General features: G+C 39.6%; 3 protein-coding genes across 3 annotated transcripts in view; 2 read left to right on the top strand and 1 right to left on the bottom strand.

Annotated features, from left to right (window-relative positions):
* Positions 1–9384: 9384 nt before the first annotated feature.
* On the top strand, positions 9385–33477 carry LOC135462516 (deleted in malignant brain tumors 1 protein-like). The gene is made up of 18 exons (XM_064739742.1): positions 9385–9493; positions 12071–12224; positions 13207–13454; positions 15429–15576; positions 15785–15963; positions 17373–17526; positions 18034–18209; positions 19302–19449; positions 19719–19897; positions 22036–22189; positions 23124–23302; positions 24049–24199; positions 25781–25929; positions 28103–28256; positions 29099–29280; positions 31856–32009; positions 32681–32859; positions 33313–33477. The coding sequence occupies exons 1-18, from the start codon at positions 9385–9387 to the stop codon at positions 33459–33461; spliced, it is 2946 nt and encodes a 981-aa protein (XP_064595812.1). The 3' UTR covers positions 33462–33477.
* A 3874-nt stretch (positions 33478–37351) lies between these two features.
* LOC135462515 (slit homolog 1 protein-like) lies at positions 37352–41954 on the bottom strand. Its single transcript, XM_064739741.1, has one exon. The coding sequence runs from the start codon at positions 41952–41954 to the stop codon at positions 38976–38978; it is 2979 nt and encodes a 992-aa protein (XP_064595811.1). The 3' UTR covers positions 37352–38975.
* A 21095-nt stretch (positions 41955–63049) lies between these two features.
* LOC135462514 (leucine-rich repeat-containing protein 15-like) overlaps positions 63050–65023 on the top strand; it is a 2253-nt gene continuing 279 nt past the window's right edge. Inside the window, exon 1 of the mRNA XM_064739740.1 lies at positions 63050–65023. This exon is cut by the window's right edge and continues 279 nt beyond it. Within this exon, the coding sequence (XP_064595810.1) occupies positions 63050–65023 (1974 nt within the window).

Genomic DNA, 65023 nt, shown 5'->3' with positions numbered 1-65023 from the left:
ACGGATATGTGTTCTATATTGGTAACGTTGTTTTCTGACTGAGGAAAAGTCATGTAACATTTACATTGCACGTAGGTGGTGAGCTGGGGAAGGAAGGCACCATTACTACATGAGAAAATATTTCTGAGAACTATGTAAAAGAGCAATTAAGAATACATGTATACATAAATTAAGACATAAATAAAGCAATAAACATATCTTCCATATCAGAATATGTGCCCATTTTTATAACAAAGAGAGAAGGTTTTTAGTGCCTGCATGAGAAATATAGTTATAGTTTGTGGTGGAAGCGTCTGGAATTGGAGTTCAAATCCCGGTGAGACCTACAGCTATCATCACTGCATTTGTACACTATCAACCATAAATGGCGTTAACCCACCTGCGCCGGGACAGTGTATACATAGCCTTTAGACCTAATACTAGGGGGACCTAATACAGCGTAAAACACCAATTAAACAAACACACAAACTTAATACCACGCATGTAAAAGAGGAGCAAATTTTACTTAGAACAGCATTCAGAAAACGTGGCATTAAGTTAAATAGTGTGTATTGCGGAGGGAAAGTTGATAAAATGTCTAGGATGTTTGTACATCTAGGTCAGACAGCTGCATTCAATAACAATGTCACCCACACGGATTTGAGTCATACTCTATGTGCATTTATAATGTATTGTATATATATACACAGACAATCTTGTTTAGCTGTGATACAGAGTCACCTGAACGTTGAGTCTGTCTCTTGGCATAAGTGGCAGGCACCCGCAAATACTCTCACGTCATCTTGGCTTCGCCACAGTCATTATATCCCATCACAACTGTTATGTCAGGTTATACCGACATAAAAACAATCAGAATATCAAATTATATTAAAATACCCCCAACCATTATGTGACATCATATCATTATGACAGCAATAACTATGTCAAAATGCTACAACCGTCATAATCTCTTTTATATCATTACCACTACAACAGTTTTGTCTCACTATATCATTCTGGCCAAAATTATCATGTCACATCAGCGTAACAATCATAGTGACACATGATATCTTTACCACCACAATCCTCATATCACATTATGGTAACAATCATAATGACACATGGTATCATTACCATCACAGCCCTTATGACACAAAATATCATTATGACCAAGGTCGCTGTGAGTTCAAGTCCAGCTCATGCTGGTGTCCAGAGCACCTTGGAATGTACGTAGTAACGTGAAAATTGCTCTGATATTGTTCTTTGGTTTAAATGCATTGGCAATAGAGCCATGAATGGAGCACTCACATCTGCAGTTTACGCGCAAATCGTTCCAATACTTTTGATATTTCTTGTAAAACGCCATTATCAAAAATTGTATCTGGGGTCATCGAAATATTTTAGAGATGTACTTCCGTTCTACGTTGCTTTCATACGACATAAAACCCAAAGCATACAGAATGCAAGTAGAATAATATAGTGTCACCACCAGGGCGTTGCGGTGACAATGCAGCACCCACACCATTTTCGGGATTACGGCTGTGTACTATCTTTCAAGGTCAATGCGCACTGATTACTGCACTCGTCTTACATGTTTACGCTGTGGAATCTTCGAAGATTTATTCCAAACTTTTTAGTTTTCTTGATCCATTATATTTATCTATATTTACTTCATTTACTATTATTTTAATAGATTTCCTCATTAACGTTTTTTACTTTGGATAGAATTATTATGTGTCATTTCACTCATTGTTTACCTGCATTTAATATATAATTGATTTTTTTTCTTATTTTTTATGTACTGATTTATTTATTTACTGATTTATTTATTTATTTATCTATTGATTTATTTATTTATTTTTTCATCCCTCGGCGTATTGCTTGAATCGTTGAATGCTTGGTTTATGTGATGTATTTTTTATTAACCACGGGTGCTTATGATTTCGTGCAATCTTCCACACCAGGTTCATCAGAGAAATCCACAAAACAAGGGTCTACGTGGAAATGAAGACCACCTCTTTGTCCTCTATGTTCTCATCACGCGACGTCTTCAATGTGTGGAAGGTTAAAAACATTCAAAATGGACAATGCATCTTATTAGACCTGCAGGTCGGCGCAATGACCCAGGAGCATCTCACCTGTGCGGTCGCTGTGAGTTCAAGTCCAGATCATACTGGCTTCCTCTCCGGCTGTACGTGTATGTTTGAAAGAGAGCGTTTGCGCGAGTGGACATATGTATGTATTTATACTTGGGGTTCGATCTCGTGCTTCACAATTTTTCAGTCATATGACGACGAGGTATTGTCTGCCATCTTGTGGCAGGGCGCCAAAGTGGTGCCGCCACTGAGATATAATGCCGAATACACCAGACATGAGAACCGACCCAGTCACATTATACTGACACCGAGTCAGTTATGTTTCCTGACTCTTAACTTCTCAGTGCTGAGCGCCAAGCGAGGCATCAGCAGGGACCATTTTAAAATCTTTGGTCCGGCAACAGGCGGGAAGGTCTTTCAGCAACCTGCGGATGGCCGTGAGTTTCCTCTGCCTGGTTTCCTTCAGCCATAATGCTGATCGTTGTCGTACAAGTGAAATTTTCTTACGTCGTAAAACACCAGTCGAAAAATGTAAATAAACAAATCTGCCTTGCCATAAATATGAGGTATATAAATGTTCGAATACCAATTTTAGCTAGAGACAAGATAAATAGACTTGTATGGTGTGGCATACAACGTATTGACAAAAATTTTAATTGACATCAAAAGTAAAAGTTGTCCAGGGTAAATTATGTCTTTTTTTCCAATTATTGTGTGTGAAAATCACGATGGTCATTACCCGCTACGTTATATTCAACGCTAACATAAAAAAGTATGTATAGTGAACTGATTGTTAGCTGTCGGTCACACGCTGCGAGACGGACTTCCGAGACGACTTTTACAGAGACATGTGTTAGATAAACATGAGGGTGGATAAGCTACGTTATCTAGCGATTGATATGTCAGCTCCTGAACCATTTGCCTGGGTTCTTTCCCCTGCTGTGTATGACCTGCACGCAGGCTGTGGGTAACAAGCGATTCCACTGATCTGTTAGATGAGATATATTCTTTTTTCTTATTTTTACTTATATTTCTGTTTTGTTACAGCAAACGTTGATTTATCGATTAATTTGTGAAAAGAGACTGATTGATTTTTTACTGTCATGAATTATCTATTGAAAATGTATCTGAAAAACGGATAAATTTGTTGGAAAATTTAGAGTATGTATAGCATGGGAGAAAGACGTATAGTTTGATGTAAAATATACATAGCTTTTTTCTTGCTATTCCATACTTGCCAACTAACCTACGAATGGTAGTGGGTTTCTGCTCGGTTTCACCACCACAATGCTGGCCTTGAGTGCGGCGTAAAACATATCAATAAAATTAATAAACAAATAAATAAATAAGTAAATAATTTTCAGCTGTCGGCAAACAGAAATTACCGACAAGCCTCTTGGCTCAAGGGAGATGACCACGTTTTGCCAACACCAATGCTACCCTCCCCTGTTTCTTTCTGAACCTGTCGCCTATATTCAAATCTCTGAAAAATCAGTAATATATGTCCTGGTTATCAAAATTGCTGTTAGTTAGTGACATGTAACACGACAAGCTGAACGCCCATATCAGTGCAAGGAAAATGCAGTTGATATACATTTTAAATTTATAAAGTTAAACTCTCATAAGCTTCTTTTCCACACCATGAATTCATTGCCCTGGGTTATGTCATGATAATGAAAAAACGAGGGCATGCCGGATAATGGGTGGAGTACAGTATATCGTAACGGAAAGCGACATCAGTTAACTGGCATGTGATCGACTATAATTTGAACCCTGTTTCTGACTCACATGCGAGATTGTTTGTAAGTTTTACTAAAATTTAATATTAATCGAGATTGTTTGTAAGTTTATTAAAATGTAACCTCAAATAAGATTGTTTGTTAGTTTTATTATAATGTAACGTTAATTAAGACTGTTTGTAAGTTTTATTATCATTTAACCTATTCAAGATTGTTTGTTAGTTTGATTATAATGTAAACTCTATCAAGAATGTTTATAAGTTTTATTATAAATTAACCTTAATCAAGATTGTGTATAAGTTTTATTATAATGTAACCCTAATCAAGGTTGATTGTAAGTTTTATTATAGTGTAACCCTAATCAATGAAATTTATTTTGTTTCTTTTTATTGTTTCACGGCAGTTTGTCTTCAGCGGTAAATGATGGGAAATCCTTTTATAAAAAAGGCAATTTTGGTATACAGTACGATAGATTTTACAGATAACTGAATACAGGGAACAAGTCAAAATAAGATGAAAACACGTTTGAAGAATTCAGGTGAATTAAACGCAGTATTGCGTACCTGGCGGTTGATTGAACATAGCCACGCCTGCTCTATTGTTTTACTGGATTCAATTCGTTATGTTGTGTTTCTCACGAACCCTTCCGATAATATAATGTTTAAACACGCTCTAATCTATGTAATCAGGCCAGGTAACTGAAACTGATCTCTCTCTAATTTTTCAAATCTAATCATACATGCTGCGGGTATAGGTTAAGTTACCGAATGGTTCGTCTACTTGGTCTTGGATGTTAAATGCTTAAGTTGCTAGCGCTGCTTCGCTTGCGTGTGCCGCAGTCATACACTCTATCATAAAACTTACATCCAGTTCTGTCTCCCAAATGCCTTAAAACAATATGTCGTTTATGAATAAATCAATGATTTTCAGTGATTACTGGTTATAGTTTGTCAACTACCACACTGCTGTGCTTTGGTTTTGTCTCTGTGCTCCAGTGTTTTTTTTTTATTTCCTCAAAGGGACTCCATTTTGTCCCAGCTATATAAATAAGATACCTACTCCTGCGTAATGGCGACTCTGGCACGCCCTTATATTTATTAGCCAAGCGATGCTCTCGCCTAAGCAAATCTTATGATATAGCATTCTTAAAAACAAATGGTACGCAGGAAGGTCTTTCAGCAACCTGTGGATGATCGTAGGTTTCACCCTGGAAAAGTAAAGTATTCTCTAGTACGGCGTAAACACCAATCAAATAAATTAATAAATAACTAAAAATAAACATTTTGCGTTGATACATGTACTCGGCCATACCTCACAGGCTTCTTACATATAGTGTGCCTGAGCACTCAGCTCTGATCTGAAGTCTTCTTAGTAACCAGTGTTAAAAGTGGACGGTGAACAAGGTGAGGTAACATCTGCATTCATAACGGGACATTTGTACTGGGCAAACATAAGAAACATATAGAGTCCATGCATCAATAAAGATATTCGCATAGCAGCCGTCAACCAATAAGGACGTCCCGGGTCAGTCATCGCAAGATATCACTATGCCTCGTAATTACAGTATCTTGTTTTGTTTTTTGTGATAACAAAGTTTATGATGCCCCTGGAAATATCCTTTGTATCTTTTAAACCAGACAACGGCCTTGTCTAGAAATCATTATTCTCGTTTTTCCTCTTTTTTCTTCTTATGAAGAATATATTATACTCGGAAAACTTCCACATATATTAATCCATTACACCATACATTAAGATCATATAAATCGAATATATCTATCAATATATCTAGCACTGAAACGGAATGTTCCTATCAGATAATACCTGCACGAAAATACCAGGTAATAACGGTATCTGGGTTTTATACTGCCTTTGTGTACGCATTGCAGACAGCCCTTATTGAGAACGTACATGCAGATACCATCTACTGGCATTGAGGTGAGTTTGACATTACTTTTGTGTGCGCAGTCCAGACAGTCCTTATTGAGAACGTACATGCAGATACCATCTACTAGCCATACGCAATGCAGGCACTGGTGATTATTCATTGCAAGTTTTTTTTTATAATCATTGGTTGTCCTTAATGCGGATCGACGTAGGTATCCAAGAAATACAGGTATATGTGGGTTAGATAATAGTTTTCGGGTACGCTATGGGGATAGTCGTAATTACACATGGCCTGTGTGTTAACTTTTCTCTAGCAATTCATTGGAGCAGATGTGAAACTGGTTTGGCTCAACTTTAAGAGTTGTTATATATTGCTATAGGCCTACTATAATTTCCTGACCAATTACGCTTTTTTAAAAAATCTAATTCTGCTTAGGCCATTGTGTTAGATACGTCTATGTTGACGCTATCCAAATATTTGCATCAGCAATTAGAATGAAACCTCAACTGAGTTAAATTGTGAAGAAGCTGAATTTTCTTGATTGCGTGTGACTATTGTCGGTTGATTTGTTTACCGTTTGTAGTGTCGAACGGAGCACCGTAAAGCTTTGTCAACATAGTGGCATGATCTACGTGATATGTTACCTGCTAGTTTTTGTTTTCACTGCTTCGTAAAGCTATATACATGCAGATGAGTGCAATTGGGGACATTCTGCCTCGTTTAAACACCTTTGAGCGTGTGTGTGCATAAAAGCCTTTAGGTCATCAAAATTCTAATGAATGTATCGTGCAGTGAGACCGATTGGCCAGATGTCGTTCAAATATAAAATAGATTTAAGACACCCTTACAGGTGCAGTGATAGCATCAATTTAAATTTGGTAAACACAAAGTCACCTTTGTTACTTCTCGTCAAGAAGCGTTGCGATGCAATGTCACAATTAAATGTTTGGCTTGGGTAATTCACTTTGTCAGGTGTTACAGAAACCGGATATAACCATCATTACAACACCACTGTCTGGTTCGTTGACACTTGTAACATCGCAATGTTAGGGGAGGCAGGACGAGAAGGCGGGAGATGAGCGATATGAAGGTAATGGTGGATATTGAGGTCATGGGAAACGGCGTTACATGTAAAAAAGCGACTCTCAATCGAACACATCAGAAAAAGTTTCACTGTAAATTCAATTTAGTCCTACGTCTCATATAATCTGCTACATTGCTTTTGGATTAATAGTGTACCTTCGGGTGTGATACTATAACGGAGACACGGCTGGCTCAATTGTATTTTGTGTTCGCTATGATCAGACGTTGATTGTGAATTCTTGAATGATAATTTTGAAATGAACTGGAAAATCAGTTACAACAGTGACCTAATGGCCTTATTATGTCATTGCTTAGTTTGGCACATATTACACGTAGCACTTACACCTCACGTAACACATGCATCTCATGTAGCACATATAACTTATGTAGCATATGTAGATCATGTGCATTGTACCTCCTCTTCGTTGTACCTTATGTACATTGTACCTCATGTACATTTTACCTGATGTACTATGTACCTCATGGAAATTGCACCTCATGTACATTGTACCTTATGTACATTACATCTCCTGTTTACTGCACCTCCTGTTCGTTGTACCTTATGCACATTGTGCCTCGTGTAAATTGTACCTCATGGACATTGTACCTTGTGTACATTGTACCTCATGCAAATTGTAGCTCATGTACCTTATGTAGTACATTGTACTTCATATAGCACATTGTACCTCATGTAGCTCATACACCTTATGTAGCATTTGTACCTTACGTAGTACTTGTAAGTTATGTAGCACATGTACCTCATTTAACACATGTATATTATGTGGCCTATTTACCTCATGTAGCACGTGTACCTTACGTGTACATGCACAATATGTTAGAAGATGTACCTTATGTAGTACATGTACCTTATGTAGCACATGTACCTTACGTAAGCAGACGTGCCTCCTGTAACAGATGTACATCGTGTAGTACATATGTCTCATGTAGCACATGCACCTTTTGTAGCACATTACCTCTTGTAGCGCATGTTCCTTATGTAGCACATGTACCTTATGTAACACATGTACCGCGTGTAGCACATGTACCTCGTGTAGCACATGTACCTTATGTAGCACATGCACCTTATGTAGTACATGTACCTCCTGTAACAGATATACCTCGTGTAGCACATGTACCTTATTTAGCACATTTACCTCGTGTAGTACATATACCTTATGTAGCACATGTTCCTTATGTAGGACATGCACCTTATGTAACACATGTACCTCGTGTAGCACATGTACCTCGTGTAGCACATGCACTTCTTTTCCATTCAGCTCATGCAGGTGAGATCTGAGTTTACAGAAGAATTTTCTCAAATTTATGTAGGATAACAGCGATTAGTTCTTCATACACCGAGAGCCTGAATTGGTAGCGCTAAGCAGAACCGGCATTAGTATATTTATCGATGATGTTATTTCCAAATATTTGCTACCACTGACATAAACTTGCATAACATAGAGATTCTTAAAAAACCTGAAATAAGCCTCGAAAATGATTTTTTTTTTGTTTGGGGGAGGGGGGGGGGGCATATCTTCCTCCACCATCCTGATAATTATTCTTTTCGTTTTAAAGAACCTTTTTCATGTATCCTTTAAGTAAGTAATGATATGCAATAAGTAAGTTTTAAATAATGGATTGGAAATGAAGCAAATAGTGACAGTCATGTACCATAACCTGGAAGATAGAGATGACACACATTTACCCACCTTCCAGTTTCTACTGATATTGTATGGTTAGATTTTTTGTTCTTCGTTTAAGCCTCATCCAATCCCTGACAACTTCCCTTCTCCGCCCTTAAATGAATTGTAGACACAAGTTAGAGTCATAGCGGTTTGTCGACATATTACACAAAGAGGGAGGATAGGACACATCAGATATCCGGGATAAGCGGTACACAGACAAGCTTACAGGTCAGTACACCATAGGCAGCTGATTTAGAACGTGTTTTCTAATATTAGATACACTTATGTGCAAAGTGAAATATTGTACATATGTAAAAGTTACATATTAGAATTTTAACGTGGCGTTTACCCGTTTCAGGGAACGATTTACGCTACAGTTCCTAAATTTTAAGTTGCCTCTGAAATCTTTTAAGGTATCAGGATGGAATATTGCTGGGGTATTGTAGCTAATGTACTGAATTTACAATTTAGAGAAACTAGTTAATGTGACTAGGGATTCACTAGATTGACACAATTCCTACTAATATATATATATATATAAAGTATCATTATATTTTATAAAATCATTAAGTATGCTTACCAAGAATTACACAGTTACCATTCTCACACACCAGCCAACGGATTGCTCATTACCCTAGGCTTAAAATGCGCACAAAATTTCATCCAAATCTCTGCACAACTTTTGACTCTGAAAATTGCTGACTTACACGGAGAGATGGATAGATAAATACACGTCCGTAACTACATAGCATTGTAGGTGAAGTTAGGTTAATAAGTAAAGATGCGTGTAGTTTTTTTTTACATGTACATCGTTTTCCACTTGTCTTTTCTCTGGAACTCATTTGTACTGTTTACTTTCTGTTTAATTACTTATGATTTCATAATCATGTGACAACTATTTCAGTTTACGCCACACGATGGCGAGACACAGGATACGTCTGGACGTTGTCGCCGGTCTGCCGCTGACGTCTGTGAAGGCGTGTCTGTGTCTGTTCACCCTAACATCTGTTATCGGTGCTGTTGTAGGTAACTACACTGACCAAGTATACATTCAACAAAAGATGCTAAACAATTCTTTAAACATCAATAGGGTGTTGAGGTAAAAAGGGTCACACATTAATATTTACTTCAATCTTATAATCTACATTATTCACGTAGCCTACCGTCCTTCGACATTTTCCAGTACAAATTCAGAGATGCCTGAAGCAGAGGAGTTAAAGGAACTAGAACTGTATGCAGTTGCACGGCTTCCAAGCGATCGGTACATACAGCTTTTCGCGTCCACTCTCTAAAACTTTCCACTTTCTCCACCACAGACAGTTCCGATCTATTAGTTCTATGCTCTTCTGAAAAGACCACTTGTTTGTTTAATATGAGCAAAAAATAGACGTAATCCACATTAGACAATAAACTTTCCGAACGAGTGAATTGCATGTAACATGGATCTGATCTTATTTCTTCCCTGGAAGATGTACTTATGTCGCAAATTGCCATCGAAAGTCGAAAATTTGCAATTTTCTCCCAAGTTTGCAGGTCACGTAACAGAAGACTAAAACCGCTGTAAAGTTCAAAACTGCTGAGTGGAAGGGACTATATATGTACTGTACGTAATCTATGAGCGATCTTAATAAATACAGGATATACATGGCATCGGAATTTGACAAAAGGCCGATTTACTATATTTTGGAACATGTACAAGTGCATGTTATATAATGCCTATACACTCTATTTGTGTCTAGGATGTAGACACAAATATTTTAATAGATAATATATTGACAATATAATATATTTTAATATATAATATATTTAAAATCAAATTTTGTAAATATGCCATCCGACAAATTCAGTGTAATCGGAGCAGCGGTTCTAGAAAAGAATATTTTTAAAAAATGTCCATACTGTGCCAATACGGCCGAAAAGTAGGTCACAGGTGGGTTAAAATTGATATTCCTGCCGGTAGACCAAGCGATTTGGTAATGAACATGTGCAAAAAGTTGACAGCTGTGACTCGCACTTTCCTTGCAAAACAAAAAAAAAACAGGTGTCAGAGAAGACAAAACATAATCTGAGCAAGAACAATGGTCGTACAAGCGAGGCTTGGAATCCTGGCCAGCCCCCCTCCCTCCATTTACTTTCATCACCACTTGCCTTATCCAGTACAAACATTCAATTCTGCGTCTCCATGTAAAGCTGTCCCTAACTCCACCTGCGGTCGTTATGCCTGTATACCTGCTTTCGATCATGTCAGTGCATATACATCGCTGACATCTTATGATCTTTGTTAGTTTTGATGAATTAAGACTCCCCTCTATGTGCATGCGGCAGCGGTAAATCCAGGATCAACCCTAGGTCGAGTCACACTTAAGACCTTAAAAGAGAAAGTTGTAACTCCCTCGCTTGGCGTTCAGCATAAAGGGGATAGAGCAACGACTGGTTGACTTGTATCAGTTTAATGGTCCGGGCGTCTTACTTGGCTTCGGTAAGGGGACTCAGTGAAGCAGCACTAGAGAAAAGAGCGGTGGAAAACCGTCCTGCAACAAGGAGGCGCATTATATACACTTTAAAGATTCCTTCGTCGTCATATGACTGAAAAATTGTTAAACACGACGTTTAACTCCAAACACTCACTCACTCACCCACCCACGTGTATGTACCCTTGTGTTTGTTTGTGTAACCAGTATATATGGGTATTTGACTCCCATATCTGTCTATACTGTTGCCATCCCCGCTTACAAGCATGAGCTAATGGTGGGTCTCCGTGTCAGCGGAGCACAGAGGCCGGTCAGCAGCGCGATCGCTGTAAATTCATGTTCACCTGTTCATTTTTTTCTGTATTAAAGAAAAATGGCCACCAAATCACGTTAACGGTCAATACTTCCAGAGCAGCAAAAGCTATATCATGGTGTTAGTATCGTTACTTGTGAGTTTTGTATCTCCGTATTTAGCAGTTTTGATGATATTGAAGCTTGAAAAAGCGAACAAAAATAAATCTAACAATAATACCCTGCAAGGAAGGCTTTGGCGCTTGATAAATAAATGTGTGTGTGTGTGTGTGTGTGTGTGTGTGTGTGTGTGTGTGTGTGTGTGTGTGTGTGTGTGTGTGTGTGTGTGTGTGTGTGTGTATGTGTGTATGTATGTATGTATGTATGTATGTATGTATGTATGTTGAGGTTTAACGTCGTACTTAACAATTTTCAGTCATATGACTGTCATATGAGTTACTAAGTGTTTATATATACATTGTGTCTTCTGGTGGCAGGGTGACATTGTGCGGCCAAAGTGCTGCCGTCACTGAAGTATCATGTCGAAGAAACCAGACATGATAGCCCCACCCACTGATATTAAACTGACATCAGGCCGATAAGCCATGTTTCCTTGCACAGATGACTCAGTGCTGAGCGCCAAGCAAGGCATTAGCAAATACCATTTTTAAAGTCTTTGGTATGACCCGACCCGGGTGATAAATAAATAAATCGGTATGATCTTAAACTAGGATATCAACTCAAGTGGAAATCTGCTGATATGTAACAGGTCAGAGTTTAATCAAATCTGCAGATGAATTCGAAAGCCACGGTGGCTATTGACTTAAACTTTCATTTCCAGCGACCTACCCTCTTAGACTCGTTGATGGCGAGGAGACATCATCTGCTGTTACTGGACGTTTGGAGGTGTTCTATAACGGTACATGGGGAACCGTGTGTGATGATGGTGTGACTGATATCACTGCTTCCAGCCTTTGTCGCATTCTTGGACACAGGTATTTTTTAAACATTGGCATACTAATTTAAAGTGAAAGAAAACAGCATTTGACTAGAGCTGTATGCGGTTATAAGGCTTCCCAGCAGTTTGTACACATGGTTTTATAAGTACCTTGAGTACGGCGTAAAACACCAATCAGATAAATAACTACATGTACCATGTGCTTCAGAACAAATCTGTTTCACACACTCTCCACGACAGAGCATTCGAATCAATCGTTTCTATGCTCTGAAACGAATAAGCGGTAAACAAATCCGTGTAAGACAATGACCTCTCTATTCCATCCAAATACCTTCGGCAACAAGTAGATATTTCTCGTGAGGGTGTATCTTTGTTAATTTTCACATATTTACACACTGTATCTGACGTCACGATTGCCCACAAATAAACTATAAATAGTCTCCATAAGAGTAGTACTAATAGTACAGCGACGTTGAGACGGTGAGAGCCGTATAGCTGCTGCCTGTATGATGGGCTACAGACTAAACCTCTACATGTAAACCGTCTACATAAATGCTGCAGCCGACAGTGATCAATTTTCGCTGTGACTGTAGTTAAATCCCTTCGGAACCATTCGGATATGAAAGAACTGGGTAGCGTAGGAACGCTTAGGTTACTTGAGCAGAGTCACTGATATATGTAAGGAATTGGGATTTCTGGCATTACTTGTATCTTTAACGGTAACTGTCATTTTTTTTAGGGGGGGATGGGATGGGTTGTAAAATTTACTTGTGTAATGCCTACTATTGCACATAACTGGGCTATCAATTATCAAGTATCAAAAACTATTGATGGGCGAGTAATTAGTTGTTTTAGGTATATATTTTGATCAGCTTCAAGAAAAATAAATCAGGCTCACACTGTAGACCAAGCCCCAGGGTCACGAAGCGATCTTATACTTAAGTGATATTCTGTCAAAAAATATTTTGGCAATCACATCAGAAATTACAATTTAAAAGTGATTAAAATTTTGCCTTGAGATCGCTTCGTGATCCAGGGGCCTGTATATCTGTAATTTGTGGTAAGGAAGATACATCCAAGGTTCTGTTGGAATGTAGCAGCAGTGGCTATGCAGTCAACAGGGCAGGCACTGGGTTGATCTGGTTGGATGATGTGGTGTGTGCAGGGAACGAGACTCGCATATCCCAGTGTTCTCATCTTCCTTGGGGAGAAAATAACTGTGGGCATCACGAAGACCTCGGTTTATTATGTTCAAACGATACAACAGGTAAGACAAGCAGATGTTTAACTGGTAGATTTGTATTGTTCATCTCTATCATACAAAAAATCCATTTTTTATTATATATTTTAATTATTAGGAATCCTAAAAAAAAATCGTCACCATGCTTTGGCATATACTAATACGTTGTCCTGCTCCTCCTAGGTTTAATTACGTGTAACCGCATTTCATCTATTCCCATCATATGCTATTTATAACAGATATATGCCCCAGAATAGAGCGCTGAGATACCATTCGTCATGGGAAATGGCACAGAAACGCAATCAGTATGAAGGACGCATTGACTTTAAAGCTTCAAAACTAGGACAGAGATACATTTCAAAAGCTATGCAATTGGCTACACGAAGTCTACCTAATCTTAATCGGCCGTGCTTTGTCGCACGAGCTACATGTACACACGAGTTCGGCAATCAATCTTCAAGAATTCCATTTTGTTTTTCACATTTGATTTCATGTTATCACATAACCACCGTGAATATCATGAGTCCGGTAGAAGTTGATTTTTTTTTTGATCGGTGTTTTACGCCGTACTCACCGGTAGAAGTTGACGATTGGTTTATAAAGGACTCTCGCGAACAGGCAGCGATTGACCACGATCAATAGATCACAACGAATCGCAGTTTGTGGTCATAGAAAGTCACAGATCGGGTGTTACTGGGCATGGAGGGATTGGTTTTCTAGCTTGAGTGAGTTATTTGCTGCAGTTGATGCTTAATGCCAAGAAAAAAAAAAACAATTTGCAGACATGGTCGTCAGATGTTCGCTATCAAAGGGCCTTGATTGGCTGACGATCACAGAGAACCAGTACCCCAGTGGCGCTTCCGTGTTTCGGAATTGAACTCTGTGTAATTATTGTTGAAAAGTCTTTTTTCTCTGCCAGTCTGTCTTTTTGGATGAAAGGGTTCATGCATGGTATTGAAATAAAGGAAAATGTCTAACCTTTGGGCATGTGCGAGTTTTAAGGTTACACATGCGCAATTCAGGCGACTTGATTCAAGATTTGCCTCCAAACGGAAGTGTGAAGGAGCACTGATTGGGTAATGTTGCCATGCAGACATTTTAGGTTCTTGATGAACTATAAATTTCTGCACTGCTAGTTTGTAACTAGTTAAAATAAATCGTATTTGTATAGAATTGTGTGTGTTTTGGATAGAACTGAAAACGTTTTGCCAGTGTTACTTCCTGTCACCCTGTAGAATACTAAGGTACATGTAACAGAATGCGATGACTTAACTACCAGTAATCACAGCTCATAAAAGGTGTTCATGCTAGGTCGATTTTTTGAGATGTTGTAGAGCAAACTGCAAGCTGCATGTGGTGGTGTGGCATTGCACCAGGCGAACTTTAGGGCATACACATTTTTGAGGTTGAACTCTACAAATGTACAACATGAATAATAAGGGAAATCAATGTGCTCATGTAACTTTAATGCCGAAAGCGGAGAAATCTGGGTGAGAGCACACAAGGAGACAGGTGTCGATGAGGTTGTGTTGTTACGCACACTTCCCATCTGCTGGTATAGAAAGGTTTAGATTTTGACGGCCAAGAGGTCAAGATTTTATTTGCTGCTTTTTCACAGGCTGATCAAGTATGCACCAAAGCGTTTTGGCCGCTGAGTGTTTCGGAATGTGTTACAACATTAAACGATAACATTGTCGCCTATCAAAAATTGGCAACAGCTGTCTGATGGCATACCTTAGTTGCTTAACCACAGATCTTTCGTTGAACATTACAGAGGAAAGTGCAGAACATGGAACGTTTAGCTTTTCAGTCACAAACCGCGGTTCTCATGCTGCTAAAACTTCAGTTTCAGGAACGAGGTTTTTCAAAAGTATAGATGTACCGTCCTGAAATGCTTAAATGTGACCCCAATCTATACATTAACGAACACTAAAGCCTTAAGCTCTGAACGGCGTTATATTGTACTTATACAACTGCAATTAGCTAAACCTTTACTTTCAGAAAGAATCAGGCTCGTAGGTGGACAAAAAACAGCAACCAGTCTAAGCGGACGTTTGGAGGTTTTCTACTTCGGTGTATGGGGGACCGTTTGTGACAACAACTCCAACAAACGCACAGCCAATACTCTTTGCCGCATTCTTGGCTACAGGTATGCTGTGTACATGCAAGGAGCGGGGAATCTTAACTGTTAAACGATGGTTTTAAGGGTTCATTTTGAAAATGAATAAAATAGATGTTTTTGCGAGGAGAATATTCGCTATCCTGTAATTACTACGCTCCTTCATGCAGTTTTATAGAATGTGTGTCAGATTAACTCCACCGATTTTTTCCTTCTGAATTCTGCTGGTTTGTTACAGCCATGGCTATTCGGTCCGTCGAGCAGGGTTTGGTGAAGGTTCTGGGTTTATTTTGTTGGACGATGTGGTTTGTTCAGGGAACGAAACTCGCATATCTCAGTGTTCACATGCTCCTTGGGGAAATAATAAATGTAGGCATGGCCAAGACCTTGGTTTGGTGTGCACTAACGATACAACAGGTAAGCCTATAAAGTATAAACAAATGATTCACAAGGAAGCATTGGATATTTACAGATGTAAGCCGGCTCTTCATGATGGCCTTAAAAGCATTGAAGAATCAGAAAATGTTGACTTTTACAACACCAATGCTGTTGTAGTTCCCCGTTTTTACAGTCTAAGTTGGTTTAGTATGATTCCACATGTTTTTATAACACCATACCTGGGTATCTCTGTAACATTCACCTATTACCCATGGCTTTAAAGTCACAATAGGCTATTGTGTACATAATGGCTATCTGTTATGTGATCTGCCTGTTTTATTCTCCTTTATCTACATATATATCTTACGGTGATTTAACACTTAGACCGCATTTTGTGGCTTTGTCTCTAAACCTGTACATATATATCTGTAATGTTCTCCATGAAATTACGGTAGCACTGTTGGTAGAGCGTCCGTGTCGTGAGCGGTAGATCCAAGGTCAGTCCTGGGTCACACCTAAGACTTATAAAGAGGAAGTTGTAATTTCCTCGCGTAGCGTTCAACATTTAGGGAATAGTGTCAAGACTGGTTACCCGTATCAGCAAAATGGCTCGGGTGGTGTGGTTTACTTGCCTTCGGTAAGCCCTCTCAGTGAAGCAGCACTAGATAAAGGAAAAGTGGAAATTTGCCCTGTGTCCATAGTTGTAAGTGCGACGTTAAACCCCAAGCACTCACTGACTGACTCACTCACCGTGAAATTTAGTTTTCATGATAATGACAAAATAAGGTGTCAAAATATTGAGTCGTGGAGTTTTGGAGCTGCTCCACTTGTGTATTATAGTTCAAATGTCCTCCGCTGGTACAGGAGGGGATATATGTTAAATACTCCACAGGAATTCTTATTACACTGGTCAGGGGAAGCCGCCATGGCATTTGTAATAATGCTAAAATTAATCAAGCTCCTCTAAATGTTAACCTTATCGAGTGGTGGCACTATTGTGATCGTACATAGCCGCACAATCGCTTTAAGGACTGTCTGGGCACTTATCATCAGGTCCGGAATTTATATATTTATTTGATTGGTGTTTTACGCCGCTCTCAAGTAATTTCGCTTATACGACAGCGGCCAGCATTACGGTGACAGTGTACTGCCGGAAAGGAACCCAGCGTAAGATGGACTTCCTTTCCGGCAGAACTCAAAGGAACTCAGAGCAACCGCATTGGTGAGAGGCTGCTGGGTCATCAAGTAGAGTATGATGAGGTTGTCCATGCCGTAGTGATTGACAGACAAATATCTAGAGACAGTTACGATAACAGTCGTGTACTCAGAGTAACTTAGCCGCACAACCACTGACCCTTCCTTGAGCAATGCACAGAGAAAGTTGCAACAGATAATCTGAACTCCTCAGTCATGCATGGCCTGCAGTTCACATGTAACTAAACCTCTAGTTGCAGAAAAAATCAGGCTTGCAAATGGATCAACGACACCTACTACTCTAAGCGGACGACTGGAAGTTTCCGCCTTCGGCATATGGGGAACCGTTTGCGACGATAAATTCAACAAACTCAGTGCCAGTACACTTTGCCGCATTTTCGGTTACAGGTGTGTTGTATACATATGTATTTCAGGAATCGTGTTTAGTAAACGACGAGTTTAAGTGTTCATTGTCATTCAAGTTAACAAAACAGAAGTCAATACAACAGGTACTAGTATTTTCCACTTACTTGGGCATATCCTCTATAATTACTGCAGACGTAATCCACACACGTTTCGTAAGTTACTGATCAATGTGTGAGGAATAGAAATACAAGCCATATTAACATAGTTTAAAAGCTTACATTCTAAACTGTTGAAAATCACGACCAGGCTGCTGCTGAGCTTAAATTGAACTGGATTTAAACTGACAGCGATCACATCGGTGAGAGACTTTGGCACGCTAACACTCGGCCATGAAGGTCAATTATTAAATAAAGTAAAGTAATTAAATAAATAAATAAGAACACCAAATTGTTTGACGACATGCAGTGTTTTCTTTTATTTCATTTCATTTCTTGTTTGCTTGTTTTCGTTTGATTTTCTTTTTTTCTAAATTCTACTGGTGTGTTACAGGGATGGCTATCCAATCAACGGAGCGTTTGGAGCCGGTACCGGAGTAATCTGGTTGGACGATTTGGCGTGTTCAGGGAACGAGGCTCGCATATCCCAGTGTTCTCATCGTCCTTGGGGAGAGAATAACTGTGGGCATAGCGAAGACATCGGCTTGGTCTGCTCAAACGAAAGAACAGGTAGGACTGACCTCTTTTCCGGATCGTGTGCAAATAAACATATCCATATTAACCAGAGATGGCCTTGCAAACAAGGTGTGTTATCTTTTCCCGTAGTGCTGTACTTTTTCTGTAAACAAAAGAATGTAATTAACTTTCCTGTGTGTTTAAGTGATAGCATTCTCTCTTTGGTTTATCCCACAGCTAGAAACACACTAATCTATAGTGTAGAACTCTGGAACGCATCAAAAACTAGATACCGCGGCAAAATGGACTCACAGCCAAAGGTGACGGAGTCCTTCACCGAAAAGTATAGCAAACCTACAATTCCAGGGGGGCTCCGTGGCTCAGTTGGTTAGCGCATTAGCGCAGCGTAATGACCCAGGAGCCTCTCACCAATGCGGTCGCTGTGATTTCAAGTCCAACTCATGCTCGCTTTCTCTCCGACCGTACGTGAGAAGGTCGTCAGCAACCTGCAGATGATACGCATGGCAGAGTTCATTTGTGGATGGGCAAGCGTTTGTTGAAGTATTTCCAGTTATCACTGCTCAGTCCTATAATAGGGACTTAAAGATAGAGACTAGTAGATAATGACTAGTAAGTAGGGACCTGTGGATAGAGAGTTGTAGATAGGACTTGTAAATAGGGATTTGTAAATAGGGATTTGTAAATAGGGACTTGTAGACAGGCACTAGTAAATAGGTAAGCCTGCTAATGTATGCAACCGTTTATACATGCTGCTAATATATACATTGTATACATGTTGCTTATATATACAATATATCTCCACCGGTAAACTTTGACCTTTTTGCATGAGAGAAAAAAAACAATTTAAAGTGGATTGAAAGTTTGACTTCAGTTTAAAATGACTTCTTGTTGGCCCGTGGACCAGTTCAATATCGGAATTGTTTTAATTGTTTTAAATAAATAATATAGTTAAACGTATAAGTATGTTAGCTTCTCAGTCACGACCCATCTTGGTCGGAATGATGTGTAAATGTTTGCTCAATATAAACATTTACAGACTTTAGGGTCTTGGGTTGTGAACAGCGTTATGCTGTGTTCATAGTGCACCAATTGGCTAAGACCGTGCCGAATAAACCTTTATTTCAGAAAGAATCACACTGGTCAATGGATCCAAAACAGCAACTAGTCTAAGCGGACGTTTGGAGGTTCTCTACTCAGGTGTATGGGGGACCGTTTGTGATGGTAGATCCAATAAACTCACCGCCAATACTATTTGCCGCATTCTTGGCTACAGGTATGCTGTATTCATAACTATTAAAGGATTTAGGGAAAAAAGCTGTAAAACGATGGGTTTAAGTGTTCTATGCTAACATTGCGGAAGCAAGACAAAAGTCATTTTTCATTCCGGCATATTTTCTACCTTTATACATGTATTTTGGTTTGTGGACACCCTCACTCTTGTTGCCTTAGTACACTGTCTACGAAACTGTTTCTTCTGTAACATGTCCTAGTCTTCAGTTAGGCCTATTCATATTTGTTCCAAATTCCGCGGGTTTGTTACAGCCGTGGATATCCGGTTAACAATGCTGGGTTTGGAGCGGGTACTGGGGTAATCTGGTTGGACGATGTGGCGTGTTCAGGGAACGAGACTCGCATATCCCAGTGTTCACACCGTCCTTGGGGGGGATACATATGTAGGCACGATGATGACCTCGGTTTGGTCTGTTCAAACGATACTACAGGTAAGGCTACAGAGTTGAAACATCTGACTCAACGCTTCCCTCAATGCTCCCGGTGGAGACTATAGGTTTACTCCCGGCAGGTTGGTCTGTCAGTCCATCAGACTATCAGACTATCGGTCGGTCAATTGTCAGTTCATCAGTCCATCAGTCTGACAGTCCGCCAGTCAATCAGTCCATCAGTCCGTCAATCCATCAGTCTGTCAGTTCAGTCCAACAGTCTATCAGTCTACAAGTCCGCCAAACCGCCATTCAGTCCATGAGACTATCAGTCCATCAATCCGTCAGTCGGTCAATCCGTCAGTCCATAAATCCGTCAATCCGTTAGTCAATCAATCCATCAGCCCGTCTGTCCATCAGTGCATCAGTCCGTCAATCCGTTAGTCCATCAGTCCATCTGTCCATCAGTCCGTCCGTCCCTCCATCAGTCCATCAGCCGTCAATCCGTCAATCTGCCAGTTCAGGAGTCCGTCAGTCTATTGGTCTACCAGTCCGCCAGACCGCCATTCAGTCCATAAGACCATCAGTCCGTCAATCCGTCAGTCCGTCAATCCGTCAGTCTGTCAGTCCGTCAGTCCATTAATCCATCAGCCCGTCTGTCCATCAGTGCATCAGTCCGTCAATCCGTTAGTCCATCAGTCCATCAGTCTGAAACCCAGTTAAACTTGATACGATTTAAGTTAGTATTTGTTTTCCCATGATCTATAGTACATGGAATCAATGTGAAACCATTTTATTTATTTGTTTCTATGACACATTTATTTATTGATTTGATTGGTGTTTTATACCGTAGGCAATAGCATTTCACTTATACAAAAGTGTGCATAGCTATGGGAAGATGTGCATATTCATGGGAAGGTGTGTATATCTATTGGAAGAAGTGTGTAGTTATGGGAATGTGTGTATATCTATGGGAAGGTGTATATCTGTGCGCAAGTGTGTATATCTGTGGGAAGTTGTGTATGTGTGTGAAGGTATTTATATCTGTGCGAAAGTTTGTATATTTATGGGAAGGTGTAAATAGTTATTGGAAGGTGTGTATATCTCTGAAAAGGTGTGTATATCTGTGCAAAGATGTGTATATCTATTTAAATGTGTGAATAGCTATTGAAAAGTGTATATCTCTGAGAAAGTGTGTATACTTGTGCGAAAGTTTGTATATCTATGGGAAGGTGTGCATATTAATGGGAAGGTGTACATATCTATGGGAAAGTGTGCATAGCTATGGGAAGATGTGCATATCTATGGGAAGGTGTGTATATCTATTGGAAGATGTGTGTAGTTATGGGAATGTGTGTATATCTATGGGAAGGTGCATATCTGTGCGCAAGTGTGTATATGTATGGAAAGTTGTGTATGTGTGTGTGAAGGTGTGTATATCTGTGCGAAAGTTTGTATATCTATGGAAAGGTGTGAATAGCTAATGGAAATTGTGTATATCTCTGAGAAAGTGTATATATCTGTGCGAAAGTTTGTATATCTATGGGAAGGTGTGTATATTAATGGGAAGATGTACATGTCTATGGAAACTTTCCACATCACATGCTGAAAATTCATCGGTGAATTGCCTACGCTCGGTGCTTTGCACCAGGTAATTCGATTTGGCGTACCAATGCGGTCGCTGTGAGTTCAAGTCCAGCTCATGCTGGCTTCCTCTACGGCCGTACGTGGGGAGGTCTTGCAGCAACCTGTAGATGGCCGTGTGTTTCCCCCAGGCTCTGCAAGTTTTCTTATCACCGTAATGCTGGATGTCGTCTTAAAAGTGAAATTTTCTTCAGTTCAGCGTAAAACATCAATAAAATAAATAAAGCGATATCGCGTTAAACAACAATCAAATAGTTAAAGAAATGCACCTAAGGAACGCTTGGATATACTGTGAACTGGCGAAAACTGGAAATGTTGTAACTTGTAAGACCTGAAGTTTTAATCAAATCTCATTTGAAATACCTGTGCATTTACTTTGTTCTGGACAACTTATTTACTCTGAATACTAATTTCACTCATCGCCTAGAACATACCTAGCGTCATTCGAACTTCATTGTAGTTGCCTATTTTATATAGTTTTTTAGTTGACGACTGGTATACGAATGTTTGTTTCGACGCACAGATACTGTTCTATTGTCCTAAACTGTAATTTTCAGAATCTTATCCTCTTAGACTTGTTAATGGCGAGGAATCTTCGTCTGGTGTTACTGGACGTTTGGAGGTCTTCTACAGCGGTACCTGGGGAACAGTGTGTGATCATCGTGTGAACGCAGTGACGGCAAAGACTCTTTGTCGCATTATTGGATACAGGTATTTTTAAACACGTGCATACTTACATAAACTTATAAAAATAACATTAACAAAAATATATTAAATAATTAATCATAGATCAAAAAGGAAAGAACCCTCAATGCTCTGTTAGAAAATACTTATGTGTATTTTGTGTGTGAATGAAGAACATATAAATGCATGTGTCATGTGATGATACAAAACTGAGTTTTGTTTCATTTACCTTCCGGTATTTATTGGCATTTTTCTGCAATATGTTTAAGGTCCTAAGATGGCATTTTTATTTCTGAAGTAACGAACTATAGTCAAATGGTGAAACAGCTAAAAAGAGTTTTATTTGCGAGAGCCATGGAGTGTTATGGGTATAGGTGTAATATGTTATGTGTTGGTCCTTTTTCGTTTTTGTCTTTAGTCCTATATTTTGCTTGTATAGCGGAGCGCTGAGGGTTAGTGGTCGCTTGAAACTATACGCTATGATAAGTTAATTTGCGTTTTCGACCTCATTAAAAGGGTAAAAAGGGGGAAATTAACTTTGAATTTTCGACTTTCGAAGCGAAAACCTGGAAGCGCAATGTTGTATTTCGCATTTTCTCCGCGCATTTTCTTTGCGCATTTTCCTATTGTCTCATTCCACTTTCGCGTTTTCGACCTTCGCAGTTTTGCCTTTTTGATTTTCGTCCTTTCGTTGGTTAGCGCTTACAATCTTCGCTCTTTTATGTTTTCCCGTTTTCGACCTTACAATAGAAAATTGAGTGTACTAAAAAGTGGGTGGCAGCAACAGGCTTCCATAGCTACATATACCTATAGTAAACGCTTAGCGCTTTAATAGTGCAATCTGCTCTTAGTCGCTATAGGTATAGCCGTACATTTTGACCAACATCAAAAATCATGAACTCTTGGATTTGTATATTTCTAAATCATCGTAATTTGAGTGATACTCTTTTACGTGTAACAGATATGGCACTGCAGTTACGCGAGCAGGGCTTGGAGCAGGTACTGGGATCATCTGGTTGGACGAGGTGAAGTGTTCTGGGAACGAGACTAGCATACCTCAGTGTTCACACCGTCCTTGGGGGAATAACAGTTGTCTTCACAGTGAAGACCTCGGTTTGGAATGCTCAAATGTTTTAACAGGTAAGACTGTAGATCGAAAACATCGAACACAATCGTTCTCGTAGCGATTCAGAGATCATAGCGGACCATAGATTCACATGTACACCACCCCCTCCTGTAGCAATGTTGCCCCATCCTCGAAAGTTAACTACGATGTAGTAATCTTATAAAAGTTGAGTGGAACACACATGACTTACTCAAAAGCAAGAATATATTGCGAGAAGAGACTGTACCTCACTAAGCACCAGGAATCATTTCTGAACTAAGTCAAAACACGAAATACTACCTTAGAGAATATTTTTCAGCTTTAGGAGTTAAAACATTGTCTACCTAATAACTGTTTACAGCTAAGGACAAATGTGACATCGTGAATGAATTGTTTACCACAGTGAACTTAACCCAGATATAATTGAATGTGGCAATAAAGTCTTTTACCGTTCAATACAATGGCGCATTTAGCATTGAGTCAGTCGCGTTTTTTCTACTGATTATGTGATGCTTTTACCACTCAATATGTGACGTGAGTGTGGAGCTCAGGTATACAGACCCAATCTTACAAGCCGAATTTCATGTAGGATGCCTTTTAAACATACATCTAGGGCATAAGGCTCCCCTGTCAACGGACCAGTGTTTCAAAAGTACTCTTTTGGAAAGCTGTCAGAGACACCAACTCAACTACCAGTGCACATCTTGGTTCCCAGTACAAAGCAATCACAGTTATGCCTTTTAACAACTGAAACATGTGATTCTGGTGTTTTGTTACCTAGTAACTCCCATTCGGCTTGTTAACGGGAGTCGAGGAACAAACAGTCTCAGTGGCCGACTGGAGGTCTACCACAAGAACACATGGGGCACGGTTTGTGACAACATTTTCGACCACAGCGCAGCCAGAACTATCTGTGGGCTTTTGGGATTCAGGTAAGGCCCACGTAAAGGCGTTAAGAAACCAACAGTAACAACTATGTCTAAATCAGAAATGTTTATATTCAGAGTAATGACGATGTTCACAATCTCGAACGAAGGAATAACCTTTATCAGATTTTATGTTTTTTTGAAAATGATGTCGGTAATGCCGCTGTGTCAGTGAGTTAGTGTCTAATGTAAATCAAATGGGTGTGGCCCAAATACTCATACAGAAATCAGCCAACTCAAGCTGTCGTTTGGACGATAAAAAATGAGGCAATATGACTGAACAAAAGTAAGGTATGAACTGAAGCATATATGTATATATAAGTTGCCTTTTAATACTAGTTTAAGTGTCCTTGACAGTGGCCGAGTGTTTGGAGTGCCAGCGCGGCACAATGATCCAGGAGCCTCTGAAAAATGTGATCGCTGTGAGTTTAAGTCCAGCGCATGCTGTCTTCCTTCCCTGTCGCAAAAAGTGGCAATATCTGCAGGCAGCCGGAGGATCCTCGTGGGTTTCCATATGTCTGGAGTCTTCAACATGATGCTTCAGTAGCAGCAGCACTTTGACCGTGTGACTCTGCTGCAGGAAGCAACAGAATATGTACACATACCTAATGGCTCCCCGTCGTGATACCACGTACCACCCAAAGCATACAGACACACATATATGTACATTTATTCTACAGTTTCTTGATGCGGTCGCAGTGAGTTAAAGTCCAACTCATTCTGGCTTCCTCTCCGGCCGTACATGAGGAGATCAGCGAGCAACCTGCGGATGGTCGAAGGTTTTTCCGTACCATGCCCGGTTTCCTCAAAACCATAATTCTGGCCTCCGTCGTATACATGGAATATTCTTGAGTGCGACGTAAAACACCAACCAAATAAATAACTAAATAAATTAATAAATACAGTTTCTTGGAGAAATAAGTGGGAATTTCGAAAAAAATTCTAACGATAAAACTGGGAATCTATACTATGCCAAAACCGAAAATTCACCACTGATCTTCAAGCAGATGTAGTTGACTATGCAGGACGATAATGGAGCCGATAAACCGCCCTGTTACTCAATTATGACTTCTTATTTATGTTAAGTATTTGTTTTTAAAAAGTTTTTGACACTGCAGTATTTGCGACTGGGAAGAATTTCGGGTGTTAAGAAAAGAAAACCACGGACATTTCACAAGTACAATATGATCTTTCCCCGTACATGTACCTGTATATGTATGGTAGCCAGGTCTTCACTCGCAGGAGGCGAGTTCCATGTGCGTGCCTGCCATGTGAGACGCTCTGGTGACTATGTGGTATAAAGGACCACCATAGTTTCCAATGTTACGAATATGTTTCAAGCTCTTTATTGTGATCCGAACCTACATCATCCATGAAGACAGAAATAATATAACCTCAATTATTTAGAAAGTGGTGTGGCGACAGATCTGCTGGACCACAAATATTTTTCATGACGTTCTTGGTAACAAAGCCATGTGATGTAACATGTTACAGATACTGAAAGCACGAAGTTGCGTCAATCAAAACATACATGTACATATGGTTGAAAGGGAAAATAATGTTTTTTTTCCATTACACTGTTTGCAGCGAAGGAGTCGAATTGCCGAATGCGTATTTTGGACAAGGGACTGGACAGATTTGGTTGAACGAAGTTCGTTGTTCTGGGAACGAGACTGTTATATCAGAGTGCTCAACTTGGGGGGTGGGGAATTCACAACTGCCGTCACAACGAGGACGTGAGTTTGGTCTGTTTTAACCCAAATCCCCAGGGTGAGTCTTCAATAATCTGCAGACACTTAGGCCTAAGGAATGATGGCATTTACGTTCAAAACCAGCTGACACGTGGGTCTATAACTCGATGTCATTTCCGACGGGATATCCGTATTTTTACGGCCATGATATCAGTGGCCCACATGTATCTTGTCATATTTTGCTCGATACGCCGCTAACAATATGGGCGTGATTCTCCGTCATATGTCTACCTGGGGAATTCCCCATGACATACATGTTTATAAGTTGCACCATTCAATGAAATGCTGTTGGACTGAGATATGGAACGAATGTCGTTTGAGTCTTGTGGGAATCTCGACTGAATCTCGCGCTGATGCCCTAATCTCGACCTAATCTCGACTAAATCTCGCACTGTCGTTTAGATATCGCCGTTCCTGTTTTGGAGAAAGATGTAGGACAGAACATGGCCGCATCCGTCTTCCATTGCTGCCGCACGAAGTTCAATCACTCACAGTTAATTAGATTGTGTGAAAACATACTACATGAAGTTACCCCAACGGAAGACAGCAGAAAGTGTATTGGAGCCCACATTTACTGAAGTGTATAGATCGTCACACAGAAAGAGTGGACTGAATGAAATATATTGAGGAAGCTGGAAGACAGAAGTGTTTTCAGATTGAGGTTTTCCACTTGTACTTTTATTTGAGTTATCGAAGAGGGGCCTCTATGGTATAGCAGTTAGCGTGCTGGCACTGCACATTGAAGCAGTAGCCAATCACCAATGCGATGCCTGTCTTTCCAAGTGTAGTTTATGCTGTCTTACTATAGAGCCGTCATGGCCTGAAGAAGCCGGACAGAGAGTAGTTGCTGCAGACCTTCTATCAAACGACCTGAGAGGAAGATAACATGAGCTGATTTTGAACTCACAAGGACCGCATTAGTGAGAGGCTCCTGGGCCATTGCGCCTGACTGGCATGCTAACATAAGGTGATTGTGACTGGATGTGACGCCATGGTCGATCTCTGTCGTGATTTTCCAGTACGACATGACTATCAATATGCTGTCATCGTGGCAGGCTGGCAGGAGAGAAACACAGTCCTATGGTGGTGTTTGGATTTATGTATTTACTTGATTGGTGTTTTACGCCAAACTGAAGAATATTTCACTTATACGACGGTGGCCAGCATTATGGTCGTGGGTTATTCGCAGGTTGCTAGAAGACCTTGCCACCTACGGCCGGAGAGGGAAGCCAGTGTGAGCTAGACTTGAACTCACAGCGACGGCATTGGTGAGAGGCTCTTGGGTCAGTACGCAGCGCTAGCGCGCTAACCGACTGAGCCACAAAGGTAGCCGGTGGTGAGTCGCTGTCAACTGTTGGTGAAGAAACGTAGGGGTCATTAAATTCCAACTACATGTCTATCATACCATGGGTAGTAATATGATTAAGACGTACAGCATAAAAAGTAGGGTAGTCACGACAGTGTGATAGCTGGCAAATGATTAGGCTTTTGTTAATTTGCCTAGGTCTTCCTCTTTGGCCGTACGTAAGAGGGTCTCTCCCAGCAACCTGCAGATGGTCGTGGGTATCGCCCGTGCTCTGCCCGGTTTCCACCCACCATAATACTGGCCGCCGTCGTATAAGTGAAATATTCTTGAGTACGGCGTAAAATACCAGTCAGATAGATGGATAAATAAAGAAATAAATAAATAAGTAAATAAATAAATAAATAAATAAATTTCTTTTATTCGGGGTTTTATTTTAACTGTTGATTTAAATACCTAAATAGTAGAAAATTACAAATCACCCAGCATCATGACTTACGCACAATTAGGTAAAAAAATGCAGTGATGTTAACTGGACGTCACTGGTCAAGAATTACTCAAAATGCTGTATTGACATTGAACGTATTTACTACATTCTTAGAACAGCAGACAGAAAGGGGGCTAGTGTGATCAATATTTCCAGCGTATAATAGACCTGTCCATTAGAGATATTATTTCTTCCAAGCAAGAAAATGTGCCATCTGAACGAAATAATGTTCCCTTATTCCTAAATCCCCAGAACAAAAAAGGGAAAAATATGGACCGTGTAAACTCTAAACCTCCAGAATATTGACACGAATCCTACGGAGTCTGTGGTCTGAAGTTGTGCCTTCTATCAAGCCGTTCCCTTTTCAGAGGAGCTATTGACCAGACTGGTTGACGGCCATCGGAGCCCAAACTATCTCACCGGGCGCCTGGAAATATTCAATGGTGGACTCTGGGGCACGGTGTGCGATGAGGGCTTTGGTCCGTTCTCTGCTCCTGTAATCTGTCGTAGTCTGGGCTATAGGTATGCATTTTACTTTTCATCAACGCGCTTTACTTTCTTTACCCCACTTATTTTAAACATTCGATTTGATTACTGTCTAACGCCATGTCGGGAATTTTCCAGCCACATTGAAGTACACCTAGGTGGAAAAAACGTATCATGTTGTCTACTACAGACGAGTGATATTTCTTCTTTTTTAATATTTAAATTGGAATTACAGGTACGTAATAACATGCTTGAGGAAAGTGATTTGTAATCTCTACGTTATATCGTCTAAATGAACGCGAGAGCATCAATAATATATAAGGTGCCGCGGACCAAATTTTGAAGGCGCGCTCATTTACTTTGAGCCTCGTTTGTAAACTTTACTCGAACTTTGATTTTTATTTAAATTTATATTGATACATTAATTGTTACCTCTCTTTTCTAGTACATTTAACTTATAAAGTTTAGTCTTCATACAAGGGTAAACTTTAAAATTATTAAAAAAAATTCTGTTAATAAAACTGTTCTGTATTGTTATATACAGAAAATTTCAGTTTACTAGCATTAGAATGGTTGAAGTGACTGGTTTGAGGTAAATATCAGATTCCCACCTACTTTATTTATAGTGCTCAAATGATTCTCAAAGTTGAAAATGATCAAACTGCACACGCTTTATACATGTTAGCTGTTTTATTACCGATATTAAACGTATCACGGCTGATATTTTGTGAAAGTCAACTATTTCTTCTGTTCTAATATAGTCGCAAAAAATTTGGGATTTGCAGGTATAATTGCTTTTTTTTCATTATCTTCTGTGTCGCCTGTTTCAAGATTATGGAGTAGCGGGCGCATTTGTGTGTTTTTTATTTTTAAATTAGAAATGGGAATAAGGTTCCACGATCCAGATTTGGAACAGGAAGTGGGCCAGTATGGATGGACAACGTAAAATGCTTAGGAAACGAAACTAACATCTCACAATGCCTTCGTGGAAACTGGAGAAATACTTCCTGCACCCATTACCACGATATAGGATTATACTGTTACAACACACCATTTACAGGTATGTCCTTGCATTCTGGTTGCAACTGCTCGACTGCCATATATTCATCATTTTCACTGAATAAATAAGTTCAGGTAAGCCTTGTCCAAAGTTATGAAGTCATATGACTTTTTTGGGCTAGGCAGGCGAAAATATCACGCACAGCTTATCTTTTACAGCAGTTCTAATGTTAGAATCTTCGTTAGAAAGTTCGGTACACTTCAATTTGCTCTCTTCTTGGAAATGTCGAAATACCTGTTGGAATTCTCAAAGTGTCAAATTTCTCAAAATTTTAAACAAAAACAATATCCATGCCGATTGACAGATTACACTGATTAGGGAATCCACTGATTGTTTGACTGACTAATTGATTGGCTGATTGATTGATTGGTTGATTGATTGATCGATTGATTGATCGATTGATCGATTGATTGATTGATTGATTGATTGACTGCCGTTTCTGCTATGGTTTGGGAAATCAGTCTGTCTGGTTGCAAGTTCCCGGGATATATCACCGACCAAGTTATATTCTTATGCCTCACGACTGTCTCACAGTCTGCACGCGACAGATGCATTACACACACCACCTGACGTTTCCTTCACCCCAACAAATGTATTACCCACACAGCCATCTGACTTTTCCTTCACCCGACAAATGTGGTATCCACACAACCATCTGACTATCAAACATCCCCCTTTCACGATCCAAACATTTGGTCTATTTTCCACCCAAACATCGGAATATCTTCCACCCAAACAATTTATCCAAAATGTTTGACGTATCATCATGTAATTATCTTCTGGGCAAATATCTCACACATCATCTGCTTAAACAACTCACGTGTCTTTCATCTAAATATTTTACGTTTCCCCCACTCAAACATTTGGTTTCACCTCACAAACATTTCACGTATAATGCACAAGCATCTCACGTATCTCCCATCCATACATTTGGTTTTACCACACAAACATCTCACGTCTCCCCTATCCAAACATTTGGTTTCACCACACAAGCACCTCTCGTACACCCCCCCCCCCCCCCCCCCACCTAAACATTTGGCTTCACCACACAAGGACTTCTCGTACCCCCCACCTAAACATTTGGCTTCACCACACAAGCATCTGATGTATTCCCAATCCAAACCTTTGGCTTGACCACACAAGCACCTCTTGTACCCCTCCCCCCCATCCCGCACCCACCCAAACGTTTGGTTTCACCACACAAACATCTGACGTATCCCCTATCTTAAACTTTGGTTTTACCACACAAGCATCTCATTTATCCCTCACCTAAGCATTTGGGATCACCACACAAACATCTGATGTATTCCCAATCCAAAACATTTGGTTTCACCACACAAGCTTGTCACGCATCTCCCATCCAAACATTTGGTTTTACTACACAAGCATCTCACATATCCCTCACTTTCACATTTGGTTTCATCACACAAGCATCTCAAGTATCCCCCATCCAATAATTTGGTTTTACCAGACAAGCATCTCACATATTCACCATCCAAACATTTGATTTTACCACACAAGCGTCTCCCGTATCCCCACAACAATATTTGGTTTCACCACACAAGCTTCTCAAGTATCCCCCACCCAAACATTTGGAATTACCACGCAAACATCTCAAGTTTCCCCATCAAAACATTTGGTTTAACCACACAAGCATGTCACGTTTCCCCTAACCAAACATTTGATGTTACGACACAAACATCTCACACATCCCCTACCCAAACATTTGGTTTCACCACACAAACATTCACGTATCCCCTACCCAAATGTTTGGTTTCAAGCATATAACATATCTTTAATCCGAATATTTCACGTATTTCACTTATTATTAACAGTATTTATGACGAATATTGGACCTACTTTGTCGTTTCTATGAATACAAGGGCTGGTGTCTCTCCTTGTCACATTTTTAATAATAATTTTGTTACGGTAATCATACGAACCTTTGGCTACATGCAGTTTTCCCTAGACAGATATATAGGTCATCATCAGTGCCTAATTACGATATTTAAAAATATACCTGATATATACCTTGAACAAACTAAGAAATCACAACTGCTATTTGTTTGTGTGTGGTTTAATAAATTTCTACATAACTGATATTAGGCACTAGAAAATAAAACATAAAAATGCATCATCGATTCTTTCTTTTCGATTTACACAAATATGAGAGTAAACCAGCATGATACGTCTGAACAGCTTGAATTGCTCTAAGTTGATATCATATGCACACAAATAATATTAGCTTTGGTAATCATGTTTTCATTATTATGGAAATTATCCACATGAATGACCCTAATGAGAAAAAAAAAATTGCTTTTGATCTTTGACTTTTGTCTTGCAATAAAACAAAAGATATTTGTCACAACACTCTCACTTTTTACTGGCTTCTTGCATTTATAATTTTACACAAGTTTAAGTAAGTTTTTCATGTTTTCGTACAACAGAAAATCTGCCATACCACTGTGCTGTCGATAGACGATTTCCCACATGGTCGCATGGCGTCCTTTATGCTCTAGTCAAAGGAATTGGCCCCAAGTCTTAGTTTCTTTGGTTTACATCTTGATACCCTCAGGGTCAGTAGAGACAAGACTTATGTTTGGACGGAGGGGTCCCGACTGGCAGACCGGCCTAATTGAGGTTTACTTCGCCGGAGAATGGGGGAGAGTCTGCGCTGAAAGGTTCAACAACGAAACCGCCTTTGTTGTCTGCCGGTCTCTTGGGTACAGGTATGACGCTGATGACATTACACTTCAAAGCTATTTATTCTCTTATTCTCTTATCATAGCTTGAGAGTTGAAGGTTAAACTGGTACATTGTCCATTTGCACGGGACACCATTATGTGCAGGTCAAATTACTCAGACGATCGTGACTGCAAGTACCCCACGTAACGAAGAATTGCAATCACATGACAGTCCATGTGTGCAAACCGCATAACTTACTTTACCAATCAATTTTACAAGAGGTTCGGAGAGCGGGCGTAGAATCAGAAAACTAATCGCTAGCCATGAATTGTTTTTTTTAAACTTGTAGAGATTTATAATTTTTCTCGCAAACTGCAAGTTAATATCAGAAATTAAGTTGGATATATTGATGACCTCTCTGATCGAATATGATAAATGTTTATATATTTATTTATTTACTTATTTCTTTGGCTGAGTACGCCCTATTGAAGAATATTTTATTTATACGACGTCGGGCAGGATTATACCGGAAACACACCCCCATCCTCAGGTTGCTGGCAGATTTTCCCACTATCGCGTCAAGAAACTTCCACATGTACACACGCACTTCTGCAGTCTGTAGTAGTTGGTATAAAACTGGTGTTTCCTTTTTTTTCTGTGTTTTTATTTTTCGTCATTTAACGACGCGATTTAAATCTCCATTTCTTTTGGACAGATTCGGAAACTATATACCTCCCTCATATCCAACTATGATAATTAAAATGATTTGGCTGGGTGGCGCCATCTGCCGAGGAAATGAGACAAATATCGCTCAGTGTGATCATGGTGACTGGGGAGACCATATCTGCAGTAATTATGAAGACGTCAGAGTCATCTGCTCCAACACTCAGCCAGGTTAGTCCCACGGCATACGTGTAGCTGTGTGTCAAAATGCAGTAGATAAATCCATTACATTTAATAGTTTTATTGAATGAAGTTTTTCACGTTGTGGCTAAACCTTGAGCGCCTCTGTGGCCCGACTCCATAGTTTTACCGTTACCCACAGATCCGGGAGACTCGGAATCGAGCCCGGTTCGAGTAATTTCAAAATGTTACTTGCTGCTGCCTCGTTTGGACACACACACACACACACAGACAGACACACACACACACACACATTCATACATACATACATACCACTAGCCACAATGCCACTGCATGATCAAACACTTCAAGTCCATAAAGTTGCATCCCCCTCATTTCATATCATAATATTTCGTTTATCCGACAAAGTATTTTTGATCATGTTTAAGTCTGTATTTTACATGTTTACTACAATACAAAACGTATATATTCCATTTTTGCTAGCCTCAAACCCGTGTTTTCTTGCGGAATATGAACCCTGTGGGGACCCAGCAATGGGCTGCTTTAAGAGACGGGAACGGTGTGATATGCGTTGGAACTGCCGAAACGGGTTTGACGAATCGTCGTGTTCGACAACAACGAGCCTGGAGTAGACAAGAACGACGACACCTTCTCACCTTAATTATTTTGTCAAACTAATTATATTGGAAGAGGAAGAAAACATTAAAGACGGGGCGGAACTCAAATGAAGGAGGGTGCACACGTATTTGTAAAATAAGTCTTTAATATTTTTTTTCAAGTTTTAGTTGAATGTAAATGTGTTGTTTTGTTTTTTATATCCAAACCTATGCATTATTTCTGAATTATTGTAATATTTATGAATAGACTGAAAATATAAATGTGATGAAAAATCAAATTTGAACATATTTGTTTGGTGAAAAATTTGTTATAGTGCAGATATATTTATTTCACATGTGTTACATCCTTAATTCTGTCATTAATACACAGACATTATATATAACATGGGCAAGTCCCAAATATCCTCAATACAAAAATTATTTTCAAGTGCCTTTTCCTTTATGTTGTAAGTCTTATTATATTGTATAAAAGTCTTACGTTACATTTCTGTATTTCTGCATAAATCAGGATTCAGTATCCTCGAGGTCTGGCAGAATAAAACCCAGGCTGAAGTAAATTTCAAAGAATCTGGATATTGTGTTAAAGAAGATATAACTCAAGGGTATAGCAGACGGGTGTAGCCCGATCGGATTGTGATGTGAAGGGGAGATAATTCAGTGAGATGTCCATATTTGGCTTGGAGGCTTATTTTGTCGTATTGCTGTCTTCTCTTACATGGCGCTTTGTCTTTCTGGACCCCTGGACCATATCTCAATATTATTTCTCATTATGCGTTCTCAAATCTTCATTGCAGATTAGTGAGAGAGGATCTATGAGCACGGATGGCTTACTGCTTGTCCCCTACCATCCCTGTTGTGTGCACTGAACCGTGACTGTACCATTATTCTGTTATATATGAACATGGGAAATCCGATTGACATTTGCATCGCATAATGCGAATACATCTTTTGTTTCAGCATATAAAGCTTCTGAGCAGAAATATCACAAACAAAACGGTTTTTATGTATTTCTGTGTTACATTAGAAGGTGAAAAGACAATTGATGTACAACACCAAAAAACCAAACATGAATATACGTAAGAAAATATATTCTCAACACTTTTTTCTATTATTTCGCGAAGTATAGAGACATTTTTTTTCAGTGTGAGTATTGTAGATTGCTTCTGCAACCACGAGTAGGCAGGCTTTCTCATTAATTTATTTTTATGTATGAAGTTATGTACGGCTAGTCCGCACGTATTCTGGTATTCTACTTGATGTATAGCTAAGACAAGATGGATTTCTTATGGATAACGACTTCTTGTTTATTACATACAGGACGTTTCGATGCTGATACTAGCATCATTTTCAAGTGGTTGACATCAGTAAAATAACAGAGTTTATATTTGTACAGCGTGAGGTACAAGTGTCAAAGAGAGATAACACAGTTTAAAAGATTAACAAAGTATTAAATAAAGGATAAACAATGGAAAGCTTATCTAAAGTCAGCTAACATAGTAGAATGGTATACATATAATCGGATTAAGCTCCGTGGGGTTGCTGGAGGTTTAATAGATCATAAGGAGATTTATTTATTTATTTGATTGGCGTTTTACGCCGTACTCAAGAATATTTCACTTCTACGACGGCGGCCAGCATTATGGTGGGTGGAAACCTGGGGGAAACCCACGACCATCCATAGGATGCTGCCAAACCTTCCCCCGTACGGCCGGAGAAGAAGCCAGCATGAGCTGAACTTGTACTCAGAGCGACCGCATTGGTGAGAGACTCCTGGGTCATTACGCTGCGCTAGCCCGCTAACCAACTGATGGTCATATGGAGAGGGCAGGCAGATACCGGTGTAAGGATCAAGGCATCTGATCTGCAGGGATTTTTTGTAGTTTTCTTTGTTCCAGTGACTTAAGTTGGTGTTAAGGGTCTTGATATTGTCCCAGTTGATTAGCTGAGTAGGGTTTTCTTTGATGTGATCTGAAATGGCGGAATTTGAGGCTGATTTCTGAACTGAGGTCTGGTGTTCTTTAATACGTTTGTCTACAGGTCGGCAGGACTCACCAATGTAGTACTAGTTACAGCTGCATAGCATCTGGTATACGACACCACGTAGGGTAGTCTTGGGCGTGGACATGTTCCTTCCATTTGCTTGAAGATGGTTTGTCAGGGTGTTCTGAGTCCTAAATATGGTCTCTATACCAGTGTTTTGTTTTAGTAACCAGTCGATCGAATAACTCGTGTGACCTTTGAACGGAACAGTCATTTGGACGCCAGTTCTTTCATCGAGGGTTCTGGGTTGCTGAGTAGGCCCTGGGTTAGTGGTGGCTCCTATGAGTAGGTTTACCATGTCTGCCAGGTATCCAATTAGGTTAGTAAATACATTTCGCAGGTGGTTGGTTTCTAATGGTAAGTCGGTTGAGTATATAGAGGTGGCTCTTTTGGCTAGAGCAAAAAAAATGGCGGCTTTAGTTTTGGGAGAATGGTTAGATTTGTAGTGGATATATAGGTTGGAATAGGTAGGCTTGCCATATACTATAGTTGTGAGTTGGTCATCTGTCTTCTTGATAAGGAAATCAAGGAGAGGGATTTGTTGGTATTTCTGGGTCTTCACGGTAAATTTGATGCGCTGATTGTAGGTATTTGTTCGGGTTGTCATCTGGGTGAAATGCAACACTGGTGTCCACTTTTCGATTACCAGCGTACAGGCGAACTGGCTAATGCTGACTGCTCAAATCAGGAGATAGTGGGGAGCCCATACGCAGGCCATGTATCTGTTCATACATTGTGTCAATAGTGTGCATCATAACTAAGAAGTTATTTTTCATTACAGATGCAGAATTAAAGTTTGGCTGGGGATTTACGTCCTTTCATCTGTGTCTATTGGTCTAATGACTGCTCTTCTATTTTCACCTTCTATTTTTCATGGATGGATTCGAACTCCTGACAGTTACAACACGTAGTTTAAAGGTTTTACCCAAGCGGTTATGTTTTCAAATGTTTTTTTTTTAAATAAGAACGAAGATTTACATTATAAGTTTATACATTGTTGGCAGCTAAGCAGCTGAACATTATGTAATGTTCTTCTTGTGCCACGAAAAAAAAAAGCTCATATCGACCCACAGAATTCGACTTATCTGAACACGATGTGGACACATGAGAGTTTTTGCATGTTAGAGACCCATTTAAAGCTCGACGTCGTTTTCTCAATCGCGATGTTGCATTTTAAGTGTGGCCTTAACATGTAAATTATCGACGCATGATCAAATCCTGCTTGTGTTGTATCGGTTTCGGCTATTGGTAGTTAACACAAGCGCTCTTCAACAAATGTTGCAGTGCACTAACGGTCACACGTGCTTAGTTAACTTATTATTATCACCAAAGCCGCAGTAAACCTTGCCGGGCTTGAACCCTCAGCTCGTGTGTCCTACAAATCCGAAGTCAAAAGCTCCTAGCAATTTATCTCCATGAAACATAATGATTAATTCGTATATACATACAATGGTTCAACCGGTCTTTCAAAACTATATTATATCATATGAATATAGGCACTTTTCATCCAGTTAGCAACATAACCCAAGGCTGGGTTTGAACTCGCACCTGTATGGGATGTCATAGCCATCCAAATGCAAACGCCTTTAACCACCATGCCACTGTCCGCTTTCTCAAATGTAAAAGCGGCGTATATTATGCTCTCCTGCTTAATGTACATGTATTGCCCCTATAAATTAAAATAAATCACCCTCTTACATAAAAGTGATGAATAAATTTGAATCTCATGAACTATCAAAGAAGATCGAACAGTACAGCAAAAACATCTGTGGTTGGATTGATTGACAGGTTACACAGGTCAAAACGTCGTCTTTGTAATGAACATCTTGAGTCTTTATCTGAATAGAAAAATACATAGCCAAATAAAATAACGCACATACAAACGCCTGGGTACATTCTGTAGGTCAGCCATGCACACGATAAGTGGCAGAACCTTGGGATGTATTTATTGAAGACATTGTACACATACTGAATGTCGCTTGTCGCTCATCGCATTTATGCTGACTTGAGCTCTGTTTCTCTGACTGATCTTTTATCTGTATTAGAGAATGATTATTTACACAAAAATAGGCAACCACTGGATGGGTTAACATATGCAAAGACATACCTAAATATACATACATACATATACGCACGAGCATGCATAAATAAAGACATATAAAGACGCATGTCAAAGTCCTCATAATCCACATCAATCATAAACACATATGTTTTCTCTGACGAACTCTGTACCCGTGTGACAGGCATGTTTTTTACGTATATCCATCTAAATTTAGTTTTGTATCGGTAACAGAAAGAACATTTCCATATCAGTCTATGCAGGTGTTATCGAAATGCTCGTACATTGTAGGTGAACCAACCAGACTTACCGGTGTACGTGTCCGTATACAGATAACTGGCTGGGGTCAAGTACTCTCGATTACATTTAAAACATTCGTTCTAACAGGAGGCAACTGGGCTTTGACCCATGGGTCATGATTTCGAATCCACATCTGGCTAGCTGGGGCGCTGTTTTCCCGAGGAAGTCTACCCGGCGCCGTTATTAAGCGAAAAATTCTTTACTATGATGCTTAACAACAATGACATAAGTAAATAAAAATGATACAATCGGAACTTCATTAAGGTCCGTAATATAGTTTGTTTCATTTATTAAACCTGTCGCCTATATTCATTTAGCACTATTGAAAATAAACCGTAAATGATACCCAACAAGACATGCTCTGCACATCAATTTGTTACATTTGCATATTATTGTAAAGTCATGGCAGTTATAGTACTATATTTCTTATTCTACCAGCCTGCTTTCGACAACAAGAGCTTATCGCCTCGGGTAACGTCATAATTATTAAAAACCAAGTGAACAATGGACGTGGCGAATTTGTTTTTGTTTCAGCACAGGTGAGCCACATGGATACACTAACATAAATTTAGTTTTTTTGACCTACACAAGTTAAATTTGTACATATTATACAAGATTTAAAACGTAGCAACTCTAAAATGCATAATAATACTATAGGTTATACACTACACGCTAGGCATACGTCGGGTATAAGTATCAGTAAAATTACACTGCAAACATGGCAAGAAAAGATACAGTGGGATATTCATTACACATTATAAAAACAAAATGCATGTAACGAAATATTTCAAGTACTCGAAGAAAAATCTCTTCCTCAGTCGCAGTACAGTGTACACTCCACTAACATTTTTTTTACATATGTCATACTCTAAATTGCATTTACTTGTCATAATTTCACACACATGTAAGTACAGTGTTTGGATGCAAATAAATAAGTGACATTCTGCAGGAGAAAAAAAAATAACATAATAAAATTAGAAATAATAATAAAATAAAGTAATTTTTCTTTCTAGAAGATAAAGGAACGTTTTATTAAAAGAAGTCTTTTTGTATTTTGACCATACATTCCCGTGTCTTTACTACCTTCATAAATTGTCCTGGCGTAGTTTCTCGACTGGTTCCTGAATGTTTCATATCATGTTACTATCGTTCACATAAGCATAATCGTTTTCCGTAAACTGTTCAGAAATGCCGTTGGCATAATTTGCACGATATGGAGTGTTTTCAACAGGGCAATGCGTTGGCTGTTCAGGATTTGCTTGAAAACACACTTTTGCTTCGCATCGCGTTATCAACATGCAAAACAACAGTGCAAACAATGCGACTGCACACACTGCAAGAGAGACAGCAAGGGCAATGATCATTAGTTGTGTATTGCGTCTGTTGCCTGTGACAACGGCACAGGAGGGGTCTGTATTGCGTCTGTTGCCTGTGACAACGACACAGGAGGGGTCTGATGAAGATTCCGGTGTGTTTTCCACGACTATGCAGACATTGTAGGTACGACCCTCTAACAACTCGTCCATAACGACGGACCTCCGGTCAGGGTGAATCAGTATCTCTGTGTCAATTTTAGAATCCTGTGTGTCACGGTAGGTCAGCTTCATGCCCCGAACCCCTCCTGGTCCCTGTGTATTCCAGCGAATTTCAATCTTTTCGTTATTCGTACTCCAAGTCAGATTATAGATCTCCAAGGCGATGTCTTCGTCACAAAATGTATGTGTTTCAGCGGACGAAGGTGGGAAGGATGTTTTGCCCAGAAAACAAGACTCCATAGAATAACACTGTAGAAGGAACATACTGGCTTTTGGGGGCGTTTGACATCGGACCTTGTCAAACTTCATAGAGACCTGTTCAGCCCTCATCCACGCTAAACTGCAGTTGCAGCTGAGTGGATTCCCGGCCAGGTAAACCTCAGCGAGAGGGCTCGATGTGATGATTTCTTTCAAATTGTCAATTTCACGAAACTGGTTTAAACGGATATCTATAGTGCGGAGTGAAGTACGTGGTCCTCCGAGTATATCGGGTGACAAGGAATACAGCTTATTTCCCATCAAGAAAAGACTCTTCAGAGTTATGGTCAGACTTTTGTAGACGGGGATTAAAAACGGCAGTGCTGTTAGCTGATTGTAACTGAGGTCAAGACTAGTGACGCGACCAAGGCAAGCATTTGGGGAAATGTTGGTAATAACGTTGTGAGAAAAGTTCAAAGTGATCACTTGGAAAGTTGTACAAGGGGTTGATATTGAAGGATCCATCAAGGGGAATTCTGTAACGTTTGAAAACCTGTTGTGTGAAAGATCCAAAATGGTGCATTCCTTTAAACGTGATGTTTTCAGGGAACGTCTGATTGAATTATGGGCCAGGCTTAAATGTCGGAAGTAGACGAAGGTGGTGCCATTACCAGATAACGTAACTTTGTCTATCTGGTTGTTGTCTGCGTAAAGCTCTATACTGATAGACCGCACTGGAGAAAACAATATGTTAATCTCTGGAAGATAGTTATAGGATATGTTCAAAGTCATGTAAGAGATTGTAATACTCACTGGTCCACTGGCTGTTCCGAATGTCTTTAGACTGTTCTTCGAAAAATCGGTCTCCTTTGCAGACAACATTTTGCGAATTTCAGTTGTCTCGTCTAGGGAGCAGTTGCGTAAATGTAGTATATTCATCAGGCCGAGCTGTTCTGTGATGTTATCTGACAGGGAGGGTAGTGGCATATCTGACAGCAAAAGCTCACGAAGACTTGTGAGTTTCGGTAGCTGCCCCACTAACCTCTTCGCGGCAGTGGATGACAGTTGATTACCAGACAAGTCCAGATGGTAAAGCGCTGAATCCAAATCTGTGAAGATATCTGGTGGAATCTCCTTGATGTGATTGTGTTGTAGCATAAGGTACTTTACCTTTGAGGAGTTGGTCAGAAATCCCTCCGGTATTTCGTTGATCTTGTTCTGACTGAGATCCAATGTATTAAGCACCTTTAATTCACTGAAAGCTCCCAGCGGTAGAGATTTGATACCATTGTTTCTAAGTTTCAAGGAGACGACTGAAGGAGAGTTCCTTAAGAGACTGCTGATGAAGGATTCGTACTTGGAGCTATCTATAGCCTGTGGGCTGTTTCTTTTTCTGTTAACGTGCAGATATTGAAGACTCTTTAATCGTGATACGACATCAAAGTTAAAGGTTGTTAACTGGTTATCTGACAAATATATGATCCGAATACCAGGAGTTGAGTTAAACAGATTCAGAGGTATATCTCTCAACTTGTTTGCACTGAGGCGCAGATAATATAACCTGGTAGTTTTGGAGAATATAAAAGGTGGAAGAGATGATAACCGATTGTTTGTAACATAAAAAAATTTCAGATTAACAGTGTGGTCAAAAATATTACCCGGAAGTGTCTCCAAGTCGTTGTTGTCAAGATATACACTTTCTAGCTTCTTGGATGTATCAAAGATTCTCAGAGGCAGGCTGACTATGCTGTTATTTTGCAAATATATCGTCTTCAGAAACACCAGACCTTGAAACGAAAAATCTGAGAGTTGAGCAATGTTGTTGAATCTTAGGTCTAATGTGCTTAATTTGTCAAGACCTCTGAAACATCCGGGCTCGACATTTGTAATTTTGTTCCCGGCAAGGCTTAAATATGTTAAATCCTTGAGGCTTTCAAAATCTTCAGTGTGGATATCAGTGATCTGGTTGTACGTTAAGTCGAGTCTAGTCAACCTTGTCAGGTTAGCAATCGCACATTTTGGGATTAAGCTGAGCGTAGTTCTGGAAACGAACAACTCGACGAGCTTCGCTTCCAGTCCAACAAAATCCTCGCAACCGTACGTTGTGATTTGGACATAGTTAATGCTTAACACAGTGGCACTCACATTCAAGAAGGAGCCCTCTTCGATTGAACAAGTCTGCTTGTTTGACAATATTAGACGTCGAAAGTTGACGGGCGAGTCCAAAAATCGAGGAATCGTTCTACTAAACTGTGTACAGACGATGTCCGTGCCATTTGCCGGTCTACAGGAGCATTTGGGATGAACTGGACACAAAGAATTGCAGTAAGTGGCGAATATGGCTAGAACCGTGAGAACAGCGTTCACTGTCCCCATCGTGCTTCACTCTACATTGACTACCTGTGGACATGCCTTATAAACAGTACAGCGTGGCCTATGTTCATTACCCACTTTAGTTCTTGAGGGGCGGAGCCACAGCAGATTGCGTGAAAAATGTATCCTAGCATTTGACGTGATCATTGCCGTCTTTAACGTGACATGCTAGGACACAATTATCACTCGATTTGCTGTGGCTCCGCCCCTTCACATTCCCTAAATGTCGCCTAATACGAGTGTTCCAGGCATTGGACTCTCTTTGTTACGTTGTCTAGTCAGCATTCCTTTCAACAAAATTGGAATAAAAGAGTAACGTCTGGAGAATGGGTACTGGGCCATCTGACGTGTCAGATCCCCCTTAACAAAAACTGACAGATCATGTCTCAGGATGATAGCCTACCAAATATCTCAAAAGTAAACTGAGTCTTGTTCTCTTTCATAACCATAGTATGCGTTGTCACCGCGATCCGTAAAGATGCGGATGTATAGAAAATATTATCTCTTTTTTCCAGCCATTCCATTGGTCAATGAGCCTCAGTCACGTGAAAACTGACATACAAACAGGACGTCACAGTGCACAACAGGAAACCGTGTCAAAGTATAGTCAATACTATTTTATTTATATAGTAGATTTATGTACAAAAAATGCTTTTCAGCTTTATCACGAAAAATGTATTATTATGGTAATAACTGGAATTGTACTAACCGGGGACTCCGAGAATGATAAATCCAATGTATCAATAGATTGTATTCGTAAGTGTCAGGCGCGTAGTGCGACGTTTTATTCACCCTGTGTCGAAGTGAACACCCAAATTAATTTGCATATTGACCTTAAGATTATGTTCTCATAAACTACTAGTGACGGTTTGAAGTTATTTCCGCAATAGATGTACCTCATTATATCATGAGCGATTTAGATTTTTTTATTTGAATAGGGGGACCCCCTGGCTCAGTTGGTTAGCACTGCGTAATGACCCAGGAGTCTCTCACCAATGCGGTCGCTGTGAGTTCAAGTCTAGCTCATGCTGGCTTCCTCTCCGGTCGTAAGTGGGAAGGTATGCAGCAGCCTGCGGATTGTCGTGGGGTACCCTCGGGCTCTGACCGGTGTCCTCCCACCACAATGCCGGCTGCCGGCATATATTCTTGAGCACGGCGTAGAATACCAATCAAATAAAGAAATAAATAAATCATTTTAATAGGTTTGGTCATTTAAATGCCACTCCACTCATGTTATACTGGAAACTGGATTTTAAACATGGCGAATCTGAAGTAGAAACAAAACAACAAGCACGGGATTTTTTTGTCATTTTCATATGTGAAGAAAATGTATCAATAGGGGACAGTTTTTTATGTACATTGGATTTTGAAAGTTTATATCTTCAGTTTGAGGTTCTTCGCCAATTTTCAGATATTTTTTGGGGTTAATTAATAAATAAACAAAGACATATGGCGCGCATGTCCATACTTCTCATGTGTGACAGTCATTAATTGCTTGGGAAAGGCAGACTGCTGTGTAAAAAATTCTTTGCAGTCAAGCGTTGAACAATAGTGAAAAAAAGATTTATGCATTTATTTGATTGGGTGTTTATGAAGTAGTCAAGGATATTTCACTAAATGGATGGAAGCCAGAATTATGGCGGGGGAATATCGGGCACAACCCTAGGGAAATTTTGTGTTAAACCTTTTAAGTTTTAATTTATGGTTAAGGATAGATGTGCTGGTAATGGTGATTATTGATCAAATTGATTCAATTAAATTTATGTTCAATATTAAGTAGACTTTGTCTATTGAGACTGACGTTAATTGTAACAACAGGCAGATAAAATAGAGAAACATTTGTCACTGAGAACTTTTGAAACAGACCTGTAAATGTTAAGCAAATTTTAAAACAGGTGCATCGGAAATTGAAGTAGATGCACATGTTGGCCTATATGACACTCTACAGAATATAGTCTTTTATTTCTTGGATGGTTTAAAAAAGCGTTTAGAACGGATGATCTCCGTTGGGGACTGGTTGCATTAACGTTACAGTTATTGAAAAGTTTCGATATTAAAAGTGTGATTGAGTGTATTTTATTTATTGACTTGGTTAGTGTTTTACACCGTTCTCAAGAATATTTGAATTATACGACCGTAGCCAACATTATGGTGGAAACCGGACACAGGAAATCCACGACCATCCGCAGGTTGTTGGCAGACCGTTCCACGTACGGCCGGAGAGGAAAGCAGTGTGAACTGGACTGGAACTCAGCGACCACATTGGTGAGAGGCTTCTGGGTCATAGGGCTGCGCTAGCGAGCTAAACGAGCAGAGCCACGGAGGCGCCTGACCGAGTGTAAGTTAATACGACTATGTTTACCTATTGGTAAAAAATTCTGTGTATCATTTGATCCCATCTGCGAAATTAGTGAAACTTTTACTGAATTAGGTGAACAAGTTCACACAATCTATAAATGTTGCTTGTAAATGTGTAAAACTTTATATACAATTTTAACAGTGATATCTTGTTTTCTACGGTAACGTTTCCTTTTGAATGTGAAATATCCTTACAAAAGAAAACACCGGATTTCCACGGATGATAGTCTCTTTCAGGGTTGACTAAAACGTGTGTTATTGTCCTTTTGTGCGCCTGTTTCACAAAACACATGTGAAATTCGCAAAAAAAGTGTAGATATACATACGAAAACAAAGCGGTTTCATACATTTTACATCGTTTTGAAAATGTGAGATATTTAAATCGAGTGCTAAGAAAACACGTTTGTACCCTAAGTTTGTAGATCCCTAGGGTCTCAACGTTCATTGTCACCTATGTGCAAAACACTGTGTCCCAGAATCAATGCACGTCAACACATATATTCATTCACGATCTTCAAATGACTGTTCTTTTTTTCGTCGTACTTAAGAATATTTTACCGACAACGAGGAAAACTGGCAGAGCTCTAGAGAAAGCTATAGATATTGTAATTGGTTTACGACCTCAGACCTTTCCAGATTTTTCGACAAAAACAGCTTTTGTTGGCCCGTATAAATTTACATCTAATATCGCAGTTCTTTAGACGGAGGAGTTGCTTTTGTACAAATATAGGATACATGTATACCGACATCACGTGAAAAATAAGAAGAGTGAGTTATTGCTCAGAGTTGAGCGTCGTAGATTAAACATTTTCAATCATTTGATTTATTGATTTATTTGATTGGTGTTTGACGCCGTAATCAAGAATATTTCACTTATACGACGGCTGCCAGCATTATGGTGGGTGGAAAACCGGGCACAGCCCGTGGGAAACCCACAACCATCTTCAGGTTGCTGGTAGACCTTCCCACTTACGGCCGGAGAGGAAGCCAGTATGAGCTGGACTTGAACTCACAGCGACCTCATTGGCGAAAATCTCCTGAGTCATTACGTTGCGTTAGCGCGCTAATCAACTGAGTCACGGAGGCCCCTCAGGCATATGACGACTAAAGGGTTCGTTCAGTCTACTGACACGTGTATAGCTGAACGCACAAGATGGAATTTACAACTTCATCTTTTAACATCTTATATGTGACCACCTCCCGACGTGGACACTCTACCAACTGTGCTATCGGAGAGGGTGAAATTATTTTATTTATTCATTTGATTAGTGTTTTGCGCTGTACTCAACAATATTTCACTTATCCGACGGCTGCCAGCATTATGGTGGGAGGAAACCGTGTAGAGCCCATGGGAAACCCACGACCATCCGCAGGTTGGTGCCTGACCTTCCCACTTTCAGCTGCTGAAATTAGAAAAAATATAACAAGTGTACTGCTTAAGGGTCATAGTCATACAAGGGTCAGTAATAATAATGAAGTCGAGACATCATTAAGTAAATGTAAATGGTTTCACTCTTGATAGAGATCTCAGCATGTGGGGCGAATGGTTGTGAAACCTTTTACATTTACGTGGTGATGCCCCGTACATATGACCACTTTCCAGTCATCCCCACTATTACAGTAACCTTCCTTTATGCAGACTTGTACATGTATTAACCATGCTCTCAAACCCTGATGGATCAGGGATGTTCAAGCTTAACCCTTTAACCCACGCAGTGACACTATAGATATCATCGTCTTATGTCCATATTATAAATTTTCACATATTATTTTTTGTCTCTCCAGGAAGTCCTATGTACCGGTACCATGGTATGTATGGGGGTTTTGAAAAGTTCTTGAACTAGTTTAAATAAAGACTGGCATCAGCTTACACATTTGGGCGTCGCTTCAAATATATAAGAGAGAATCTAGATGGAAAGAGTACACAAAAGAAGCCCTATTGTATTTGTAGTAGTCAGAACATTTTGATATAAATCCTACCGCCAAAAACTTGATTTAATATTCATGTAATATTTTCAAACTGCTTGTTTATCTTTTTTAAATACCATTGTTTATATTCAACTATTTTTTTGATTCTTGGTTTATACCCCGTATTCGATTATTCAAAAGATACGTTCATCTTTCCCTTATACCAGGGCGGAGCCTCCGTGACTCAGTTGGTTAGCCTAGCCGCCTAGCGCAGCGTAATGACCCAGGAGCCTCTCACCAATGCGGTCGCTCTGAGCTCATTCTGGCTTCCTCTCCGGCCGTACGTGAGAAGGTCTTCCAGCAACTTGGGGATGGTAGTGGGTTTCCCTCGGGGCTATGCCCAGTTTCCTCCCACCACAATGCTGGCCGCCGTCGTATAAGTGAAATATTCTTCAGTGTGGCGTAAAACACCAATCAAATAAATAAAAAATAAAGTTACCACGCCCCCAGCAATATAATGGGAGAAAACCGGAATAAACTCACCACCACACTCACGCTGCTTTAGTCTATATCTTTTAAAGAGTCGCCTGATTCCAGCTGTCAGTAAAATCAATCATACTCGCTATCAAAATTGTCCTTAGTCAGTGACACGTGACAATTTAATCGTTGGGAATACTAGAGTAGTCACATTGAGTAAGTCGTTGATAAATCTTGATGAATCTGAAGATTCATCGATTACCCAGTTGTTTGATAATCATGTTTGTAAGCACAAAAGCTACTAAAAGCTAACACACGTTCACACGCATCACTTCCCATTACATCTTGTCGCATGACTTTCATACGAGAATCGTAATCTTCTTTGGTCACAGAGTGCTTGTTCTTTTTGTCTTTTTTACAATTATGAACAAAACAATACTCTTTGAGGGCAACCAGAACGTATATATTCGCAGGGAAGCTAATTGGCTAACTTCTTGAACAACAGCGTCAACTATGAGTGTTCATTAAAGGCCAAGAACACGCTAGTATGAAACGCATGTAAAATTATAAACCAAATATTTTCCATGAAAATAATTCGATTTATTTTTAGAACGTTTTTGTACCTAATAAAATGCATTTAAAACTTCATATTCTACGTTTGTCTTTTCTGACCATATTGGGATCGGTGATGCCACTTCAGCTTATTGTCAGTTGGCACACGTACAGTGGTGTGCATTTCAAATGCATCTTCGTTTAGAGCAATGAGTGCATCCAACAAATGGACCTTAAAACGAACTATTTCAAGCCAAAAATATTGCTGTAAAATCACGGGTACCCTCTGGGTCCGTACAGACAAACATAGAATCCTAGGCTTTAAATCTGAAAAAAACTAAATCAATCCGTTCAATGGACAATGGTTTAATGGTCTTTCATCCAATCAATATTTTATATTGGTATTTTCTTTGCTTTTCACACTTGTGCATGAATTGAAATCAGAGGTATTGTTACTCAGATAGGCCTAGGGTTGGGCTTATTGGTGAATTGGATAGGCTATATGAAAGAAACGAACAATATGCCAAGATGTGTCAACGGATATGTGTTCTATATTGGTAACGTTGTTTTCTGCCTGAGGAAAAGTCATGTAACATTTACATTGCACGTAGGTGGTGAGCTGGGGAAGGAAGGCACCCATTACCACATGAGAAAATATTCTTGAGAACTACGTAAAAGAGCAATTAAGATACATGTATACATAAATTAAGACACAAATAAAGCAATAAACATATCTTCCATATCAGAATATGTGGCCCATTTTTACAACAAAGAGAGAAGGTTTTTAGTGCCTGCATGAGAAATATAGTTATAGTTTGTGGTGGAAGCGTCTGGAATTGGAGTTCAAATCCCGTTATGAACCTACAGCTATTATCACTGCATTTGTACACTATCAACCATAAATGGCGTTAACCCACCTGCACCGGGACAGTGTATACATAGCCTTTAGACCTAATACTAGGGGGGTCTCCGTTATCGAAGTGGTTAGAGTGCCAGTGCGGCACAACGACCCCAGGGGCCTTTCCGTGAATGACGTGGCTATGAGCTGAAGTCCAGGTCATGATGACTTTCTGTCTCGCTGTACGTGGAAAGATCTACGGATGGCTCTGCCCAGTTTTCTCCCACCACTAGGTTGACTGCCGTCTTATAATTGAAAGATTGTTTTAGAACGACTTTAAGCACCAATGAAAAAAGCACAGTCAAACTCATTACCATGACTGAGGGGATTAGTGTGCCAGCTCACGATGGCTTTCTGTCGAGCCGTGCGTGGGAAGGCCTCACAACAGCTTGCGGATGGTTGTGGGTTTCCCCCGAACTCTTCCCAGTTTTCTCCCACAACACTGAAGTCCGCCATCGTATAAGTGAAATAATCTTGAGTACAGCGTAAAACACCAATCAAACAAACACACAAACTTAATACCACGCATGTAAAAGAGAAGCAAATCTTACTTAGAACACCATTCAGAAAACGTAGCGTTAAGTTAAATATAAGAGAGTGTGTATTGCGGAGGGAAAGTTGATAAAATGTCTAGGATGTTTGTACATCTAGGTCATACAGCTGCATTCAATAACAATGTCACCCACACGGATTTGGGTCATACTTTATGTGCATTTATAATGTATTGTATATATATACACAGACAATCTTGTTTAGCTGTGATACAGAATCACCTGAACGTTGAGCCTGTCTCTTCGCATAAGTGGCAGGAACCCGCAAACATTCTCACGTCATCTTGGCTTCGCCACAGTCATTATATCACATCACAACTGTTATGTCACGTTATACCGACATAAAAACAATCATAATATCAAATTATATTACAATAACCACAACCATTATGTGACATCATATCATTATGACAGCAATAACTATGTCAAAATGCTACAACTGTCATAATGTCTTTTATATCATTACCACTACAACAGTTTTGTCTCACTATATCATTCTGACCAAAATTATCATGTCACATCAGAGTAACAATCATAGTGACACATGATATCTTTACCACCACAATCCTCATATCACATTATGGTAACAATCATACTGACACATGGTATCATTACCATCACAGCCCTTATGACGCGTTATATCATTATGACCACGGTCGATGTGAGTTCAAGTCCAGCTCATGCTGGTGTCCAGAGCACCTTGGAATGTACGTAGTAACGTGAAAATTGCTCTGATATTGTTCTTTGGTTTAAATGCATTGGCAACAGAGCCATGAATGGAGCACTCACATCTGCAGTTTACGCGCAAATCGTTCCAATACTTTTGATATTTCTTGTAAAACGCCATTATCAAAAATTGTATCTGGGGTCATCGAAATATTTTAGAGATGTACTTCCGTTCTACGTTGCTTTCATACGACATAAAACCCAAAGCATACAGAATGCAAGTAGAATAATATAGTGTCACCACCAGGGCGTTGCGGTGACAATGCAGCACCCACGCCATTTTCGGGATTACGGCTGTGTACTATCTTTCAAGGTCAATGCGCACTGATTACTGCACTCGCCTTACAGGTTGGTTTACGCTGTGGAATCCTCGAAGATTTATTCCAAACTTTTTAGTTTTCTTTATCCATTATATTTATCTATATTTACTTCATTTACTATTATTTCAATAGATTTCTTCATTAACGTTTTTTACTTTGGATAGAATTATTATGTGTCATTTCACTCATTGTTTACCTGCATTTAATATATAATTGATTTTTTTTCTTATTTTTTATGTACTGATTTATTTATTTATTTATTTATTTTTTTATTTATTTATTTATTTATCTATTGATTTATTTATTTATTCATCCCTCGGCGTATTGCTTGAATCGTTGAATGCTTGGTTTATGTGATGTATTTTTTATTAACCACGGGTGCTTATGATTTCGTGCAATCTTCCACACCAGGTTCATCAGAGAAATCCACAAAACAAGGGTCTACGTGGAAATGAAGACCACCTCTTTGTCCTCTATGTTCTCATCACGCGACGTCGTCAATGTGTGGAAAAGGTTAAAAACATTCAAAATGGACAATGCATCTTATTAGACCTGCAGGTCGGCGCAATGACCCAGGAGCATCTCACCTGTGCGGTCGCTGTGAGTTCAAGTCCAAATCATACTGGCTTCCTCTCCGGCTGTACGTGTATGTTTGAAAGAGAGCGTTTGCGCGAGTGGACATATGTATGTATTTATACTTGGGGTTCGATCTCGTGCTTCACAATTTTTCAGTCATATGACGACGAGGTATTGTCTGCCATCTTGTGGCAGGGCGCCAAAGTGGTGCCGCCACTGAGATATAATGCCGAATACACCAGACATGAGAACCGACCCAGTCACATTATACTGACACCGAGTTAGTTATGTTTCCTGACTCTTAACTTCTCAGTGCTGAGCGCCAAGCGAGGCATCAGCAGGGACCATTTTAAAATCTTTGGCCCGGCAACAGGCGGGAAGGTCTTTCAGCAACCTGCGGATGGCCGTGAGTTTCCTCTGCCTGGTTTCCTTCAGCCATAATGCTGATCGTTGTCGTACAAGTGAAATTTTCTTACGTAGTAAAACACCAGTCGAAAAATGTAAATAAACAAATCTGCCTTGCCATAAATACGAGGTATATAAATGTTCGAATACCAATTTTAGCTAGAGACAAGATAAATAGACTGGTATGGTGTGGCATACAACGTATTGACAAAAATTTTAATTGACATCAAAAGTAAAAGTTGTCCAGGGTAAATTGTGTTTTTTTTTTCCAATTATTGTGTGTGAAAATCACGATGGTCATTCCCCGCTACGTTATATTCAACGCTAACATAAAAAAGTATGTATAGTGAACTGGTTGTTAGCGGTCGGTCACACGCCGCGAGACGGACTTCCGAGACGACTTTTACAGAGACATGTGTTAGATAAACATGAGGGTGGATAAGCCACGTTATCTAGCGATTGATATGTCAGCTCCTGAACCATTTGCCTGGGTTCTTTCCCCTGGTGTGTATGACCTGCACGCAGGCTGTGGGTAACAAGCGATGCCATTGATCTATTAGATGAGATATATTCTTTTTTCTTATTTTTACTTATATTTCTGTTTTGTTACAGCAAACGTTGATTTATCGATTAATTTGTGAAAAGAGACTGATGGATTTTTTACTGTCATGAATTATCTATTGAAAATGTATCTGAAAAACGGATAAATTTGTTGGAAAATTTAGGGTATGTATAGCATGGGAGAAAGACGTATAGTTTGATGTAAAATATACATAGCTTTTTTTCTTGCTATTCCATACTTGCCAACTAACCTACGAATGGTAGTGGGTTTCTGCTCGGTTTCACCACCACAATGCTGGCCTTGAGTGCGGCGTAAAACATATCAAGTAAATTAATAAACAAATAAATAAATAAGTAAATAATTTTCAGCTGTCGGCAAAAAGAAATTACCGACAAGCCTCTTGGCTCAAGGGAGATGACCACGTTTTGCCAACACCAGTGCTACCCTCCCCTGTTTCTTTCTGAACCTGTCGCCTATATTCAAATCTCTGAAAAATCAGTAATATATGTCCTGGTTATCAAAATTGCTGTTAGTTAGTGACATGTAACACGACAAGCTGAACGCCCATATCAGTGCAAGGAAAATGCAGTTGATATACATTTTAAATTTATATAGTTAAACTCTCATCAGCTTCTTTTCCACACCATGAATTCATTGCCCTGGGTTATGTCATGATAATGAAAAAACGAGGGCATGCCGGATAATGGGTGGAGTACAGTATATCGTAACGGAAAGCGACATCAGTTAACTGGCATGTGATCGACTATAATTTGAACCCTGTTCCTGACTCACATGCGAGATTGTTTGTAAGTTTTACTAAAATTTAATATTAATCGAGATTGTTTGTAAGTTTTATTAAAATGTAACCTCAAATAAGATTGTTTGTTAGTTTTATTATAATGTAACGTTAATTAAGACTGTTTGTAAGTTTTATTATCATTTAACCTATTCAAGATTGTTTGTTAGTTTGATTATAATGTAACCTCTGTCAAGAATGTTTATAAGTTTTATTATAAATAACCTTAATCAGGATTGTTTATAAGTTTTATAGTAAATTAACCTTAATCAACATTGTGTATAAGTTTTATTATAATGTAACCCTAATCAAGGTTGATTGTAAGTTTTATTATAGTGTAACCCTAATCAATGAAATTTATTTTGTTTCTTTTTATTGTTTCACGGCAGTTTGTCTTCAGCGGTAAATGATGGGAAATCCTGTTATAAAAAAGGCAATTTTGGTATACAGTACGATAGATTTTACAGATTACTGAATACAGGGAACAAGTCAAAATAAGATGAAAACACGATTGAAGAATTCAGGTGAATTGAACGCAGTATTGCGTACCTGGCGGTTGATTGAACATAGCCACGCCTGCTCTATTGTTTTACTGGATTCAATTCGTTATGTTGTGTTTCTCACGAACCCTTCCGATAATATAATGTTTAAACACGCTCTAATCTATGTAATCAGGCCAGGTAACTGAAACTGATCTCTCTCTAATTTTTCAAATCTAATCATACATGCTGCGGGTATAGGTTAAGTTACCGAATGGTTCGTCTACTTGGTCTTGGATGTTAAATGCTTAAGTTGCTAGCGCTGCTTCGCTTGCGTGTGCCGCAGTCATACACTCTATCATAAAACTTACATCCAGTTCTGTCTCCCAAATGCCTTAAAACAATATGTCGTTTATGAATAAATCAATGACTTTCAGTGATTACTGGTTATAGTTTGTCAACTACCACACTGCTGTGCTTTGGTTTTGTCTCTGTGCTCCAGTTTGTTTTTTTTTTTATTTCCTCAAAGGGACTCCATTTTGTCCCAGCTATATAAATAAGATACCTACTCCTGCGTAATGGCGACTCTGGCACGCTCTTATATTTATTAGCCAAGCGATGCTCTCGCCTAAGCAAATCTTATGATATAGCATTCTTAAAAACAAATGGTACGCAGGAAGGTCTTTCAGCAACCTGTGGATGATCGTAGGTTTCACCCTGGAAAAGTAAAGTATTCTCTAGTACGGCGTAAACACCAATCAAATAAATTAATAAATAACTAAAAATAAACATTTTGCGTTGATACATGTACTCGGCCATACCTCACAGGCTTCTTACATATAGTGTGCCTGAGCATTCAGCTCTGACCTGAAGTCTTCTTAGTAACCAGTGTTAAAAGTGGACGATGAACAAGGTGAGGTAACATCTGCATTCATAACGGGAAATTTGTACTGGGCAAACATAAGAAACATATAGAGTCCATGCATCAGTAAAGATATTCGCATAGCAGCCGTCAACCAATAAGGACGTCCCGGGTCAGTCATCGCAAGATATCACTATGCCTCGTAATTACAGTATCTTGTTTTGTTTTGTGTGATAACAGAGTTTATGATGTCCCTGGAAATATCCTTTGTATCTTTTAAACCAGGCAACGGCCTTGTCTAGAAATCATTATTCTCGTTTTTCCTCTTTTTTCTTCTTATGAAGAATATATTATACTTGGAAAACTTCCACATATATTAATCCATTACACCATACAATAAAATCATATAAATCGAATATGTCTATTAATATATCTAGCACTGAAACGGAATGTTCCTATCAGATAGTACCTGCACGAAAATACCAGGTAATAACGCTATCTGGGTTTTATACTGCCTTTGTGTACGCATTGCCGACAGCCCTTATTGAGAACGTACATGCAGATACCATCTACTAGCCATACGCAATGCAGGCACTGGTGATTATTCATTGCAAGTTTTTTTTATAATCATTGGTTGTCCTTAATGCGGATCGACGTAGGTATCCAAGAAATACAGGTATATGTGGGTTAGATAATAGTTTTCGGCACGCTATGGGGATAGGCGTAATTACACATGGCCTGTGTGTTAACTTTTCTCTAGCAAGTCATTGGAGCAGATGTAAAACTGGTTTTGCTCAACTTTAAGAGTTGTTATATATCGCTATAGGCCTACTATAATTTCCTGACCAATTACGCTTTTTTTAAAAATCTAATTCTGCTTAGGCCATTGTGTTAGATACGTCTATGTTGACGCTATCCAAATATTTGCATCAGCAATTAGAATGAAACCTCAGCTGAGTTAAATTGTGAAGAAGCTGAATTTTCTTGATTGCATGTGACTGTTATCGGTTGATTTGTTTACCGTTTGTAGAGTCGAACGGAGCACCGTAAAGCTTTGTCAACATAGTGACATGATCTACGTGATATGTTACCTGATAGTTTTTGTTTTCACTGCTTCGTAAAGCTATATACATGCAGATGAGTGCAATTGGGGACATTCTGCATCGTTTAAACACCTCTGAGCGTGTGTGTGCATGAAAGCCTTTAGGTCATCAAAATTGTAATGAATGCATCGTGCAGTGAGACCGATTGGCCAGATGTCGTTCAAATATAAAATAGATTTAAGACACCCGTACAGGTGCAGTGCTAGCATCAATTTAAATTTGGTAAACACAACGTAACCTTTGTCACTTCTCGTCAAGAAGCGTTGCAATGCAATGTCACAATTAAATGTTTGGCTTGGGTAATTCACATTGTCCGGTGTTACAGAAACCGGATACAGGCATCATTACAACACCACTGTCTGGTTCCGTGACACTTGTAACATCGCAGTGTTAGGGGAGGGAGGAGGAGAAGGCGGGAGATGAGCGATATGAAGGTAATGGTGGATATTGAGGTCATGGGAAACGGCGTTACATGTAAAAAAGCGACTCTCAATCGAACACATCAGAAAAAGTTTCACTGTAAATTCAGTTTAGTCCTACGTCTCATATAATCTGCTACATTGCTTTTGGATTAATAGTGTACCTTCGGGTGTGATACTATAACGGAAACACAGCTGGCTCAACTCTATTTAGTGTTCGCTATGATCAGACGTTGATTGTGAATTCTTGAATGATAATTTTGAAATGAACTGGAAAATCAGTTACAACAGTGACCTAATGGCCTTATTATGTCATTGCCTAGTTTGGTACATGTTACACGTAGCACATACACCTCACGTAACACATGCATCTCATGTAGCACATATAACTTATGTAGCATATGTAGATCATGTGCATTGTACCTCCTCTTCGTTGTACCTTATGTACATTGTACCTCATGTACATTTTACCTGATATACAATCTACCTCATGGAAATTGCACCTCATGTACATTGTACCTCATGTACATTACATCTCCTGTTTACTGCACCTTCTGTTCATAGTACCTTATGCACATTGTGCCTCGTGTAAATTGTACCTCATGGACATTGTACCTTATGTACATTGTGCCTCATTTACATTGTACATTGTGTACATTGTACCTCATGCAAATTGTAGCTCATGTACCTGATGTAGTACATTGTACTTCATATAGCACATTGTACCTCATGTAGCTCATGTACCGTATTTAGCATTTGTACCTTACATAGTACTTGTAAGTTATGTAGCACATGCACCTCATTTAACACATGTATATTATGTGGCCTATTTACCTCATGTAGCACGTGTACCTTATGTAGTACATGCACACTATGTTAGAAGATGTACCTTTTGTAGCACATGTACCTCGTGTAGAACATGTAGCTTATGTAGTACATGTACCTTATGTAGTACATGTACCTTATGTAGCACATGTACCTTACGTAAGCAGACGTGCCTCCTGTAACAGATGTACCTCGTGTAGTACATGTGCCTCATGTAGCACATGCACCTTTTGTAGCACATTACCTCTTGTAGCACATGTTCCTTATGTAGCACATGTACCTGATGTAACACATGTACCGCGTGTAGCACATGTACCTCGTGTAGCACATGTACCTTATGTAGTACATATACCTCGTGTAGCACATGTTCCTTATGTAGGACATACACCTTTTGTAACACATGTATTTCGTGTAGCACATGTACCGCTTGTAGCACATGTACCTCGTGTAGCACATGTACCTCGTGTAGCACATATACCTTATGTAGCACATGTTCCTTATGTAGGACATGCACCTTATGTAACACATGCCTCGTGCCTCGTGTAGCACATGTACCTCGTGTAGCACATGCACTTGTTGTTCCATTCAGCTCATGCAGGTGAGATCTGAGTTTACAGAAGAATTTTCTCAAATTTATGTAGGATAACAGCGATTAGTTCTTCATACACCGAGAGCCCGAATAGGTAGCGCTAAGCAGAACCGGCATTAGTATATTTATCGATGATGTTATTTCCAAATATTTGCTACCACTGACATAAACTTGCATAACATAGAGATTCTTAAAAAACCTGAAATAAGCCTCGAAAATTATTTTTTTTTGTTTGCGGGAGGGGGGGGGGGGGGCATATCTTCCTCCACCATCCTTATAATTATTCTTTTCGTTTTAAAGAACCTTTTTCATGTATCCTTTAAGTAAGTAATGATATGCAATAAGTAAGTTTTAAATAATAGATTGGAAATGAAGCAAATAGTGACAGTCATGTACCATAACCTTGAAGATAGAGATGACACACATTTACCCACCTTCCAGTTTCTACTGATATTGTATGGTTAGATTTTTTGTTCTTCGTTTAAGCCTCATCCAATCCCTGACAACTTCCCTTCTCCGCCCTTAAATGAATTGTAGACACAAGTTAGAGTCATAGCGGTTTGTCGACATATTACACAAAGAGGGAGGACAGGACACATCAGATATCGGGGATAAGCGGTACCCAGACAAGCTTACAGGTCAGTACACCATAGGCAGCTGATTTAGAACGTGTTTCCTAATATTAGCTTCATTTATGTGCAAAGTGAAATATTGTACATATGTAAAAGTTACATATTAGAATTTTAACGTGGCGTTTAACCGTTTCAGGGAACGATTTACGCTACAGTTCCTAAATTTTAAGTTGCCTCTGAAATCTTTTAAGGTATCAGGATGGAATATTGCTGGGGTATTGTAGCTAATCATTAAGTATGCTTACCAAGAATTACACAGTTACCATTCTCACACACCAGCCAACGGATTGCTCATTACCCTAGGCTTAAAATGCGCACAAAATTTCATCCAAATCTCTGCACAACTTTTGACTCTGAAAATTGCTGACTTACACTGAGAGATGGACAGATAAATACACGTCCGTAACTACATAGCATTATAGGTGAAGTTAGGTTAATAAGTAAAGATGCGTATAGTTTTTTTTTACATGTACATCGTTTTCCACTTGTCTTTTCTCTGGAACTCATTTGTACTTTTTACTTTCTGTTTAATTACTTATGATTTCATAATCATGTGACAACTATTTCAGTTTACGCCATAAGATGGCGAGACACAGGATACGTCTGGACGTTGTCGCCGGTCTACCTCTGACATCTGTGATCGCGTGTCTGTGTCTGTTCACCCTAACATCTGTTATCGGTGCTGTTGTAGGTAAGTACACTGACCAAGTGTACATTCAACAAAAGATGCTAAACGATTCTTTAAACATCAGTAGGGTGTTGAGGTAAAAAGGGTCAGACATAAATATTTACTTCAATCTTATAATCTACATTATTCACGTAGCCTACCGTCCTTCGACATTTTCCAGTACAAACTGAGAGGAGCCTGAAGCAGAGGAATGAAAGGAACTAGAACTGTATGCAGTTGCACGGCTTCCAAGCGGTCTGTACATACAGCTTTTCGCGTCCACGTTCTAAAACTTTCCACTTTCTCCACCACAGACAGTTCAGATCTATTAGTTCTATGCTCTTCTGAAAAGACCACTTGTTTGTTTAATATGAGCAAAAAAAATAGACGTAATCCACATTAGACAATAAACTTTCCAAACGAGTGAATTGCATGTAACATGAATCTGATCTTGTTTCTTCCCTGGAAGATGTACTTATGTCGCAAATTGCCATCCCAAATCGAAAATTTGCAATTTTCTCCCATGTTTGTAGGTCACGTAACAGAAGACTAAAACCGTTGTAAAGTTCAAAACTGTTGAGTGGAAGGGACTATATATGTACTGTACGTAATCTTTGAGCGATCTTAATAAATACAGGATATACATGGCATCGGAATTTGACAAAAGGCCGATTTACTATATTTTGGAACATGTACAAGTGCATGTTATATAATGCCTATACACTCTATTTGTGTCTAGGATGAATATAGAAATATTGTAAATATGCCATCCGACAAATTCAATGTAATCGGAGCAGCGGTTCTAGAAAAGAATATTTTTAAAAAATGTCCCTACTGCGTCAATATGACCGAAAAGTAGGTCACAGGTGGGTTAAAATTGATATTCCAGCCGGTAGACCGAGCGATTTGGTAATGAACATGTGCAAAAAGTTGACAGCTGTGACTCGCACTTTCCTTGCAAAACAAAAAAAAAACAGGTGTCAGAGAAGACAAAACATAATCTGAGCAAGAACAATGGTCGTACAAGCGAAGATTGGAATCCTGGCCAGCCCCCCTCCCTCCATTTACTTTCATCACCACTTGCCTTATCCACTACAAACATTCAATATATCAACAACTGTGTGAAATAGTAAACTCACCGGCCTCTCTCTCAACAGGTAACGCTAAATAAGTCACTTCAGAAACCTGTTTAAATCATAGTCTGTGCAATCAATATTTTGGAATACGAGAAATTTTTGCGTTTTTTCTGTGGCTTTAATGGCGGGTTTTTCCGTATGTATAGCTTAGTGATTCTAAACTGTGATATCAGGCACCGTCAGTCTATGTGACCCCCATGTCTGTCTGTGTAATTAACTTGTTTTTTAATTATGCATTTGTATAGTATGCGTTGTATGTGACATCCCTGTCAGTTTGTAAAGGTTACTCTTTTTCCCACGTGCGACCTCTGCGTCTCCATGTAAAGCTCCCCTAACTCCACCTGCGGTCGTTATGCCTGTATACCTGCTTTCGATCATGTCAGTGCATATACATCGCTGACATCTTATGATCTTTGTTAGTTTTGATGAATTAAGACTCCCCTCTCTGTGCATGCGGGAGCGGTAGATCCAGGATCAACCCTGGGTCGAGTCACACCTAAGAACTTAAAGGGTTAAGTTTGAACATCCCTAATCCATCAGGGTTTGAGAGCATGGTTAATACATGTACAAGTCTGCATAAAGGAAGGTTACTGTAACAGTGGAGATGACTGGAAAGTGGTCATATGTACGAGGCATCACTACGTAAATGTAAACGGTTTCACAACCATTCGCCCCACATGCTGAGATCTCTAACAAGAGTGGAACGATTTACATTTACTTAATGATGTCTCGACTTCATTATTATTACTGACCCATGTATGACTATGACCCTTAAGCAGTACACTTGTTATATTTTTTCTAATTTCAGCAGCTGAAAGTGGGAAGGTCAGGCACAAACCTGCGGATGGTCGTGGGTTTCCCACGGGCTCTACCCGGTTTCCTCCCACTATAATGCTGGCAGCCGTCGTATAAGTGAAATATTGTTGAGTACAGCGCAAAACAATAATCAAATGAATAAATAAAATAATTTCACCCTCTCCGATAGCACAGTTGGTAGAGTGTCCACGTCGGGAGGTGGTCACATATAGGATGTTAAAAGATGAAGTTGTAAATTCCATCTTGTGCGTTCAGCTATACACGTGTCAGTAGACTGAACGAACCCTTTAGTCGTCATATGACTGAGAGGCCTCCGTGGCTCAGTTGATTAGCGCGCTAACGCAACGTAATGACTCAGGAAATTTTCGCCAATGAGGTCGCTGTGAGTTCAAGTCCAGCTCATGCTGGCTTCCTCTCCGGCCGTAAGTGGGAAGGTCTACCAGCAACCTGCAGATGATTGTGGGTTTCCCACGGGCTGTGCCCGGTTTCCACCCACCATAATGCTGGCAGCCGTCGTATAGGTGAAATATTCTTGATTACGGCGTAAAACACCAATCAAATAAATCAATAAATCAAATGATTGAAAATTTTTAATCTACGACGCTCAACTCTGAGCAGTAACTAACTCTTCTTATTTTTCACGTGATGTCGGTATACATGTATCCTATATTTGTACAAAGCAACTCCTCCGTCTAAAGAACTGCGATATTAGATGTAAATTTATACGGGCCGACAAAGCTGTTTTTGTCGAAAAATCTGGAAAGGTCCGAGGTCGTAAACCAGTTACAATATCTATAGGTTTCTCTAGAGCTCTGCCAGTTTTCCTCGTTATCGGTAAAATATTCTGAAGTACGACGAAAAAAAGAACAGTCGAATGAAGATCGTGAATGAATATATGTGTTGACGTGCATTGATTCTGGGACACAGTGTATTGCACATAAGGGACAATGAACGTTGAGACCCTTTGTTTTCGTATGTATATCTGCACTTTTTTTGTGGATTTCACATGTGTTTTGTGAAACAGGCGCACAAAAGGACAATAACACACGTTTTAGTCAACCCTGAAAGAGACTATCATCCGTGGAAGTCCGGTGTTTTCTTTTGTAAGGATATTTCACATTCAAAAGGAAACGTTACCGTAGAAAACAAGATATCACTGTTAAAATTGTATATAAAGTTTTACACATTTACAAGCAACATTTATAGATTGTGTGAACTTGTTCACCTAATTCAGTAAAAGTTTCACTAATTTCGCAGATGGGATCAAATGATACACAGATATTTTTTACCAATAGGTAAACATAGTCGTATTAACTTACACTCGGTCAGGCGCCTCCGTGGCTCTGCTCGTTTAGCTCGCTAGTGCAGCCCAATGACCCAGAAGCCTCTCACCAATGCGGTCGCTTTGAGTTCCAGTCCAGTTCACACTTCTTTCCTCTCCGGCCGTACGTGGAACGGTCTGCCAACAACCTGCGGAGGGTCGTGGGTTTCCTGTGTCCGGTTTCCACCATAGTGTTGGCTACGGTCGTATAATTCAAATATTCTTGAGAACGGCGTAAAACACTAATCAAGTCAATAAATAAAATACACTCAATCACACTTTTGATACCGAAACTTTTCAATAACTGTACCGTTATCATAACGTTAATGCCACCAGTCCCCAACAGAGATCATCCGTTCTGAACGCTTTTTTAAACCATCCAAGAAATAAAAGACTATATTCTGTAGAGTGTCATGTAGGTTATTTTTTTTTCAGAAAAGGTTTAACACAAAATTTCCCTAGGGTTGTGCCCGATATTCCCCCGCTATAATTCTGGCTTCCATCCATTTAGTGAAATATCCTTGACTACTTCATAAACACCCAATCAAACAAATGCATAAATCTTTTTTTCACTATTGTTCAACGCTTGACTGCGAAGAATTTTTTACATAGCAGTCTGCCTTTCCCAAGCAATTAATGACTGTCACACATGAGAAGTATGGACATGCGCGCCATATGTCTTTGTTTATTTATTAATTAACCCCAAAAATGTCTGAAAATTGGCGAAGAACCTCAAACTGAAGATATAAACTTTCAAAATCCAATGTACATAAAAAACTGTCCCCTATTGATACATTTTTTTCACATATGAAAATGACAAAAAAAATCCCGTGCCTCCACTTGTTGTTTTGTTTCTACTTCAGATTCGCCATGTTTAAAATCCAGTTTCCAATATAACATGAGTGGAGTGGCATTTAAATAACCAAACCTATTAAAATGATTTATTTATTTGATTGGTATTCTACGCCGTGCTCAAGAATATATGCCGGCGGCCGGCATTGTGGTGGGAGGACACCGGGCAGAGCCCGAGGGTACCCCACGACAATCCGCAGGCTGCTACATACCTTCCCACTTACGACCGGAGAGGAAGCCAGCATGAGCTAGACTTGAACTCACAGCGACCGCATTGGTGAGAGACTCCTGGGTCATTACGCAGTGCTAACCAACTGAGCCAGGGGGTCCCCCTATTCAAATAAAAAAATCTAAATCGCTCATGATATAATGAGGTACATCTATTGCGGAAATAACTTCAAACCTTCACTAGTAGTTTATGAGAACATAATCTTAAGGTCAATATGCAAATTAATTTGGGTGTTCACTTCGACACAGGGTGAATAAAACATCGCACTACGCGCCTGACACTTATGACTACAATCTATTAATACATTGGATTTATCATTCTCGGAGTCCCCGGTTAGTACAATTCCAGTTATTACCATAATAATACATTTTTCGTGATAAGGCTGAAAAATCATTTTTTGTATATAAATCTACTATATAAATAAAATAGTATTGACTATACTTTGACACGGTCTCTTGTTGTGCACTGTGAAGTCCTGTTTGTATGTCAGTTTTCACGTGACTGAGGCTCATTGACCAATGGAATGGCTGGAAAAAAGAGATAATATTTTCTATACATCCGCAGCTTTACGGATCGCGGTGACAACGCATACTATGGTTATGAAAGAGAACAAGACTCAGTTTACTTTTGAGATATTTGGTAGGCTATTATCCTGAGACATGATCTGTCAGTTTTTGTTAAGGGGGGTCTGACACGTCAGATGGCCCAGTACACATTCTCCAGACGTTAATCTTTTATTCCAATTTTGTTGAAAGGAATGCTGACTAGACAACGTAACAAAGAGAGTCCAATGCCCGGAACACTCGTATTAGGCGACATTTAGGGAATGTGAAGGGGCGGTGCCACAGCAAATCGAGTGATAATTGTGTCCTAGCATGTCACGTTAAAGACTGCAATGATCACGTCAAATGCTAGGATACATTTTTCACGCAATCTGCTGTGGTTCCGCCCCTCAAGAACTAAAGTGGGTAATGAACATAGGCCACGCTGTACTGTTTATAAGGCATGTCCACAGGTAGTCAATGTAGAGTGAAGCACGATGGGGACAGTGAACGCTGTTCTCACGGTTCTAGCCGTATTCACCACTTACTGCAATTCTTTGTGTCCAGTTCATCCCAAATGCTCCTGTAGACCGGCAAATGGCACGGACATTGTCTGTACACAGTTCAGTAGAACGATTCCTCGATTTTTGGACTCGCCCGTCAACTTTCGAAGTCTAATATTGTCAAACAAGCGGACTTATTCAATCGAAGAGGGCTCCTTCTTGAATGTGAGGGCCACTGTGTTAATCATTAACTATGTCCAAATCACAACGTATGGTTGCGAGGATTTTGTTGGACTGGAAGCGAAGCTCGTCCAGTTGTTCGTTTCCAGAACTACGCTCAGCTTAATCCCAAAATGTGCGATTGCTAACCTGACAAGGTTGACTAGACTCGAATTAACGTACAACCAGATCACTGATATCCACACTGAAGATTTTGAAAGCCTCAAGGATTTAACATATTTAAGCCTTGCCGGGAACAAAATTACAAATGTCGAGCCCGGATGTTTCAGAGGTCTTGACAAATTAAGCATATTAGACCTAAGATTCAACAACATTGCTCAACTCTCTGATTTTTCGTTTCAAGGTCTGGTGTTTCTGCAGACGATATATTTGCAAAATAACAGCATAGTCAGCCTGCCTCTGAGAATCTTTGATACATCCACGAAGCTAGAAAGTGTACGTCTTGACAACAACGACTTGGAGGCACTTCCGGGTAATATTTTTGACCACACTGTTAATCTGAAATATTTTTATGTTACAAACAATCGGTTATCATCTCTTCCACCTTTGATATTCTCCAAAACTACCAGTTTATATCAGCTAGGCCTCAGTGCAAACAAGTTGAGAGATATACCTCTAAATCTGTTTAACTCAGCTCCTAGTATTCGGTTCATATGGTTGTCAGATAACCAGTTAAAAACCTTTAACTTTGATGTCGTATCAGGATTAAATCTTCAATATTTGCACGTTAACAGAAAAAGAAACAGCCCACAGGCTATAGATAGCTCCAAGTACGAATCCTTCATCAGCGGTCTCTTAAGGAACTCTCCTTCAGTTCTCTCCCTGAAACTTAGAAACAACGGTATCAAATCTCTACCGCTGGGAGCTTTCAGTGAATTAAAGGTGCTTAATACATTGGATCTCAGTCAGAACAAGATCGACGAAATACCGGAGAGATTTCTGGCCAACTCCCCCAAGGTAAAGTACCTTATGCTACAACACAATCACATCAAGGAGATTCCACCAGATATCTTCACAGATTTGGATTCAGCGCTTTACCATCTGGACTTGTCTGGTAATCAACTGTCATCCACTGCCGCGAAGAGGTTAGTGGGGCAGCTACCGAAACTGAGAAGTCTTCGTGAGCTTTTGCTGTCCGATATGCCACTACCCTCCCTGTCAGATAACATCACAGAACTGCTCGGCCTGATGAATATACTACATTTACGCAACTGCTCCCTAGACGAGACAACTGAAATTCGCAAAATGTTGTCTGCAAAGGAGACCGATTTTTCGAAGAACAGTCTAAAGACATTCGGAACAGCCAGTGGACCAGTGAGTATTACAATCTCTTACATGACTTTGAACATATCCTATAACTATCTTCCAGAGATTAACATATTGTTTTCTCCAGTGCGGTCTATCAGTATAGAGCTTCACGCAGACAACAACCAGATAGAGAAAGTTACGTTATCTGGAAATGGCACCACCTTCGTCTACTTCCGACATTTAAGCCTGGCCCATAATTCAATCAGACGTTCCTTGAAAACATCACGTTTAAAGGAATGCACCATTTTGGATCTTTCACACAACAGGTTTTCAAACGTTACAGAGTTCCCCTTGATGGATCCTTCAATATCAACCCCTTGTACAACTTTCCAGGTGATCACTTTGAACTTTTCTCACAACGTTATTACCAACATTTCCCCAAATGCTTGCCTTGGTCGCGTCACTACTCTTGACCTCAGT

The sequence above is a fragment of the Liolophura sinensis genome, chromosome 2, assembly GCF_032854445.1.
Source record: "Liolophura sinensis isolate JHLJ2023 chromosome 2, CUHK_Ljap_v2, whole genome shotgun sequence".
NCBI lineage: Eukaryota > Metazoa > Mollusca > Polyplacophora > Chitonida > Chitonidae > Liolophura > Liolophura sinensis.
This window is presented reverse-complemented; position numbering and strand designations above follow the sequence as displayed.

Excerpts from the sequence above, each read along its gene's own strand:
- LOC135462516 (XM_064739742.1), top strand. The coding sequence starts at position 9,385 with ATGGCGAGACACAGGATACGTCTGGACGTTGTCGCCGGTCTGCCGCTG. Across the intron at positions 19,898-22,035 it reads CTGTTCAAACGATACTACAG|AATCTTATCCTCTTAGACTT; the intron begins GTAAGGCTACAG and ends TGTAATTTTCAG. Across the intron at positions 24,200-25,780 it reads TGTGGGCTTTTGGGATTCAG|CGAAGGAGTCGAATTGCCGA; the intron begins GTAAGGCCCACG and ends CACTGTTTGCAG.
- LOC135462515 (XM_064739741.1), bottom strand. The coding sequence starts at position 41,954 with ATGGGGACAGTGAACGCTGTTCTCACGGTTCTAGCCATATTCGCCACT.